The sequence below is a fragment of the Abrus precatorius genome, unplaced genomic scaffold (assembly GCF_003935025.1).
Source record: "Abrus precatorius isolate BTA unplaced genomic scaffold, Abrus_2018 Scaffold2, whole genome shotgun sequence".
In the NCBI taxonomy this organism is placed as follows: domain Eukaryota; kingdom Viridiplantae; phylum Streptophyta; class Magnoliopsida; order Fabales; family Fabaceae; genus Abrus; species Abrus precatorius.
The window spans coordinates 35,488,166-35,546,266 of record NW_020874362.1 but is presented as its reverse complement, the minus strand read 5'-3'; the positions used below and the strand labels follow the sequence as shown (position 1 = coordinate 35,546,266).

The following is a 58,101-nucleotide window of genomic DNA, read 5'->3' as shown; positions in this document are numbered from 1 at the left end:
ATACAAATAAGTTGAAGCTCTTGCAAATCTCCCAATATGTTATGTTTAAGAGATACAAATCCCTTCCTTTTGAAAATCATTTCACATAGATAAAATCTCATCTCATATTTACTTGATAATTAAGAGTTTGCTCACTTCTTTACACATGCATTGTTGTATTGTAATTCAAAACTTTGTTATGACAGTTAGTGATTGGTAACTTTTTTGTTACAGTGGATGGTTAACCATGTGGTTAATTAAGTAATACGAATTTTTTTGTAGATTGTGTATAAATTTAGTTTCAATGATCAATAAAGTGTTGATCCATTTTCTGTAATTCTCAGAATTCTCTTATTCTCTTTTTATCGTAAGTGTGTGTGTGATTATATTCTCTCCAACAAATTGGTCTAGAGCTTGAAGTTCTTGGGACCGATTGAAAATCAAGAAAGTGGTGTTGCAAGGGTGAAGAGATATCCTGTAGTGCAGTGGTGAATCATGACAGGTTCAAATGGGAATCTTCTCAACAACTTGCCAATTCTTGATGGTAAGAACTATGACAAATGGTGCATTCAAATGAAGGTCATTTTTGGATTTCAAGAAGTGTTGAAATTAGTTGAACAAGGCTTTTAAGAATTGGGTGCAAATCCCACGGATGCACAAAGGGTTGTTCACTAAGAAGTTAAGAAGAAGGATTGTAAAGTAATGTTTTTGCTCCATTAATGTGTTGATTCAGCAAACTTTGAGAAGATTGCTAGTGCTAAGACTTCAAAGGAGGCTTGGAAAATTCTCCAAAAGTGTTATGTAGGTGTTGATAAATTGAAGAAAGTGAAATTGCAGACCTTGAGAAGGCAATACGAGCTGCTTCAGATGGAGAATCAAGAAAGTGTTGGAACCTATCTTACCCGAATGTTGACTCTTGTGAATTCAATGAAGAGCATGGGAGAAAAGATCAATGATGTGATGATCATTGAAAAGGTGCTTCGAACTCTTACCCGTAAGTTTGACCATATTGTAGTTGCAATTAAGGAATCTAAAGATTTGGATACAATGAAGATCGAATAATTGCAAGGTTCATTAGAGGCCCATGAACAGAGGTTGAATGAAAGAAACATTGAGAAGTCTATTGATTAGGTCCTGCAAGCTCAAGTAACAGAACAGAAAGAAAGAGAAAGAGGTGGAAAACCTTGGAGAGGAAGATTTGGAAGAGGTGGTGGTTTTAGACCATCATCTTATAATCAAGATCACTCTCAATCTAACTATGAGCATGTGAATCCAGTAAAAAAAAGAGGTGGTGGCAATTTTAGAGGTAAAGAAAGAGGAAAGAATATTGACAAAAGAAAGATCTAGTGCTTTAATTGTCAAAAATTTTGGCATTATACAGACGAATGTTGGAGTGGAAAAGGCAAAAAGAAGGTGAATGATGATGAGGCATATGCAGTGCAAGAAGATGGGTCTGATTCTGATCAAGTATTATTGATGGTGACTACAAATTCTGAACTTGATGGCTCAGAATCTTGGTACCTTGACACAGGTTGCTCAAACCATATGATTGGGAGGAAAGATTTGCTGATTGATCTTGATAACAGTATCAAGAATAAGGTCAGATTTGCAGACAATAGTACTATTTCAGTTGAAGGAATTGGCAAAATTATGTTGAAAAGGAAGGATGGTAAGCCTGCATATGTGAATAATGTGTTGTATGTACCAACCATGAAGACAAACTTGTTAAGTCTTGGGCAGCTGTTGGAGAAAGGATTCGAGATGAATATGAAGCAGAAATTCATTGAGGTGTTCGATGAAAAACACAGATTGGTGTTGAAGGCTCCTTTGTCAAAGAATAGGACCTTCAAGGTAGATATTCAAGCCACAGAAGTGTAGTGCTTATCAGCTACAGTTACTGAAGATTAAAGGTGGCTTTGGCATAATAGGTTTGGTTATCTTAATTTCAAAAGCTTAAATCAGCTTAGTTGTAAGGAGATGGTTTTAGGTTTGCCTTTGATTACTCCACCTAACAAAATCTTTGAAGGGTGCTTGGTGAGCAAGCAACCAAGGAATGCATTTAAGACATATGCTTCTTGTAGAGCACTTGAACCATTGGGAGTCATTCACTCAGATGTATGTGGCCCAATTGAGACTCCATCACTTGGAGAAAATAGATATTTTCTGACTTTTGTTGATGAATACACCAGAAAAATATGGCTGTACTTGATCAAGGTGAAAAGTGAAGTATTTTCAGTATTTCAAAAATTTTGTGCATTGGTTGAACGACAAAGTGGCAGAGAAATAAAGATTATTAGAACTGATGGAGGTGGAGAATATACCTCCAAGAAGTTTGCTGATTTCTGTGAAAAGAAGGGAATTGTGCATGAGGTAATTGCTCTATATACGCCTCAGCATAATGGCTTGGCAGAGAGAAGGAATATAAGCCTTCTTAATATGACTAGATGTATGCTAAAAGGAAAGGGAATGCCTCACAGCTATTAGGGAGCAACAGTGTCTACTGTTGCTTATGTTTTAAATAAATGTCCTACAAGGAGAATGAAGAATGTAACCCCCTGAAGAAGCCTGGACAGGAAGTAAACCAAGTGTGAATCATTTTAGGATCTTTGGTTCACTTTGCTACAGGCATATACCAGATGAGAGGAGAGGAAACTTGATGATAAAAGTGAATCCATGGTGTTGGTCGGATATCATCCAACAAGAGCTTACAAACTGTATAGTCCATTTAAAAAGAAGATCACTATAAGTAGAGATGTTGTGTTTGATGAATCAGCCACATGGGATTGGAAGAATGGTGATATCAGAAAAGGAATAGACCTATCAGTTCCATTAGACGATAATAAGGCAGAAATAGAGTCTGCAGAACAACTTGAGAGAAGGTCACAAAGATTAAGGATGCCACCTGTGAGATTTGAAAACTATGAAGTGTTTCCTGACAATGCCATCACAACTGAAGGTGATTTGGTACATTTAGCTTTCCTTGCTGATTCAGAACCAATGAATTGGGAACAAGCAATACAGGAGGAGGTGTGGAAAGAAGCAATAATAGAAGAGATTAGGGCAATTGAAAGGAATCAGACATGAGAGTTAGTGAATCTACCACATCAGAAGCAACCAATTGATGTGAAGTGGGTTTTTAAGGTGAAATTGAAGCCTGATGGGACTATTGCCAAGTATAAGGCAAGGCTGGTAGCAAAAGGGTTCCTACAAAGAGCTGGAGTATATTACACTAAGGTGTTTGCATCTGTAGCTAGATTAGAGACTATTAGATTGGTCATCGCCATAGCAAGTTCAAAGGAATGGCCACTGTTTCATATGGATGTCAAGTCAGCATTTTTGAATGGATTACTCGAAGAGGAGGTTTATGTGTTGCAGCCACCAGGTTTTGTGATTAAAGGGAAAGATGATCAAGTATACAGGCTGAAAAAGGCTTTATATGGCCTAAAACAGGCACCTAGAGCTTAGAACAAGAGGATAGATGCATTTCTAATCAAAGAGGGACTCTCTAAGTGTTCAGTTGAATTTAGAATATATGTGAAGGTGAATAGCAACAATTTGCTACTCGTATGTCTCTACGTGGATGATTTGCTTGTGACTGGAAGCAATCAATTAGAAGTTGACAGATTTAAGGGGAGAATGAAATCAGAATTTGAGATGACTGATCTAGGAGTTCTCACATACTTCCTTGGCATGGAGTTTAGCTACTTTGATAGTGGTATAGTTATGCATCAGAAGAAGTATATTCAAGATGTGTTGAAAAGGTTTTACATGGAGAATTGCAATGAAGTTGTCATTCCAGTTGAGGCAAATATGAAGTTGAAGAAAGATAATTCTGAGAAATCAGTTGATGTTAGCTAAAAATCCAGTTGCTCATGGTAGGAGCAAGCATATTGAGACAAGATTCCATTTCTTAAGGGATCAAGTGAATAAACGAAGATTGGAGTTGGCGTATTGCAACACTGATATTCAAGTTGCAGATGTGTTAACGAAAGCTTTGAAGATTGATAGATTTAGACAATTGAGAGAGATGCTAGGAGTAGTATCTTTAGATTGTTTGAATTAAAGGGCAGTGTTGTATTGTAATTCAAAATTATGTTATGACAATTAGTGACTGATAACTTTTCTGTTACAGCGGATGGTTAACCATGTGGTTAATACTGTAATACGAATTTTTCTGTAGATTATGTATAAATTTAGTTTCAATGATCAATAAAGTGTTGATCCATTTTTTGTAATTCTCATAACTCTCTTATTCTCTTTTATCATAAGTGTGTGTGATTATATTCTCTCCAACATGCACACTCACCCACCAGTACTTTAACTTGTGTGTAACACGAATTAGCATATGTATACATAATATAAAATATAAATATTATCTTTTTTACATAAACATTGATAATTCTCATATTCAATTTTTATTTCCGTGAAAAGGATGAATTTGTTTGTGACTTAGATAATAATATGCTTTGATGTAAATTTTTCATTCATGTATATAACAAATGTTTATCCACTTAGTGGTTTAAATATTACATGTAAAGTTGTGTTTACATTATATTTTATAATTATCCCGTAAATATTAATACACTTTAATAAAAAAAAAAATGACCTTATAACAAGGTATAAGTTAAATAAATGTTATAAGGTCCAGACAGCGTTTGCGACATTCATGCAAAAGAATTTTCAAAAATGTTGTCGTTTTGAGGGAACGAGTCTCTGCTCAAAGCACCTTAGCGGCAACAAACTTGTAGTAAATGTTAGATTTTCACCCTTCCAAAACGACAAAATGTGTTAAATAAACAAATAAAATTTATATGCTATTAATTTAAAATTAATCATATTATAAAATATTATAATTTAAATTAATAATAAATAAATTTCTATTTTTGGTTTATATGTATATATATTTACTAAAACCGTAAGAAAAATGTTATTTATAAATTTTTATAGCAAGTTAAAAAATAATAAATAAAATATTATAACCGAATGCGTTCACAGAATCACAGTAACTGGTAAAAGATGTTACATGGAATGAATCACGTGATATTCTACCAAGCAATGAGCTGGTAGCAGTCACGTGCACAGCTCGGTAAACGAGCGCATCCACGTCTTCAGGTCTTTTCTCATTCCATAGTACTTTGTTTTCTCTCAACCTTTGGGTGCTTTATTTTTAGTAATATTTATTTTAACTTTTTATTAAATTAAAATTTTGTTAGCAAATTTATATCGATACTGTGCGTGACTATAAATTATCACCATAATAAAATTTACAAACCAACATAGTTGATTTAATTATTAGTATGAGATAAATTATAATACATAAATAATTTATAATTATAAAACTTATTTATAACATATCATTTACAAAAATAAATTCATTCTTATAGTTTTTCAAAAGTTTAGTCAACATTAAAAGTTCATAAATTTATACTTTTAAATGAAAATACCACTTCAGTCATAATTACATAATAAAGGTATGCATATATATATATATATATATATATAATAAAATAATAATAATTTTTTAAATATTATAATATATATATATATATATATAAAATATTATAAGAGCTACTCGTGAAAAAACAAAAATTTAAAATAACTTCATTTTATTTTCTTTAAGGGTAGTCCTATCTATTTGCTAGTATTCTTATTGCAAATATTATGTCTAATTTATATTAATGAGAGTATCCCCACTTTATTAATAACTCTTTCTACACATTGATGGTTCCATCTAATATGTAGTCTTTTTTTTTCTAATTTTTTAAATATAACTAAGTGTATATAAATTGTTATTTCTACTATCAATTATAGGAATTTAATATAGTTTTTAAAAAAATATTTACATAATAAAAAATCTTGTGCAAACTGCAAAGCAAATTTAATTCCAATAATAAAAGTCTCAGTGTATACATTTCATAATTAAATATTATCCAACAAATTCATAATAATTACGTTTTCACACCTTAAAAATAAATTCATACAATTAAAAAAAGTACATATCATAATATTTCATATTTTCAAAAATAAATTTAAGACATGTTTATCTAAGAAAATAATTTTTTTACAATAATAATTTATTATTATTAATAATAATAACTAAAAAATGTCACTATAATTATTATCCTCTCTCAATAAACGAAAACTACTAAATTGCTTTTCAAAATTGCAAAAGAGTAGTTATTAATGAATTGGTGATTATAACGACTAACAAAGCTTTAAAAAATTATTCCAATCTAAATTTATACTCAAAATTTTAAAATATACCCTTTGAAACCCAAAAAAAAAAAAATGCTAAAAACTAATTTTCTTTATATTTTAGAGTTGTGAACATAGGAATTCACATAATTTATTTTTAATGAGTAATACCCTTCTCTCTACTTATAGCATTATCTCAAACTCTAAAAATTCACTTAAAAATATCTATATTAAAAAAATAAAAAAAATAAATACAAGTAACAAAATAGATATTCGCATAAAAATAAGAAAAAAAAAACAGGTATTGGATATGGATCCAGATACTCTGCAATGTTGGCAGGAACTGCGGGGGGCGCAATGCATTTTCGCTTAAGCGACAAAATTTGCTTAAGCGAAATTGGTAGCAAATTCGCTTAAGCGTGGAAAAAGGCTTAAGCCAATAGAGAAAGGACTTGACAGCGCGCCTAAGCGAGTCACAAGAAAGCAGAATCATGTCTCGCTTAAGCCCCTAATTTTGCTTAAGCGATTTTAATTTAGCTTAAGCCCTTCCAAGCGAAAACAATTAAACCTAAGCGAAAATGGACCAGAGAGGCATGTATTTCAAGCACTCTTTTCGAACCTAAATCGCTTAAGCTATTATAAATTCGCTTAAGCCTTGACAAGCGATTTTAATTAATATTAAGCAAATTTCAGGTAGAGAGCAATGGTTTCAGACATTGAAAATATTGGCTTAAGCGAATAGTTGCAGGACTTAAGCCCAGATTTGAATTTCTTAGCGAAAACAGATTCGCTTAAGCGAATATGTGCGTTTAAGCAAATATATTAGAATTTGAAAAAAATTATGCAGACACAAACAACATACAACACAATGGCTTAAGCAGAGATTAAGTGGCTTAAGCGAATGGTAGCAAGGCTTGAGTCCAAAATTTAATTCCCCAGCGTATCAAGATTAGCTTAAGCTGATTACATGAGCTTAAGCAAATAAATAAGAAAATGCAAACATTTTGCAGAAACAGACAGCATGCAAAGGGGGCTAAATACATTGGATTACATCAGTTCTTGAATTTACATCTTCCACCAAAAACAATTTATAAATACAAATTTAGCTTAGAAGCAAAAGAACTTTTGTCAATTGCATCATCAAATTTGATCAAGGATTGAAGTATTCGTATCATCAAGTTGTTCCTACAAAATTAAAAGAGATATAAGAAGACACATAATGAACAAAAATGGAAGAAAGAAAACAAGAATGGATGGAAGTTGAATAGTCTTACCTTCACCAAATCTGTGAAACTTAATTGATTGACTAATGTTTGAAGGGGATCATAATATGGAGGTGCTGAACAATGTACTTGAAATGAATCACAGAGCATTGATTGATATTCTTTAAACATTTAAGGATAGTGAAATTTATGATATGGTTACAACAAAGAAGTTAAAATAAATGCATTAATTGATAATAAAAGTCATTATAACAAAGTACCTGAGATGTTGATTGACCTAAAGTTGGACTTTTGTTCTTTTTCTTTTTTGCTTGTAGCTCAACTCAACTTTTGAATCTTTTACACCATTTCCTCTTGGTAGTAGGTCTATGCTTGAATCCCTTAGGTTGTATACCATGAATATTGACCTTATCAACACCATCATTGTTATTGTTGTCATTATCTTGTGGTTGTAAACGAAGCTTTGTGATTTGACTAATTAAAGTATCAATACTATCATCCACTAATTGACAATATTCTTGTGAACTAGAAACTTCAGAGGCCAACCTAATCATTTTACATGCTAGGTGCGGTATCTGCGTGTAGTACTTAGTTTAGGATCTCCTTCCACTGGTATTCCTTTTACATTGTGAATAATATCACAGCATCCTTGTGTTGTCCATCTCTTTAGTATGTATTTGTCAGGAACAACTTTTACATCATTGGCTTCAAACACTTTCAAAGCATGACAACAAAGTATACCAAACGTTTCAAACTTTTTACAAGAGCAATTGATAGTAGTTGAGGAACGATCAAATGTAACTATTCATGATCTTTGTTGATTGACTTTAGTAATTACATATTCAATCAAAGGGGGACTTTCAATCCTTTACGATATGCAACAAGCTAAGAATTGAGCAAACTCTTGTTAAAATAAATTATATACTATATTTGTGTAAACCTTGGCCATTTGTATTAGTATTGGTGATATCTCATATTGCAACATGGCTAGTTTGTGACGAGAGTCATACTCACACTTAAGCTTGTTGTAACATTTGTCTTCAATCACCTGTTCAAAGTGTCCAAAGAATTTGTTGATGTCAACACTAGGTTGCATACATGCTTTGAAGTCAGAATTTAAACTTTCACTTAATTGAGTGCTACGCATTCCAAGGGTTAAACAATCTTTAAGATAACATGATACCCATTTCTCCTTTATAGCATACAGTGAAGTAATCCAAGTATGTTCTTCAACATTGTATTCGTTAATCAACCTTATCCAAGTCTCCTCAAAGTCAATTGAAATATCAAAGTCATATATGCATTTTTTTTCAAATCTCTTAAGAAATGACTCCCTCCTTTCATCAAATTCCCTAAATGCTTTATGCCATTTTGCATTAAGTGCCACGAGCTTAATGCATGACGTGTCTCAGGCATTACTTGGACAAGTGCCTTTGTCATTGCTTTATCTTGGTCTGTAAAAAGAGTTTGAGGTTTTTTGTTGTTGTGTGCTTCCAAAAAAGTCTCGAACAACCATTGAAATGATTCAGCTGTTTCATCATACAACAAGGCTGCCCCAAAGATAACAACGCCTCTATAATAGTTAAAACCGGAAAACAATGCTAGAGGTCTATTGGCTTTATTTGTGCAATATGTAGTGTCTAGTGATACAACTTCACCAAAAAATTCATAATCAATTACCATCTTTGCATCCGGCCAAAAGACATTTGTGATTTGCTCCTCCTCATCCATTTGGTACGCATGAAAAAAAGATGGGTTGTCTACTAATTGTTGCTGAAAATATTACATTAGACAATCGATTTCTCCGTATACCATTCCCCTTTGTCTCTTTGCCTTCAAGTAATTTTTTACGTCTAGGCGAGTATACCCAACATTAGCTTGGTATCTGGCAAGTGTGCTCATTAGTTGAAATGATGCCTTTTGTCGCAATTCGGATGCCTCAGCCAAATCAATTTCATGAGCTTGGACGTTAGTTATATTACGATGAGAAGCAAGCATGTGTGTTGTATTTGGCAATTGTAATGAGTGATTATGCTCTTCAACAAATTGATGAATAACATATTTATTATTGTTTGCCAAAGATAATGCTATTCTTGCAAGACATTCAGTTCTAGTTTCTGGTCAATGCTTTTTCACTTGTGGATCGCTTTTATCTTCTTTTCGATGCCCCTCTTTGCAACAAATATATCTGCAACCCGTAATAACACCATCTCCCTTTCGCTTGTTAAAATATTGTTTTCTCACTCTAAATTCTGTTAGCCTTCCATATTCACACCAAACTTGCCATGCTTGTTTAAGACTCTCAAACTCTAACCCGATACTTAGTTTCCTTGCGACATCCATCTTTGTGACTATCTCTATACTCCCATAACATTACAATAAACATGATAAATAATGATTCCAGTAATCTTAAATTTAAAAAATTATGGAATATATGTGTACCTTTAGGCTTTCTCTATTTGATGATGATTTTTGCTAAAGAAGTAGGATAAAATGTTGTCAAACACTATGAACTTGTCAAAGCTTTTCCTCCCCAATGAACTTCCTTCATCAAAGCTTCTTAGAACATTTGTTTCTTTAGTGTTTCTTTATTCAAAAGATTAGGGAAGGTGTCTTTCTTCATAAATATGTAACTACAAATGCATTTGGCGCCAATTTATCTGCTCAACTCGCTTAAGCTCCTATTTTCGCTTAAGCCCCTTTTCGCTTCAAAATTAGCTTAAGCGAAGATATTCGCTTAAGTGAATTCTTGCTTAAGCCAGAAAATTCGCTTAAGCAAATTTTACGACTGTTGATTTTTAAAAGATTGAATCTTCTCCTTCCATTTTCATTTTCAATCTTCATTTCTCTGTCTCCTCGCTTCAGCTCCGTCTATCTGTGTCCTCTCTTCCAAAGCTTGAAAGGCTTCAGAAATCCCTCCTTTCAGGTACAATACAAGACCTTTACCCTTGTAAATTTTTTGTACCTTTGTTGCTTTTTATTGTATTCATTACGGTATATGGTGTTAGATTGTTGATAGAGATGTATTGTTTCCATGGATTATGACCCTTCACACTCATTTTATATTGTAAAGAAAGACATTGTTAAACCTGATTTGTGTTGGACTGATTGAAAACTTTATTGTTGGTTGGACTAAATACCTAAGCCCCTTTATTTTCTACGCTGTAACTTTTGCTTAAGCGCCTATATTCGCTTAAGTGATTATGGCTGAAAAATGTTCTCTAGCTTTGGTTGCAGGATGGCACCAAAAAAATCTATTCCTCAAAGAAAGAAGCAAAGGGCAGAAGTTGGCCAATCCTCACAGCAGTTTGCCGAACCTATTGATGAACAACGATCATTAGTTGAAACTCAAACACAAACAGAAATCATATCATGGGATATATATAGGTTCAAAATCAGAGCCAAGGCTCAAAGATTTCTTGATTTACAGGCTAGAGAATTGGTACCTGAGAGGAAAGTGTCTTTAGTAGAAGGAGAGTATGAAGATTTTATGCAAGAGATTAGGAGAAGAAAACGGGAATTCTTGGCCAATCTCCCCAACCACATTCATGAGGTGATCGTGAAGGAATTTTATGCAAATACGTGGCCTTTGATACCAGATAAGTCAGAAAGAAGGTCTTAGGTTCGAAGACATGTAGTTATGTATGACAGAGATGCAATTTCAGCTTTGTTAGGCAACCCTCTTACCTTAGAACAAGGAGAGCTATGCCAATACCAGCAATGCCGAAAACGATTCTTAGGTTTTATGGATAATAGGGTAGCTGAAGTCTTATGCATCCCTGGAAAGTCCTATGAAACAAATGCAACTGGGAAGCCACTAAGATTCAAGAGACAATCTTTGAATACTTTGGCTCAAATTTGGTCATCCTTCCTCTTTGCCAACATAGCCCCAATTACACACACCTCAGATATTCGGATGCCTCGAGCATATCTCATATACAACATCATGCAAGGGATATTTGTTGACATAGCAACAATCATTTCAGATGAGATACATCAATTTGTGATCTCCAACGTATCCAGTACTGCATCAGCTACAAAACCTTTGGGATTTCCAGCACATATCACTGTCTTATGTGCTTCCCAAGGTGTCACCATTCCTGATTGCTCCACTCAAACTATTAGTTTGAAGAAACCAATCAATTCTCAGTTCATCAAAAATTACTGCATCAATCCATTAGAACAGCCTGCAGGACCTTCATCTTAACCCTCATCATCTGTGTCACCTACATCACAGCCAAGACAACCACGAAACAACCATTCATGCCTAACATGCCACAAACGGATTCAAGCGTTCTACACCATCAAAATCACATAGAGCAACAATTGGCAGCAAATAATCGTGCTTACACTCAGCTAAATGAGTCTTTCTACAGGTCAGCTCTTCTCTCATTTAATATTTTAAAATATCTAATCATATCTGCAACACATTACCTTGATCTTCTGAATTTCACAGGTTCATGCTATATCATGGTGAGACATTAGCTTTCCCATGGCCCACAACAGAGCTTTTTGCAACAACTGTATCATGGCCTGGAGACAACCCTACCTTTTCACCTGAAGAAGAAACTCCACAGGATCATGTGTCACAATCACACGAAGAAGCGTTTGATGACATTCAGAACAATGATGACACTGAAAGGAGAGATGTAGAACAAAGTCAACACTTAGAGGAAGAAGGAGGACATGATGAGGGAGATGAGCTACAACCCATGGAAGATGAGGATGAGGATAATGTAGAAGTTGGAGACCCATGATTAGATTTTAGTAATTAAACATTTTTTGTTATGTAATGAATTGTAGTTTTAGTTTTTCAATGTCCATAGTTTTCATTGTTAGATTTTAATATTTATCTAAAGTGGTGCTTATATTATAAACTCTTTTGGATGATACCTATGCTTCAATACTTTATGCAATTGTCAATACTTCTTCTGTATCTGGGCTAAATATGTATTTATAAACTCTTTTTCTATGTAAGATGTGAGTTGAAATGGTATTATATAATGTAATAAATTGTACTTGACTCCTCTTACATGTTGTCTGTGTCTGCATAATTTTTTCAAATTCTGATATATTTGCTTAAGTGCACATATTCGCTTAAGCGAATCTGTTTTCGCTGAGAAAATTCAAATCTGGGCTCAAGCCCTGCAACTATTCGCTTAAGCTAATTCAAATTCGCTTAAGCCATTTTCTATGTTTGAAATCATTGCTTTCTGCCTGAAATTCGCTTAATATTAATTAAAATCGCTTGTCAAGGCTTAAGCAAATTTATAATAGCTTAAGCGATTTAGGTTCCGCTTAAGCAAAAAAAGTGCTTGAAATACATGACTTTCTAATCTATTTTCGTTTAGGTTTAATTGTTTTCGCTTGGAAGGGCTTAAGCTAAATTAAAATCACTTAAGCGAAATTAGGGACTTAAGCGAGACATGATTCTGCTTTCTTGTGACTCGCTTGGACGGGCTGTCAAGCCATTTCTCTATTGGCTTAAGCCTTTCTCCATGCTTAAGAGAATTTGCTACTAATTTCGCTTAAGCAAATTTTGTCGCTTAAGCAAAAATGCACTGCGCTCCTTGCAGTTTCTGCCAACACTGAAGAGGATCCGGATCCGTTGGATATAGAAGAGGGAGACACTGTCTCTATATCCTAAAAGCATGATAGGGGAGGGAGGGGGCACTCCCACTGTTTTAATCGGTCACCCATTCTGTTGTGAGACGTAATTTAAAGTTATTTTGCATACTAATTTCCATAAACTCATTTTTTCAATCTTTTACCATAAAAATGACTCATTTTTATATTTTATTCTCAAGTTAACCTTTTTTCCTCTTAAATAAATTTACTTTCCATGGGTCAAAAAGTCGTGTCCAGACACTGAAACCACCTTTCAGTATGCATTATGCAACGTGATTTACACGAGGGTGGTGGTTGTCTCGATATTAAATAATTTATAGTCAATATAATATATAAAATTTATATGACTTACATGTCTAACACATTAAAAAATAAAATTTAAAAAATTAAGACATACAAATAAAAGTTAAACTATATATAAAATTAAATTAATAAACTAAAAATTGTATATTTACTAATTTATTTTTCTAAAAGTTATAAATTTTATAATAAAATATAATACAATATAATATATTCATATTTTGAAGAAAAGCACTGTAAATCTGTAATGACCTTTTTTAAAAAAAAATAAAAAATTATGTCTTTAAATACATGATAAAAAAAATGAGCTAATTCTTCACCGTACTATCAATTTATTAACTTTTGCAAGTAACGATCAAATTTCAACGAGACTTGCAGTTGAGGAGTGCGACAACGACAAGTTCCCCTGTCGAACAGTTTATAAGCCTAATTGTTCTCGACTCCATGGAAAACAAACACGTAGCAGTCTTTGCTTTCCCCTTTGGGAGCCACCCTATGCCTCTCTTTAACCTTGTCCTCAAACTAGCTCACGCCGCTCCACACTGTTCATTCTCCTTCATTGCCACTCACAAATCCAATTCCATCCTTTTCCCAAAACACCATCTCCCCAATAACATTAACCCCTTTACCATAAGCGATGGAATCCCAAAGGGTCATGTGCTAAGCAACGACCCAATGGAAAAACTTGTTCTTTTTCTCAAAACTGGTCCTCACAACTTGCACAAGGGTATAGAACTGGCCGTTTCCCACTCAAAGAAGAGAGTCACGTGCATCATTGCCGATGCTTTTGTAACCTCTTCTCTCCTCGTGGCTCAGACCCTCGACGTTCCTTGGATTCCGGTTTGGCTTCCCTTTTCATGCTCAATCTCTCTATATTTTTACATTGACCTGATACGCGAGACATGTGCAAACAGTGCTGGAAACACAACCCTGGATTTCCTTCCCGGGTTGTCTAAAATGCGTGTTGAGGATATGCCAAAGGATATTCTCAACGTGGGTGAAGAGGAGACACTGTTTTCAAGGACACTTGTTTCATTGGGTAAAGTGCTAGCTCAAGCTAAAGCAGTTGTTATGAATTTCTACGTGGAATTAGACCCACCCTTGTTTGTTAAGGACATGAGATCAAAGTTACAGTCTTTGCTTTATGTTGTTCCTAATCCTTGTCCACTATTGCCATGTTCTGATACAGATTCAAGTGGGTGTTTGTCGTGGTTGGATATGCAGGCTTCTAGATCAGTAGCGTATGTTTGTTTTGGGACTGTGGTGGCACCACCACCCCTTGAGCTTGTGGCAGTGGCAGAGGCATTGGAAGAAAGTGGGTTTCCATTTCTTTGGTCTCTCAAGGAAAGTCTATTGGGTCTTTTGCCAAGTGGGTTTGTACAGAGGACCAGTATGCGTGGGAAAATGGTGTATTGGGCTCCACAGGCCCAAGTTTTGGCCCATGGTTCGGTAGGGGTTTTTGTGACCCACTGTGGGGCTAACTCTGTGGTTGAGTGTGTTTCTGGTGGGGTGCCAATGATTTGCAGGCCATTCTTTGGAGATCAAGGGTTAGGGGGAAGAGTGATTGAGGATGTTTGGGAGATTGGGGTGGTAATGGAAGGTAAGGTGTTCAGTAAAAATGGGTTGCTTAAAAGCTTGAAGCTGATTCTGGTGCAGGAAGAGGGTAAGAAGATTAGAGACAATGCTCTTAAGGTGAAGAAGATTGTGGAAGATGCAGCTGGGCCAGAAGGACAAGCAGCACAGGATTTCCAGACTTTGGTGGAAGTAATTTCTTGCTAGATAGTGTGAGGGGAAGTCGTTAATTAGTATTAGAATAATTGATTATTGTAATCACTGATTATATAAAATAGGTTTTATGTTTAAATATATTAAGTTAAAAGTAACTTTAAAATAATTTATTGTATTTGAATTGTATAAATAAATACTTTTTATGGTAAAATTTTATAAAATTACATGTAATAGTTAGTTTTATATTTAAAATAGTTAATTATGAAGAATAAAGTAAAAACTAAATTGATAAATTTAAACATAATTAGTATTTTTTATCTTAAATAAATTATTTTCTTTATAAAAATAATTTAAATGTAAGATAATTTTTTAAAATTTTATCAAAACAATATTTTAAAAAAGAATCATTTTATTCAAGAAATACTTAGGAGTGGTGTAATGCGTGTCCTTAATAAAATATATTGTATGGCTTTGTTTAGACGTTTGCTTGATAGTGATGTAACATCGATTAATGAGCGACAATTTAGGGCTATTTAATTGTATTATTTTTCATTAGAAAATATGTTTTTTAGATTAAAATTAATAACGAATTCACTCTTAATTATTACTTTAGTTATTTTCTAAAGCTATTGAGAAGTTATAAAAAAGTTAAAAACAATTTATCTTTAATTTCTGATTTTTTAATAATCTTAACAAACAACTAAAAAAAAAATTAAGAAGTGCTTTTTTGAAGGAAAAAAAAACTTAAACAAATGAGCTCTAAATTACACACACACACACACACACATATATATATATATATATATATATATATATATATATATATATATTAATGATATCTAGAATATACTATGATTCATCTATTTCGTAGAAATAATAACGATACAATGCATAATTATGTGAAAATAAGATAATAAGTCGAAAGTAAAAAATATATATTATTTTAGATGACTTTAAAAAATTTATCCTCTTACAAAATTATTTTTTTTGTTTGATTTTTGTTTTAAAACGAATATTCTATAAAATACTTTTTTGGTATAGAATGGTTTATTCCATATTTTTTATTTGATCTTTCTAAATAACATGAGTTTTTTTTCCTTGATTCTTCCTTTTAGCGGACCATATTAAAAATTTATAATATTTGTAAGAATAAAATGAAAAAATTTATGATGTTTAAATAAATTAAATAAAAATTAAAAAAGTATCTTATGAAATAAAAAGCTATATGATCCAACTACTATGCATGGACCAAAACAAGGTAGAAAAATATTAAGAGAAAATGTTACTACTTTAAGTATTTAATGACATTAACGATGGAATAAAAATAATTTTTTATGAAGAGTATAATTAATATATTTTTTTCTTATGGTTTTAGAAAGTGTTTTTAAATTTTTTAAATAAAAATAAAAATTTATTGTTTATAAATATTTTTTAGTAAATTAATTAAAAATATTTTTTTAATAAAAGTATTGGCACATTAAAAATGTGGCTTCAGCACGTAAAAATGACTCTTGTTTCTGCGGTGTTTCAGTGTTTGTTGGTCAAGGACACAGAGTCAACGTCTAAGTTTGTCGGTACACGGCTTGGTAAAGTTGAAGTAGGTGGGAAATAAAATATCAAATTACATTTAATGTTCTTTTTTTCTTTGTAATTGAAAACTATAATTTAAAAATTAATAGTTTTAAAAAAGAATAATGTAAACTTCAAAGGTTAAAAACAATATCAACATAATGTCAACTTTAATAAAAGAACACTAATACAGAAAAAAATAGAGATGATTAGTGATTTGGATCAAAATCATTTGTACCAAAAGGAGAAAAAAAATCAAAATTTAAAGGAAAAAATTAATAATATTATTATTTAATCAAATTAAAATTTTATCTTAACAAAAATCTACATTTAATATCATGACTGATTATTAAAAAAAAACTTTAATTTTAATTAAAATATAACATGATGACTAATTAAAAAATTTCACCGAAGTTGTTTCCAACCTAAAAAAACATACAAGAGGCTACTTGTCCCTTGGTTTTCCTTCCACCACTTGGCTTGCTCCTTTTCTTGTTTCATATCCTTTCCACAACACTTTCTCGTTTTGTTTCTTCCCTCAGACAACCCCAATAATTGATGGCTTCTTTCTGGTTTCTCCAACTCGCTCTCAAATGCTTTCATCATTTCGCATGGTATGCATATGAATGCAATGCTTGCATATTTTTCATCTCTTCCTTGTATTCCTCACTTCATATTTCTTTATGATCACTTATATATAAACAATAAAAACTTACACTCTTTTTGTCATATTACTTAGACAGCATTGTAGATCCTCTCTTACTAATTCTCTGTCTTTTTCTCCCCACCTTTTATAGGCCTCTTCTTGCTTTGGTGTATCCTCTGTAAGTTTCTCAACGTTGTTCTTTTTGTACTTTGCAATGTTTTCTTGACCCATTTATTTGTTTATGATTTTTGTTTATAAGGGTGACTTTTTGCATAGTTGTTTGACTATTGTTTTGGCATGCTGCTGTTGTTGTCTGTGATTATGGTTTGGTGTGTTCTTGACAGATGTGCTTCTGTACAAGCAATTGAGACTGATTCTTCTAAAGAAACAAGGGATTTGATCTCTTATTGGATACTTCTCTCGTTAATATACCTCTTTGAGTATGCTTTTCTGAGGCTTCTTCAATTGTAAGTCGTTTACCTTGTAATAAGGGAAGAGCATTTTCATTTTTCCAATAATAGGAATTTAGTAAGTTCATTTTCTTTGACTGGAATTGAGAATCTGATTGAACTCCCAGTTCGATGTGGGAGGATCAATCAATGCAATTCCACTGTGTCACATAAATTTCCTAATACTATAGAGGGAGGACATGGAATCCCTTCAAAGGAATACACCTGTTATGTATGGTTAATTTTTCTTAATTTAAATTTTTCCTAAAATAAATATAAGAAAAAACTGCTAAATAAAGGGAGTAAGTGCTATACGAGTACTGAAAATTTGCTCCTGCACTCTCTGTTTGTTTTGTTCTTTTCTTTTTGTGTGTGTTTGCTCCAAAGCTATCCTCTATCTGACAACTGAAAGCTAATTCCTGTCAAGGTGTAGAGATTGTTGAAATGAGCTTTACCTCTTTAAACAAAGCCTTTGCTGCTCCATAAGAAATGAAATGTCGCTTCAAAAGCTGTTTCTTTTTTGCTAATTTACTTTACTCTCCACATCACTCATGGAACCTTGATTCTGCAAATACATAACAGTTTGAGATCTTTGAATCGGTTGATTCGGAAGGGTAACTCCTGGTTGTCAAAGCACAAGTTCCATTCTTTACATGGAGCTATAACCAAGATGAATGTTACTACTCACAGAAATCTGCAGTAAATATAGTGCCCTAGAAGATGTATGCTACAATATTCAAGGTTTTTCATGATAAAAATGAATTACATAATACTGGTTACTAAACTAGCATATTTTTATATTGTGCCACTGGTCCACAACCATTTTCTAATACATGAAGTTTATCCTGTTAATGTTATACTTACAAAATACAAAGCTTGTTTTGAATGTCAAGAGTCGGTTTGCAAACTATTATTTTGTCACTTTTAGCGGTATCTTCATTTTCTTAAGTTGGTATTTTATAATTCACTATCAATTATTGATTTTCATGAACTTAATAATGTACAAATATCTAGTTAATTTTTCTCTTCAACGTCTCAACCAACTAATAGAAATAAAATTATGCTTGTAGATATAATTATTTCAACTTAGTGTTTCTTGACGGTTAATCTAATGGTTCTTTAATGTTGGAAACTTGGAATTGTATTAAATGTCACGTGATAATTGTTAAATAAAGTTAGTCATAGCAAATGATTTCTCTTTGCAATTTTCGTATGTTTTTAATCAATTTGCGGATTTGTTTAACCTGTCCATTCCCATGTTTAACTGTAACTGTAACACCAGGTTCCAGTTCTGGCCTTACATTAAGCTAGGGATCATCTTCTGGCTCATCATACCAGACTTTGGACGAGCTTTTTATGTCTATAATAACCTTATTCGGTCATGCATCTCCATAAATGCACAAGCAGTCATATGCAGGTTAAATAACTGGAGGAAGTTTTTTGTCAAGAAAGATAACTTTTTACTGCATGCAGAGAGATACATACAAGAGAATGGAACTGAAGCCTTGGAGAAGCTCATAGCTAGCGAGGTAAATGGCTATGTAGCTGCTTTAGGGTTGAGCACAAACTTGACAAAGGCTAAAAGTTTCTTTTTGCTATAACTCTAGAAATAATTTAGGGAAGCAAATGTGTGTACTCATGAAAATGTCTGGTATTGGCAATTGAAAATTTCATCTAATTCTGGTTTTTTACCAATTGAAGAGCACAACTTGTAAACATGATGCAGAAACGACAAATGCAGTTAGAGCTATTGATAATAAAGAAGTGCAACAGGTAAAGTTCAGATGTTACTTGTGCCGTTGTGACATCAATATAACTCTTGTTATAAATTCCTGTATGATTCAGTTCCATCCATCCAAGTCTCCTTGTGAGAGTAGTCATTGAAAGAGCATCTTGTGCAGACAAGTGGAAAAAAACTCCAAGCAGAGCACAAAGACATCGGGGATTTGGAGGAGATTGAGAAGAAAGAAATTTCTGTAGGCAAGCAAGTAAGGTTTCTTATAGTATTCACTCAAAATAGGACTTTCTCAAGAACCAATTTAAATTTAAGCCTCCAGACCATGCTAAGAGGTCATTTGCGAAAAATTTACGCTTGGATATACATAAGAATTGTGTGGATATGGTCATGATCCATCATTCTGCAGTAAAATTCTTATTTTCATTTGAGGTATTTATGTATTTTCCTCAAAAAATTAATTACTGAATCTTTTTTATTTAAATGAAAGCTAGCCATATCTTGCTTTGTGTAACACAACCATCACACAGTAAGAACACACTGTGGCCACAGACTACATAGGATTTCTTTAAACTGCATGAGTTAGTGGTGTGCTCTTTTGATTTTTCCTTCTGCTTTTCGTTGATTCTACAGTTATTGTAATTGTTTGTTAACAAGGGTTCTTTTACTACATTTCTTTTATTCTTTTTCTTTCAATGGCAAGAAAAGGTGAAACTATGTGGGAAAGAAATGTGGCAAATGTGAGAGCAACTAGTGAATGTTCAACATTTTCGAAGTTCGCTACCCGTAGAAAATGAAAGAACCATATTTTATTTCCTACCGTAAGAAGCTTAATAATATTCACTCCTCTTCTCACAAGAGGTCTTGTGTTTATGAATTATCCCCTCCCTTAAATGCATGATAACCATAGTAATATATTAAAGATTTTCAAAAATATGTATGCTGCTAATTATATTCGATTGCCTTACAATAAGTGCTTCACCTTTGTGCGAATCTTGAATATTGCAGGCTATTCCTGCCATACCTAACCTTGAACCAAATCAGAAGAACTCTTCATCAGCCATGGTGGAAGGCACAGCTGGTGGACAGCTTCCTCAGAGTTCTACTTCTAAAAAGGAAGTACAGAAAGAGTGGGCTTGCGCTTTATGTCAAATAACAGTTACTAGTGAGAAAACCTTGGATAGCCACGTACATGGAAAAAAACACAGGGCTAGTTGTGAAGCTCTAAAAGCAAAAAATCAACCTGTTCCACAGAAGCAGAAAAATCAATCCAAAGAGGAAGTGAAACAGAAGAACGTTATCAATCAGAAAAATTCTCAAACCAAGAATGGAGAGAAGGAAAAAGAAATCAAGGATCACAAGGTACAAGGACAGCAAAGGAACCCAAGTGAACCTGTTGGTATGAATCAATCCAAAATTAGATGTGAAGTATGTGATGTTACTTGCCCTAATGAGGTTGCTATGATCGCCCACTTAAATGGGAAGAAGCACTTGGCTAAAATTAAAAATTTAGTCTGAAATAAGTATATATTTACTAAGTGGTAGATGAGTTTAGGTTGATGCAACAAGTGTTGAAATGTCAATAGGGATATTGCTTGAAATTTCAAAGAAAGACCGTGTAGAGAGCCTGCATAATTAGTATTTTAGTGCCACCTTGTTCCATATGATTCATATATGCATCGTTCAAAGTTACTTCTTTATTTCTGGAATTTCTAGTTCACAACTTCACTGTTTACTTTTGTTGGAGACAGCATATTATGGAGCATCTATGAGCTACCCAATTTCCACATGCACCCTTGTTTTTCTTTCTTCTTGATGTTCAGCAATTTGCCAATATCTTGATGGGTCAAAACTCAAGATCAAGACTCGTCTATTTAGTATTTGTTGCTTGACATCAGTGAATACCATAGTACTTCACTGTCTATTTGGATTTTATTTCTTTTTCCTGGAGAGTTATTTTGTTGAATAGCTTTGATTGTCTTGTTTTATGTATAACCAAAGATGAAGGTCATTAAGATAATTTTTTTTTAACAAACACTAGGGAAAGAAATGAATTAAGTTAGTATCATAATGATAACGATAAACTAACAGCATTTTATGTCATTTCACATATAAAACAAGTAGTGTTACTAGTATATTTAAAAAAGATATAAATATATTTTAATTTTTAAGATATTAATGAAATTACAATCGTAAATTTAAAAAGGTAACTTTTTAAGTTCACGAGTACTGCACCTATTTTTAAATCAGTTAAATATTATGTTTTTATTCTTATTTTATTTTTACATTAATAAAATAAATTATAATATCAATTAATTTAATTCTTTAAATATTTATGAGAATTTAATTTTTCAAAATTTTTATAACATGAAATAAATCCTTCAAATATCAAGACAGATTTTTTTTAAAAAATTTTTTAGAAATATTTATTAGACTAAATCTTAAAAAGAAATACTAAGTGTCAAATAATTGTCTAAAAACCTAAACAATTACTTTTCTAAAAATAATTATAATAATTTTTTTTAAATTATAAACTGATTTGAATAATATCCACCCAATCTATATTATAATGAACAAACTTTAATTAAAACATTAGAGTACATACCTGCCCAATGCATGGATACGAATTCTAGCTGGTACCAAATTTGGGGGGAGAAAAAATTAATGTGTATTCTGCTCTATTCCACGCCTCAAGATTTATTCAGCTTTGAATTTTTTGGTTAAAATGTCTTAAATTTTTATAGTGACACCGTTAATTCGTTTATTGTATGTTTGAATTTAACTTAATCTTTATGCATATAATTATTTCGATCTTAGTTCTCAGTCTATTTTTATAACACCGCCAATTGAAAATACAACTCAGCAAAATATAATAATCAAATTGAAATTAATTATCCGAAATATTATCTTTTCAGTCTAATTTGATTATTGTAATTCATAATAACTGTCTATAATAGCAATAAATGACAAGAATGATACTAAATGATTGTACTTGTAAGAATTAAGTTGAAAACTTTCTTGGTTTAAGAATCAAATGAAAAATGAATATTATGTTTCGATATTAAAAATATATTTTAATGTTTTTTCCTTCCTTCCACGCTCAATGGTCAATTTCCTAGAAAAACGCAATGGTCAACTTTCAAGCTAAACCTGAAGCCATTGTTGACATGGCAAATTTACGTGGATGGATAAGGTGTTAATGGATTAGGCTCCACGTAGACCCTCAGTTTAGAAAATAAGCCGAATAATCAATTAGTCCACGTATGAGACCAAAAGTGGGAAGAGAAAAAAAATAATAAAAGAGATGATGATAAGGAAAATGCATTTTATTTTATTTTTTAAAAGAGTGCAAAGGTTTCAGAAACAATATACATCACACGCTCTGGCTATCAAGATTTTTGAGAGGTTGGCATTGCCATGTTAATCTTGCTGCCACCAGTTGAATCCTTCCATTGTTGAGTTATTGTTTTCATCTGTGTATAGAAGTTAACCCCAGCCTTGCCTGTAATTCAACAATGCATATCAAATTCAAATCAATTAGTATAATAAGCCTAAATTCAAAGTAAAATTTAACTTTTGAATAATATAAGTGACAAGAAAAATAAATGAAGAGCCAACTTTGGGAGAAATCACAATACCATAGAAATTGAGATCGCCAGCAAATGATGCCTTGTTGCCTGTAAATGAGAAGAAGGGCAAAGGAACTGGAATGGGAACATTGATGCCAACCTGATTCAAATGCAGTGACAACCCAATATTTAGGTCCTATTTGGAAGAGCTTATAGAGACTTTATGAAAATAGTTTATGCTCATATGCTCTTTTCAGTTTATTCCAAAATATTTATGGTCAAATATCTTTGTGTAATAAGAACTTACTGAATAGGCGGTTAATTAAGCAGTGTTTCTAAATGCACCCTTATTCATGCAAAAATGAACATCTTACTCAGGTAACATTACCTGCCCAGCTTCAATCTCAGTCTGAAATTTCCTAGCAGCAACCCCAGATGTAGTAAATATAGAAGCGCCATTTCCGTACCTGTTGGAAAAGTCAAGTGTAAGAATAGATAGCAATTCAAGAGAAGGCAATGACAAGAAGTTGTTAACAGATACTTGTTTTTGTTGATGATGTTTATGGCCTCTTCCAAGCTATCAGCCTGAAGTTTAAAAGACAACAGAAAAACACTGTATCAGCATATCTGTATATTGAGTCAAAATGAAAAGTTCAAGATAGATGAGTCTCGGAGGTGGAAATATTTTCAATTTAGAAATAACTGACCCCTCAAATGGTTAAATAATTCAATAAGTGGTTACTTATTAACCACTTACCATGCTTGCTGAAGGGCTAATTGTTTCTAAATAGGAAAAATTCTACCAAGAATTATATTTTGTGATTTTTATGGAATAATATAATTCAAAAGATGAAACAAACAGACAGACCTCCATGAAAAGAAGAACAGGGCCAAAAATTTCCTCCTGCATGTACCATGTTAGAGACAAACAAGTTTAGTATACATCTAAACTTCAAGTCTATTTTGACGGAATTCTTTTAGAAGATGCTTAAAGATTGGAGATTAGTGAGTAACCTCGTAGCATTCCATGTTGGCAGTGACATCTGATAAGATGGTTGGGCCAATAAAATTGCCAGATTCATAACCTGGGACCTACTTGCCATGCATGTATGGATTGATAAGTATAAGGCAGAGTGCAACTATATTCAACCATTGTGTTTGAAAAGGCAGATGAGGATGTAAAAATTACCACTATATTTCTTCCATCAAGCAGCAGTTTGGCACCACTTTCAACCCCAGATTGAACTAATCTGTGTATTCGCTCCTTTGCCTGTGCAGCCAATAAGAAGAATATTCAAGAAACATAAGCCAAAATATAGTTAAAATTGGTGTGGAAATGAGATGCACTGAATAGCCATGCCAGTAATTCTTCAATGATACTCTAAAGATTTGCTATCAAGATTTTTAGTTCGAACCTGCTTGCTGATGACTGGACCAAGGTCTGTATCAGGTTCAGTTCCTGCATTTACTTTAAGAGCTTTGGCACGCTCTATAAGTTTAGCTTCCCTGCACAAATATTATGAAGGATGTAATTATTGAAAAAATTTTACACTGAAATCAATTTTTCAAGGACAAAATAAAAGTTGAAGTCAATTTCCCTTACACCTGCATCACAAGGAAGTCCAAATACTCAGAATAGTATTTTCTCTGAACAATTTCTCGGAATTATTAAAAATGGCATGATTAATTGGTCATACTAATATTGACATTAAGGTAACAATATTGACAATTTACGAATATAGAGTAATTGTACAAAAGTTCTTTAAAGAAGTTAAATTATATCTTAGTAAAGGAAGAGCGATGATTCCATTTGGCACACACGTCAAAGACATCCAGATCATTTTGGAACAATAACTAGAGGAGCTTTGAATTTCTCCGAGTGTAAGATGCTACAACAGAAGTCATAATAAAACAAATTAAATCCAAACAGAATAGAGAATGATACCATGTCTGTGAGCCACCAACAAAAACAACTGTGCTGAGAGCCATGCACCTTTGGCCAGCAGCACCAAAACCAGCAGCAACTAAAGCATTTACAGTAGCATCAACATTGGCATCTGGCATGACAATTGCATGATTTTTGGCCCCCATATTAGACTGCAAAAAATAGTTTTTTAGTTTCCCAATTTCATATCCTTGCGTGATTACAAACCAAAAATTTTACTAAGGGGAGGTAAAAATTACATGCACCAACCTGAACGCGTTTCCCTTTAGCTGCTGCTCTTGAATATATGTGCATTCCAGCCTTTGATATGAAAAAAAGAACATCAAATAAGCATATATAGTAATGTACAGGGGGACTATCACTTGAAAAGTCTTAGCATTTGAATCATTTGACCTCTTCTATCTATTTTTTCTATCCAAGAAAAGTCAAACCACAAAAATTAATCAGTTCTGCCGACAACTAATGGATTGCTTTTGGCTAGTTCAAGGTCACAAGGGGAGTCACGCATCATGAACTACTATATACAAGCAATTAGTAGATGACTTACAACATTCGAACCAACAAAAGATATGGCCTTGATGTCGTCGTCATCACAAATAGCATTCACAATATCCTGTCACCAATTGCATGATTTAGAACATCAATCAGTAAGAAAAACAATGTAAAGTTAATGCTTCACACATCATAATGTGACAAGTTGTTTCCCTTTTAACAATTGTTTTATGAATAAATCAAATTTATGATAGTATCAACCATTCTTGACATTGTATGATTATATTATATGCAATTTTTTTCAGATTTAAAATCTTGAATACATGATGAAATCACCAAATGCCAAATAAACCCATGAGTAACTTTACTTGGTAAGTATAACAAGAAATAGATGAACAGAAAAAGTTCAATAAAAAAAGGTTGATGACATACATGGGTTCCATGAACTATATTTAAGACACACTCAGGCAAACCAGCCTCCAATGCCAATTCTGCAAGCATTACAGAAGCACCTGGAAAATACAACAAAATGTAAGATAACAAGCAAGCCTTATCCTACTAGGTAATCTAGAGTTAAAATATAACATCCCAACTACATAGAAATTTATTTCTCCACCATGTCATAAGTAACCAAAGACCAAAGATGAGATGAACAATAAAAGTAGATAGACAAACCAACATTTGTGTGCACCATAGGAGTATGTTGAATGTACTATAACCAAGGCAGGAAAGAAAAACTAATAGATGGATAATAAAATTTATTATTCGTTGAAATAACCAAAGAAGAGGTTATAATATTCAGAAAGTTTCCAGTTCGTGGTGTTCACACTACAGTTCAGCATGATAGGTTTGAAATGCTTTAAGCTTGCTTTTAATGACAAACAATATTTGAGTCCCTTTTTCCATTATAATATTACACTATGCTCCAGTGGAAAAGATAATACAAGGGTATTGATAGACAGCCAAAATTAATAGAAAACATCACCTGGGTCTTTCTCTGATGGTTTTAGAACAAAGGTATTGCCACAGGTAACAGCCATAGGGAACATCTGTAGATGATTGAAATTAGAAATTTGTTAACATGTCCAACATAATGTTATGTACATTACATTCCTGTGACAAAATAAGAAAGTTCTGGCTAAATATTTCTACATCATTCAATAAAGTGGACAAAACTGCTTACCCACAGGGGAATCATTGCAGGAAAATTGAAAGGACAAATCCCAGCACAAACACCAAGCGGTTCTCGAATGCTGTAACTATCAATTCCATGTGATACATTGGAAACATACTCTCCCATTTGTAGTGTTGCCATCCCACAAGCATGTTCCACCACCTCTGAATGACGAATTTAAATATGTAGAGAATTGAAAATCATAAAAAATTATGAGCATAATCATTATCACACAACAAAATCTTCTTGAGCAACATATCATAAAGACCAACCTAAACCACGAAATACGTCTCCTTGTGCATCCTTTAATGTCTTTCCTTGTTCAGTGGTCACATTCAGAGCAAGTTTATCCTAAAGCAATTACAAAGTGGTGGTAATTTTTAACATAAGTGAGCTGATATTGGGGTCTCATTGTTTGAGAATGAAAGTGACAGAGCCATAGAATGTTCCAAAATGCTTACCATATCTCTGCGTATAAGCTCTTGGAGCTTCAACATAACACGTTGCCGAGTTGTAATTGGAGTGTTACGCCATGATGGAAATGCCTTCTTTGCTGCAGATACAGCAGCTTTAAACTCTTCATTTGTAGTCAAAGGAACCTGTGAAACAACTTCTTGGGTTGCCTATGATCAGATTATAGAAATGTTAGAATTTTGCATTTCTCAAAACCACAGAAAAGAGATAGAACTACAAACTCAGTATGAAACAAAAAATAAATCCACTTACTGGGTTTATAACATCAATGAAAGTTGATGATTTTGAGTCAACAAAACTGCCCCCAATAAGATTCGGAACCCTCTGATAGAATCCAATCAAAAGAAAGGGGATGAGATGTAAGGAAAAAACTTATTAACAGCAAAATCACTTATCTTAATGCTGATAAATCTATGTAGCATATATTGATTATTGTAAAATCCATTTTTAACTTATTGTCAACCCCTTCGAAATTTCATGTGGCATGGCATGATATAAAATTACATAAAAGACCTAAAGCAACACAATAACTATTTATGATCTAAAAGAAACAAATGCAGGCAGTTGCATGCGTAAGAAAAAGCAACTAACCAAGAATCAGATTTAAAGCCAGAAAACCTCTTCAACTTGTCACTATATTGCCGTAAATAAGTAAGCCAAAAAGATGCCCTCTTATTAATTCAATTTGACAAACTAATCCTAATTACTCTAATCAACAAACCACATGCAAAACGAAAAGAACGCAAACTACAAAACTCATACATAACAAATATACATGCATGCATGTGTACACATAGAGAGAGAGAGAATTCAGCAGTTTCTCTGAAAAAAAATTAAAAATAGAGAAGCAAAATTATCCGTTGACCCCCACTTTTTGGTGTAGAGTAGGTGGAGAACAGTGAGAGATAGGAAGAAAAGATAAAAAAAAAAAGGGAGTGAGAAAATAAGAGATGTGATAAGAAAAAGAAGAGACATAAGAAGAAAAAGGGGTAAGAGATGAAGTTAAGAGAAAGTGAGTGTTGAGATACAAGGATTAATTAAAAAAGAGGTTTCAGCAATAAAGCTTGGATTTTTGCAAAGCAGTGAGGTAGTTAACAGATAACCATGAAAGAAAAATTTGCAAGAAGCGAAAGGGAAGGTTGGTCTTACAGAGGGATTGCGCTTACTGGAAGATGGTTCAGCAGCTGTTGCAAAATGGGAACGCCCCAAAGCAGAGATCTGAGGCCTCAGAAAGTTCAAGTTCCTCACTACAAAACAATAAAAAATTCATCTTCAGTTCCTCACAATCCAAATTCTAAGCATTGATCAATTTGCAGACTCACCTCGTTGAATAGAAAGCTGCAACATCCTCGTTTCGTTGCGCTACGAATGATGTTCGACGAAATTGAGGATGCTAATTTTCTAAGCGAGAACAAACACACTGACAGATCGTAAAGTTGTGTGAGTTGTGCCGTATAAAATGCAGGAAGAACTGCAAAGGACAACTCAATCGCAGACAGGCAAATCAAATACACTCTGAATACTATTAAATATCATTTAATTCAATGATTTTCTAATAAAACGTATATACTTAACAATTTGTCTAGATAAGTGGAACTAACAAATTATTTACCTATTATTCATTAAGTCTTGTCTTATATCTTAGGTCATTAGTTAATAAATAAAAAAAGTATTAAAATCTATATACATTAAAAATTATATTAATATTTTTTTATTTGTGTATGATAATCTTTTTTTGCATGGCAATTTTTAAATTTTTAAAATTATTTTCTTTATTTATTTAATTATTAAATTTTTATTTAAGAATTTCCATTATTTTTTAGTTTTTCTTTTAAAATTAATAAAAATATAAATATAAATAACATTAATTTAATTTATTTTTTGTATGTTTATTTGATAAGTTATCTATCTATGTATATGTTTATACTCTTTTATTTATCTATATCCAACTCTCCATATATTATATAAAAGGCTCTTCCGTTATGATTATTTCGTTGTATTTTTATTTTTCAAAATATTTAAATATATTGAATTATTTATTATTTATTTTTATTATTTTTTCATATGCTGAACACTTCAAATTTATTTTTTTCTAATTTATTTTTAAAATATCTAAACAAACAGTAAAAAAAAGTGCATTAAATTTTATAAATAAGAAATTTTTGTAATTTACTAAACATATTATTATATTAATCTCAAATGGAAAAATAAAAAAAATTATATTAAAGTTTTGTTATCTTTTGATCTATTTTATACAAATTCTAATGAAAAGAGGATTAAAAAAATATGTATTCAAGTTTTACATGTTTAAATTTATAAAATATTTTAATTATATTTAAAATATTGCCATATAAAGCATCGAAAAGTTAAACATAATTGTTATATAGTGTGAAAAGGTATAAGTTTTGTTAATTTATAAATTTCTAATTTATATTGATTTTTTTATTGGATGAAATAATAATTTTTAATAAAATAATTAAAAAAATAGAAAAAATATAATTGTTAAAAAATTATCCAACTAATAGTTATAAATATTCAAGTTTATCTAACTATCAAAGTTAAAAGATAAGCTTCTCATGGAAAGCTCCAATATTTGGCAGTTAGTATTAATCTCCTAAGCTTAAACCTTCTTTCTCACGGAAGTGAGGCCATGGAAAGCCCCAACCCATAATTGTCGCATGATTTTCTTAGTCAACGACACCCAATCCTTATCCCCAACAATTAGAAAACACAAAATAATGCTAAAAATGATTCACTTAATTTTTTATTTTACGTTTCTATTTAAAAATAACGTATTTTGAAAAAGAGGAAAGGTCATGAACTTTCTCTCCCATGATTTTTCAACAAGCAGAGGAGATGGTGGTTTGTGTTATTAGTAGACTCCATAGGGTGACATTTTTCTACCAATATTTTGTTATTGTTAATTTTTTATGGGGAAAAAATAGAAATCTATGATTATCTTATCTTTTAATAATTAAGATACGGATTACAGGGTGAGGAATGCTATATACACATCTCTTTCCATAAATTTGACAGTGCAGATTAAGATATCCTGAGAGTTGCAAGCAAACAATGCTGAGTTCCATATATAGGGAAATTTGTGCCTGCAAGAAGATGCAACCCCTCTACTCCAATAGAGAGAGAGAAGAGAGGAATAAGTTATGTGAATACACATTTTGTAAAGTCCATCACTAAAGGTTATTTGTGCTTGTAAGAATATGCAACTACCCCCTTCCAACCAAGAGAAAAAGAACACTAGGCCAAATAAGGCACAATACATGATCATGTGATCCTTAGTTGAGACTACAATAACTGACAATATAAAATTATCAAATAGCCATAGAAAATGTCCACTCTCCAATGCAAGTTGAGGTCCTTTTACAAATTTAACTACAGTGGAATTTATTACAAAATTACACAAGTAAACCTAAAAAAGTCGAGGCAACTTTAATATGCACAGTGCAAATATTTCATGTAGCGTTGAGTGTTTCAATGTAATTCAATCAACAAAATTATACAAGTAAACCAAAACTTTAGGTTAAATTGCTCATACGTCATTGTCAACTGCATAATTCTACCTGCAAGCACCAGAATCAAATATTTGCAATGCGTGTGCTTCAACCCAATTCATTCAACAAAATTACACCAATAAACCAGAAAGTTAAGAGACTAAACCACTATATTTGCTCCACTGCTTACATAATACACAAGATACATATTCACTAACGTATACTATAAGCAGCATATCCTTGCAACATTAAGTACTCCATTAAATTTATTCAGTTATAAAAGCAAACCTGAAAGTTGAGGCTAGTTTAGCACTACCTTCGTTCTTGTTTATCTATTCAAAGAAATTACACACAATAAGGAATTGGATTATTTTGTTGGAATTATTTACTCAACTTCCTAATATATCCTTATTACTTAGTCTGGTTCTCTTTGACCTTTGAGCTACTTAACCAGTGTAAATGTTTTATTCATTGTACTACTGCTTGGAATTCCTATATGAGGAAATTGTTATTACTGGAAGAATAACAATTAATATAATTTTTAACTTCTATATGGACAAATAAACAAGAACAAAGGTAATACGTCCACAGCAAATATTCCTTGTAGCGTTAAGTGTTTCCATGCAACCCGTGCAACAATATTATAGAAGTAAACCTATTGTCAATAACATACATTATCGTCCTTGAGACTGAAAATAATCCGTGAGACTAAATGGATCATACACATTATTTTCAACTGCAACCACCAGAATCAGATCCTTGCGACGCAAGGGCTTCAATCAAATTCTCAGGAATATTATAATGATAAACCTGAAAGTTGAGAGACTAACCCCCTATTATATCCATCCTAAATTACAAGCATCAGGATCCAAGCAACATTAAGTGCTTAATTAAATTCCACCACACCTACACTAGTTAACCTGAAAGTTGAGCCCAATCCAGCACGCAAAAGATAAAAATGAAAAGAATATATATAGGCCTTTGACATTATTATTAATTAAATTATGGATAAATACAATTTACACAGAGAAACCAAAAGAGGTGAGAGAAAAACTGATGTAAAGACATTTCTATATAACAACCTTGAGAATTTACAAGGTCTGTGGTTCGGTTTCAGGAGAGCTAACTACTTGATCATCTGGATCATTAGGATAATCTGGACCATCAGGATTATCATCATCATATCCAAAACCCCTACTCACCTCATCTTCCATTTGGTCTATTTCCTCATCCTTCATGAATTGCTTCAGTTCCTCCCTATAAATCTCCAATTGATCTTCCAACGAACACTTCTGAGTCTCGTGATCCGTGATCGTCCACTGCAACGACTCAATCATTTCCTGATCATAATCCAGCTTCTCTTCAGCCATTCTCCTGAATTGAGTGGCTTGAATTTCCGCCGTGCTCTTCTCTCTCTGAAGCCGCAAAATCATCGCCATTGCCTCCTCCGCCGATGACGCAGCCGCCGTCCTCTCCTTCTCAAGCTCTGCACAAGCTGCATTGGCTTTCTTCCTCTCAATCTTCACGAGTTTTCTGAGCGTCTTTACGTCAAACACCTCATCCTCATTACACCCTTCTCTCTCAATCTCACCCTTCCCCTCCGACCCATCTTCGGAATTCGCATTCCCTTTCTCCCCAACAACATTAGAACCCTTTTTAACGGAGGATTTCGAATTGGGGTCACGCCCTTTTTCCAAAGGTGTCGCCTTTGAGTTAGATACTTGGAAAACAAGGTTGTGGAAGCAAAAACGAATTCTGGGTATGCCTCCGGAATCGCAGAGGAAACGAATTGCGGCCTTGGAATGCCACCAAAAGCGGAAAACCTTGAAGCAAAAGGTGCACATCAAAAATAGGCCGAGGAAGTTAAGGATGCGATAGAGGGAGCGGAGAAGAACGAAGCCACATCCAAAATGGGTGAAGAAATTGAACGCGGGAGGGAAATCCATGAGCAGCAGAAGGAACCTCTGATGCAAGAGATGGGAGGGAGAGTCTGCATCTGAGGCGGAAGAGAGGGGGTAGGAACGGAGGAACCAAAGTTAGCGTCAATGGGGAATGGAAAATGTGACGGTGTTGCAGTGTTTGAAGCGCTGAGAGGAGGAAGAGGACGATGGAAGGGAAATAGAGTTGTGGTGGTTTGTGGTGATTTGGACCATTTCAGAGATTCTGTTCAAACCCACATCACATCATTATTTCTTCCATCATAAACTTGTCTCATTCTCCCTTCTAATTTTGCACCCAACTGCTCAAATTCATTATTTTATTATTTTTGTCAAAAATTAACTTACATTAATAGCATTTTTTATTTTTTTATTAGGTGTCGATTTAAATATGTTTTTTTATTTATTTTAAATAATTTATAATTTTAGAATATGAAAATTTTAATTATTTTTTCATCTTATATTTTTATCTAGCAGAAATATTTTTCTTAATTAATAGCTAAAATAACTTTGGCAAGTTTATTAAAAATATTTTACTAAATTAATTTATTTTACCATTTTAAATTAAAATTTAATTATTTTTTCAGATATATGCATTAATACTAGATTGCACATAAATTAAGATAGAAATAATATTAAAAAGGAAAAATGAATGATATAATAATATTAAGTTATAAATTTATTAAATATAATTTATATTTATTAAATATATGAATTTTTATTAAAAAACTAATACTAAACCAAACAATCAATTATTAAAATATTTTAATAAATTAAAATATATACTAAAATTTGATATTTAGAAAAAATAAAAAACATTTCAAAATAAAAGATTCTAACACATTTTAAAGTAATATATTTAATTTGATATATGTATCTATATGATTTTTTTTGTAATTTTCTGTGTTTAATTTTAAATATATATTATTATGAATTACATTAAATATAAATGCATATTAAAAGTATACTTATATTGACTTATTATTTTTCATAAAATATATTTAAAAATAATAAAAACCAATGTATATTAACATTATTTTAAAGTATTAAAATGCACATATATATATAAATACAATCAATATAATAATAAGATATTAATAAATATTGAAATAAAAGAATATTTTATGCATTTAACTAGAGCAAATCAAATTTTATTCAATACAAATAGTTAAATAACAAATAAAACAATACATAATAAGAAAAGCTTATATTACATTGAATTATATATATATATATATATATATATATATATATATATAATTTTTATCAACTTAATAATTTTTTATTACGTAATTTAATTCTAAAATAATTGGTCTGGTATCATCCCTGCTACAAACCTATGTGGACTGTGTTTCAAGGCAATTGGTCTTGAAAAATGTGTAAATTGGGTCTATAAACCAAACAAGCTAATAAACTTCTACAAGGTAGAATGACTTACAGTAGAGTTTAGAAAATATTTTTAAAAATGTAAACAAATACATGCCAGATTTAATCATAAATCAAATAAGTTAGTACAAAGTCTTGCATGAAATAAAAAATAACTGAACATTACTTATATTTTGTCATTTATTATTAATTATATGTTATACTTTCAAGAGTGATGTCGTTAGGGAATTAAAAAAATCATTTTTAAAGAAAATGAAAAATAAATAAATTTTGTTAAAAAATAAAATGAATATGTCTAACTTTTAATTAATAATGAATAAATTCTTATTTTTCTCACTTTATATACTTTCTAATATAAAAAAAAATAAAATCAAATTCTACTTATTTATTCAATAAATTAATTCAATTTTTTTTCTCACTATTTATTTCCTTCTATCACATCAATTATTTTATCCTAAAGTTCTCTTGTTTTTCTCTCTCTCTCTTTATTGTATCACTTTTATACCAATACAATTTCACAAGGTTTTTTGGGCTACAGTTGTAGCTTAATTCCAGCTTTGTATCTTCTGGCATTCTCAATGCTAGACCACTTTGTGGCCTAAGGACTGATTTTTTGTATCTAATATTGATGCCTATGTGAAACTCCATTCCCACACCGCTTGTGTTTATTTGGGGTAATTGGGATCAAACAAGTTGGAGCACTGTAGGAAGAACATTCTAAGAATTGAAAATGAACGAGAAACTAGTTTGGTTTGAAGTCAGACAATTTTCCAGACGCTGTAGTTATGATCACATAGATTAATTTGATTGTACAACAGTCTCTCGTTAATGCCGAGTGTTCTTTTTCAAGACACTGTTTTCTTGATAAAAAATTTCGAAATTCAAAGCGTTGTCTCCAAATAGGAATGGTTTATAGTTGAAGGATGATAGGGGTATCATAAGAAACAAGAAGTGGGGTAACAATTCCACCACTCAATAATCTCGTCACAACAGTTTCAAGCATTTGTTCATACGACCTTCATATTAAATACACAGATGTCAAAATCTAAATCAAGAGAAATATGATTGATACTGTATACATAAAGAAAAGTTTAAATATATTCATAGAGAAAGAAAGAAACATTCAGATAAAATACATTTCACCGTGAGTACAAAAGTGACAGAGAGGGAGAAGCATCGTCAGAAGTTGTAGTGAACCCAGAAGAGTTTGTGTTTGAAGTGTAACTTATTCTTTGGATTTGGCCTTCCTCTGAAGCGTTTATGTTGAATGGGGCTATGGATGAGTGTAGGGGGCCCGAAAGATATGTTGGGACAGGCAAACTTGATGGAAGATTAGGTAAGGGAGCTTCAAAATTAAGCACTTGAATTGCTTGCCTTATTGAAGGCCTATTATTATGGTCAGGGTGAGCACACCAAAGACCAACAATCATCAAGCATTTGATTTGCTCCTCCTCAAAATCCCCATCTAGTCTTGGATCTACTGCTTCAAGAATTGTCCCTCTTCCATAGAGTCTCCACACCCACTCCACAATATTTATTTCATTTTCTTGAGCCTTAAGGTTTATGGGCTTTCTTCCACAAGCTATCTCTAAAGCAACAACTCCAAAACTGTATACATCTGATTCCTTACCAGCCCTTCCTGTGGTAGCACATTCAGGGGCCATGTAGCCCATAGTCCCAGCTAAAGCAGTAGTTTGTGCACCTTTTGCATGGTCCACAAACCTTGCTAAGCCAAAATCACCAAGTTTTGCGTTAAACTCTGAATCCAGCATGATGTTGCTTGATTTTATGTCTCTATGCACAACACATTGTTCCCATTCTTCGTGCAAATACAGCAATGCAGAGGCCAAGCCTCGAGCTATGTTGTATCTCACTGTCCATTTCAACAAGCTCTGTTTCTTGAAAAGATGAACATCTAAGCTTCCATTTGGCATGTACTCATACACAAGCAAGAGTTTTTTTCTTTCATAACACCAACCAATCAATTGCACTAGATTTCGATGCCTTAACTGGCTAATAGTTCTTACTTCTGATGCAAACTCCTTTATTCCTTGATCAGAATCTTCTGACACCCTTTTAATAGCAACATAAGACTTTATGTCTTTAAGATAACCCCTATAAACACATCCAAATCCTCCTTGTCCTAGCTTATGCTCATCTTTGAAATTATTAGCTGCTTGTGATAATTCGGCATATGAATACTTCCTCGGTCCTGTCCCCCTCCCAAAATCCTCTCCCATATACTCTTCCAAATCATGATCTTCCTCTTCACTCCCTTTCTTCCACTTCTTCCATAAGCCAATTGAAACCAAACCGAACCCACTAATCAAAACAAATCCACCGATACCCAATCCCACTGCCAATCCTGTCTTGGTCTTGCTTTTCTGACTTGGAGCTGTATGGGAGGTTGGAGACCTTGGAACTGGTACTCCTGTGCTTGTTGCAACGTTTTCTTGTGCTGCCAAACTTGAGTTAAAATCCCATGAATAAAGGCTGTGTATAGAAGTTGCATTTCCTGTGGCAGCTGAGAAACCAAAAGTAACCAATTCTGGCAAATAAAGTCTCAAATCAACTATAGCAGATAGATGTTGTTGTAGGATGGTGCCACTCTCATTGTCAAAACCGGTGAACACAACACTTAAATTTAGTGTACTAGAATTGTAACTGATCGTAGCCTCATTGACTTTCCCTTCCTTGATTTCAGCCAACCATGTCACATTAGCAACAGATCTCATAGAGTTGATGTCGATGCCAACATGTTCATGCGGTGGATCCCATAAATTCTTATAGATATCAAACTCCACGGCAACAAATGGATTATCAGTTGAGTTCAATGGTTGATTATCAAGTGTCAGACCCATAGAACCTCCTTTTGTGGCATTAGGAAGCTTTGAACCATTGGGGGCAAGGAAGAATGCAATCCCATCTCCATAAACACTTCTGTTCTGTGAATCTATGACAAAAGAGAAATGGGTTGTGAAATCTGTAAGCTTGCGAGTGGTTTTGTCCCACAGTTGCATAGGTTGGTGATATGTGGCTCGACCTATGCTTCCAATCATGCCTTGGTCTTTCTGGTTTCTTGTAAGTTGGATGGTTGGTGATGCAGGGTATGCTGATCCCTCATATGTTATGTTCTGGCCATTAGGATTAAAACTAGTGAAGTTAAAGGATAGAGAGGAAGCATATGGGATTATCAAGAGGAAGAAAATGGACAACATCATTAAGAAGTGAGAGGGGAAATTAAGGTTGGACAACTGGACATATGTTCCTTTTGATGCGGCTGAGACCGTTGCTAGGTGCTAGATTTTGGATTCATTTAACTTCACGTGCATCCTTGGCCACCAATGTTTACTTTCTTGTTTGTTCCTTTCCTTTCCATTTCCATTCTTTATTATATTATTATTGTGTCATTTCTAAGCAAAAGTCGTATAGTTCTAGAAAGGAAAAATGAAAAAAAAGCGGGTTCCAAAGTAAACTACACGGAAATTAGTAACAAGTGGCACTCCAACTAGTCACCAACCAGTTTAAGTTATCGGACAAATATGTTACTTTTTTTCTTTCAATAGCAATCGATTGGGTACTCAAAAGTTTTTGCAAGAAAATTGTTATACTTGGATGAAGAATGAGAATGTTGTGGTCGGAGAAATAAACTGGAAGATGGGCTCATTCATTTCATTAAAAAGTTAGAAAAGTTTACACTGAAACTAATTTATGGTCAAATAATTTGCATGACAACGTGCAAATTTATAATTATAGGTCAACGCAATTCTGGATTATTATATTAAAAAAAATAATCCAAGTCTCGTCACCTCCTTGTAGTATTCAAATGTTTGGTAGTACAATAAAACAGGGACCATGTTTACACTATTTACAGAATAAAAATGTTAGGTAGGTATTGATTCATCTTGCCTTACACAATTTACAGAAGAAGAAAGAAAACAGTGTTAGTTTCTTTCAGTTCATTGAAGCTAAATGCATCAGCTGTATGATAAACTTGTAAAGGAAAAACTTGTGATTAGCTACATAGTAATTCCTTTTATACTTTGATTACAGTTATGGACGACTTGGTGCAACAAATAGACATTCGGGGTTAATTTGCAAAATGTTATAATTAGCCCAATTAAATATGGATTACATTGCAATATTTAAAATGATAGCAGATTCTGTTGATCCTGACCCCATTTTTTTCTTAATATGTCTTATGATGAAGATCGTGTGAGGAGCTTCTAATGACCATGTTAGATAAAACCAACAGTTCGCATAAGTAAGTGTTCATTTAATAAAAAAATTTATGTGAAAATTTATATTTAATTATAAAATTTCTTAAAATAAATTAAAAAGTATTTTAATAAATATATAAAAATTTTAAAATAAAATTAAAATACCATATAAAAATCATAAATTTATTTTATTAATTATTTATAATTTATTTAAATTAATTGTTGCGGATCAAGTCAATGCAAACTTTCTTTAATATATTAATTTATTTATAATATATTAAAGAAAGTTTACATTGACTTGATCCGCAACAATTAATTTAAAGAAATTATAAATGATTAATAAAAGAATTTTTTAATAAAAAAAGAAATATTCTTAATATATTATTTCATAAGACAGCGTATGTTTATACAATAAAAAGGTGAGCTAAAATAATTTTTTGATAAGGTAATTGACCTAAGTAGTGTTAGCTCTATTTGATCTGAGTTTTTTAGTTTTGTATATTTTTCATATAATAGACTTTTTGATTTGATAGATTTTTTGTTCTTTAACTCATATAAATTAGGGTTAAATTAGTTAAGACATACTTGTTTAACAACTTTATTTAAAATAGTGGTACACTGAGGAAATTTTAAAAAGGTATTTTTAAATTCATAAAAATGTTTTCAAAAATGAACTTTAAAAAATAATGAATATTGCCTCAAAACTCTAGTTTTCAAATACTAGCATCTTAAAGCTTAAGGATAGTATTAGATGATAAAAATTATCATATTAATGAGTTGATAATAAATTAAAAAATATATAAATTAATTGTGAGTCTAAAGTATTAATTTTTTTTAGACAAAATTTGAGTCAAATGTTTAACATATGTATCTTGAAAGTTGCAACCTTCGATTATGAAATAAATTAATGATCCTTAATATGTATTGTTAATAGTTATAACGGGTTAGAATATTTTTTATACTCTAAATTTGTCTTTAATAAAATGTTGATATTTAGAAAAAAAATATTTTTTAAACAAATGAACTATTTAAATTTAAAATATATTCTCTTTCTTAAATTAAATTTAAATTTAAAATTTTACAAAATCAAATATAAAGCATTGCTATCTTAAATAATACACTATTTTATATAAAGGTTGTTATTAAAGATTACAAAATATTAAATTTTAATTTTTGACTTATTTAAAGTAAAAAAAAAAGTAAAACTATGTTTGTATTTATTTTTATATATAAAAATTTTACTAATCCATACCTTAAGGACATTATTTAAGAAATAAAAAATATTTTTTCTTAAAAAATATGTTAGATTGTATTGAAAATTATAATATAAAATATTTTTGTTCTTTTAAAAATATTATTTTAATTTATAATATTTACTTCCATACTTAAAATTACAATATATTTTTATTATGGCCAACCTTTATTTTATAGGATAAAATTTAGGTGAACTACTTTAACTGTTTTTGTTTTATTTTTAATTTAAACTTAAATTTATTTTTCATAATATGTAAAATAAAAGTTTACATTAAAAATTGGGATAAATAACTATTAAAAATAAACTTTTATTAATTTTATAATGACACTAAAAATATATAAGATATTACCCATAAATTTATCTTGTTTTATATTTATATAGGTTGTAGTTAATATAATAATTATTTATTAGTAATTAATCCTTATTTGTTTATTTCTTTATAATTTCCACTTATTAAGGTATCCATTCCTAAAGTATCAAAACCCAAATGAATTATAAATACTCACATCTTGAAGAATAATCAAAACCCACACAAGAACAAATTATATATGTAAACTTCATTTTTTATATAATAAATTTTATAATCTTATCATTTATTAATGTATTTATGTAGATCAAAATTCATTTAATTTTCTCCCCTCTCTTTCTTATTATTTAGATCCGTCATTAAATTCATATGAATTGAAATTATAATAATCAAAATCTTATTTAAACCAGTTAGAAAAAAATGTTACATGGATAGTGACCAATGAATAAAATTACAAAGCCTATTCTTATTTTCTAAAGTCTCATTCCACGTATGTTCTTTATTTATATTACACAGTATGTGAGAGAATTTCCTCATTACTATTCTTATAGGCAGTGAAGGTATGTCACTGTCTCACTTTATATTCTGCGTTTTCTCTCTTTAATAAGAAGAACGTAATTGGTTACTCAAATAATTTTCTTTCTTTAATGTAACCACATTTCTCTTCCACATTAATAACTTCAACTCTAGAACAAGTCATATAATAGTTGTTTATCTCTAAGCAACGTGCACTAGGTTTGAGTTATAACATGGGCACATCATATCTGCTCATTGCTTGGACTCATTCAAATTCAATTAAGAAAAGTTTAAATTAGAAGAGTTTACCCATTTTACCAATGTTAACATGTATTCTACATTTAATTAATCATGTCTTTCAATGGGCGTGCTTGCTTGGATCAAGTTAAAAAAATATTATTTCCATAATTAATTTAATTTATAATAAAAAATTATGATAATTGATTATATAAAATAAGTTTTATATTTGAATGTGTTATATGAAAAGTAATTTTAAATTTTTTTATTTTGTACATATTGTATAAAATAATCGCTTTCTAGGTTGACATTACAAAAAAAAGAATAAAGTTCTGTATAATAGTTCATTTTGTATTTAAAATAACTAACTATTGAGGATAACATAGAAAAATACAAGTTAGCTAGAAAACTATGAGCTTCAAAATTTTGCTTATTTTAAATGTTCGAATTTTTTGTAAAAAAAATAAAATCAAAGATTATAAATTGATTTTATAAAATTTACTAAACAATAATGAAAAATGTCTTTTTAAAACTTTTTCCACGTAAACAATAAAATTAGTTGCAATTAAAAACACATTCTTGCTGTTGTTTATGCCAATCCCCATGGATGATGTGAATTGTTTACTTTTGAAATCCATTGAAATTCCTCCTTATTGTAAAATATTTTGGGACAAGCTCCTTTAGTGGTCAGATAAAAATAGGTAGAATATGATTAGTTATTATATCATTTGTTAATTATGAGTAATAAGAATAAAATTAATTTATTTATTTTCTATCAAATCAGTATAATTATTATGATGAGAATATTGTTGAGTTAGGAAAAAAAAAATGATAGCAACTGTCTCTCCTAAAATACCTTTAATTTTCTTTTACATCTTTTTTATTGCTTTCCTCTTTCTCTTCTCTCTATTTTTATATATTTTTAAAATTAAATTTTTTAATTATTTATATATTTTTATAAATTAAAATAAATAAATTATAAAAAGTAAAATAATCAAAATTTAATTTAATAAATATAAACAAAACAGTAATTTTGTTATTTTCTATGAATTAATGTCATATTTTTTTCTATTAAGTCTACAACAAATATTAAATATCATAAAAGTTTATTATTATTATTTTTATATTTTATTCTTATCTAATTATCTTATCCTATTTACCTTATCCTGTCCTGTTCACTAAACGGACCCTTAATATTATCTTATACAAAGAAAGGTCAATGGTGTTTTCTGTTTCAAACTATATAAATTACTTTGATATAAAGATTCAAGGGTGTCTCTTTTATTAAATAGAAAGAGTTCACAAAAGAACAAATTTTGACATGAAGATTAGAGATTTATGTTTTATTTATATTTCATAGTTAAAATTTGTAATTGAAATTAATTTGAATTCACATATCAATTGTGCTAAATAATTTAAAAGCAATTTTATCAAACTTCAAAATAAACAAACATTTATTAATAAGATGGAAGTGTGTATTGAGATACTCATACTCGCGGGTATTTATATGCATAAAATTATTAAAATATAAAATGGTTTTATTTTTTCAGATTATGATTTAATATTTATTTTAAATTATATTATTTTAAGAAATGTTAATTTTTTTTAACAAATATCTGCAGATACCCGAAAATTTTTGTAAATAACCATAATTTAAAACTTACTTATAACAAGTACTCGTGCTCTGAAAGCGCATACTAGATCAATTTTTATTTGCAGTGCAAGGATACCTTTGATAATAAAAATTTTATCGATTTATATTTGCGGTGCAATCCTGTTTCACTGTATTTTATCTATTACTTCTCATAATGAAAATTGGATCAATATTTTCCTAAATATAATGTTTTATATACCTATTTCATAATTGGTGAGTGCTAAGTTACACATCCGAATTTATCTCATTCATTTATTTACTTTTGTTCCTTTTCCCTCTATTTCCTCACTTTCTTGCTTTTCCTTGTAAGTTGGCGTTAAAAGAGAGAGAGAGAGAGTGCTGGACAATCGGAAATTCCAATACTTTGTTCAATTGGCTTTTTAGCTACCAAATTTGGATCCTCCGCATGCATTTGTCACTTCAAGAGTTGAAGTTTGTTAGTATATGCTTTTCGTTAGTATTTTTATCATATCATAACTCGATTTTCTTGATTTCATGTAGTGTTTAATAAAAATGCTGAGATTACAGGTCAACATTAAAATGATATAGTTTTAAAGAAGATTTATATAGAGATCTGTATAACTTTTTAGGATATTAGGTGTATGGTAATAAATTCTTTGCCTAATCCAATATTATGAAATTCTGAGTTTACAAGAGTATTTTTAAACGAATTTTGTTCTTTGTGATATTCAAACCGAACTGTGAAAGGGAACAGTGCAACTATTCAATCAGATACAGTGCTTCGAATACGTGAAATGAATTCATTTATAAGGAAATCATAGGCAAATTAAATAATAAAAAAAAAGAGTTAGAAACCATACATTGTTTATAGTAGTATGATTTATACGTAATTTGAATTACTAGAATATTACTTTACAGTATGTTATGTGAGATTCCATTTACAAATGAAGTGAACTCTTCCAATTCAGAGAAGTGGATATGAAAAATCAAACTTTATGATTACATTCTGGAGGGAAATAGGCTAGCACAGGGATCTGTTGTGGGATAATTGGTAAAGGAGCTTCAAAGTTAAGCACCTTATTCACTTGCTTTATGGAGGGTCTGGATGTGCAATCTGGATTTGTACACCAAAGACCAACAAGCATCAAACATTCCATTTGCTTCACATCAAAATCCCCACATAGGTTAGGATCTGCAGCTGAAATGAGATTTCTCAATGTATAGAGTTCCCACACCCACTCAACTAATGATACTTGTTCCTCATTGTCTCTGTGGTGAATGGCTTTTCTTCCGGTGGCTACCTCCAACAAAACAACCCCAAAACTAAATATGTCAGATTCCTTTCTAGCCTTGCCTGTGCTCATATATTCAGGGGCCAAGTAACCTATGGTCCCAGCCATAACTGTGGTATGTGACCCTTTTTCATGATCTGCTAGCCTAGCTAAGCCAAAATCCCCAAGCTTAGCATTGAAATTGGAGTCCAACATTACATTGCTTGATTTGATGTCCCTATGAAGCACACATTTTTCCCATTCTTCTTGTAGGTAAAGCAATGCTGAAGCCAAGCCCAAAGCTACATTGTACCTCACTTGCCATGACAAAAAGTTTTCTCCACCAGAAAGCCGAGAATCTAAGCTACCATTTGGCATGTACTCGTATATCAAGAAGAGATCATTCTTTTTGTGGCACCAACCAGTGAGTTTCACCAAATTCCTGTGCCTCAATTGGCTTATAATAGTGACTTCAGCCGCATACTCCTTTACACCTTGCGTTGAATCTGCTGATATTCTCTTTATAGCAGCATAGGAGTTTTGGTCCTTCAAAAAACCTTTATAAACACAACCAAAACCACCTTGGCCAAGCTTTTGTGTGTCTTGGAAATTGTTTGTTGCAGATACCAATTCCTCATAGCTAATCTTCTTAGGTCCAGTGCCCATTTGGAACTCATCATCCATCTTCAAATCAGAAGCGGTTTCTGAGGTGGGTTCTTCTTCTTTTCCTTTATTCCTCTTCCATAATAAAACATGGACCAACCCAACTAAACACGCACACAAACCTAAACCAATTCCTATTCCCGCCAACAACTTGTGAATGATTAACTTGCTTTTCTGATGATCAGCACTACTAGTTGGTGGGGTTTTATTAAATGACCATGACATGAGTGTATGTATTTCTTCCGAGCCATCTCCTGTTGCAGCTGATATGCCAACAATAACCGACTCTTGCAAGTATTCACTCAAATCAATGTGGTACAAAAGGTTCTGTGTTACTCGTTCACCATTGAGCTTGTATCCAGTGAAAGAAACTTTTAGATGATAACCTCTTGAATTGTATTCAATATAACAATCGTAAGGGCTGCTTGAAGTATCTGTCAACCATTTCTCAGCTATGTAAGACACCATAGAGTTGACATTCACACCTACATGTGTGTCAGGTGGGTCCCACTGGTTTGGGAAAGTGTCAAACTCCACCGCCACAAAGTGATACTCAGTTGTGAAAGTTTGGTTAAGGTAGTTGTGATCCCCACGACCAATGCCAAGGCCTCCTCCTTTTAGTTGTGTTGCATCATTCAAATCTGTGAGATTTGGGTTTGCTAAGAAGAATGTCAAACCATCTCCACGAGGAATCTGGGTCTGGCTTGAGAGAAGTGAAAAGGAAAATTGGGTAGTGAAGCTTTCTAGTTCATTCGAGCTTTTGTTCCAAAGATGAAAAAGTTGGGAACTTGTGACTCGCCCAACACTCCCAAATCCACTTTTGTTTGGGTCCACTGCGAGTTGGATGCCAGCATTTGAAGAAGAGAAATTTCCTTCAAGCTTTACTTGTATTACATCATCAGCATCAGTGAAGTTGTAATCAAAAGACAAAGGTTGAGCATTTGCAAGAGGGGTTACCATTAGGAACAAAAATGCTCCCATTGCATAACTACTCGTTGCATCGTGCCCAAAATGCCAATTACAATCGCCCATTAAACTGAGTAGAAATCGAGGTTCAAGTTTGAAGCCTGCTGACACATTTCCATGGGCGTATTTATCTTCAATCTTGTTTGTCTTAGCTCCACCTCGTGACGAATGTTCCCACGTACACAGCTCATCGTTTCTTCAAAAAATGAACAGGGATCACAACCGTGCTATTGTGCTGCTTGTGGTGGATCAAACGGCAACATTTGGATTTAGCAAATGTTGTTATTGATTAGAAACAAACACCGCTGCTTGTTAACGGAAATATTCAAGAAACCACTTGTCAAAGCATTGTTTCCTTTAAATTTAATTTCATTTAACGTATGTTAGGAATAATAAAGAAGAAAAGTTTCGAAAACGTCATCTCTCGAGGTTAGATATATATATATATAGTGTAAGTTTAAAAAAAAACTTTTATATTTGAGGTTTTTATTTAATTTATATTTAATAATTAATAAAATAATAAATTATAACTCATTAAATATAAGTTAAATAAAAAGTTTACATTAAATATAATTTTTTTTATTTAAACTAATAAAACAAATCTTGCCTCATATATAATTTTACGCTGGATTTAAGGGTAGACTAGTTTTACTTTATATAAATTTTGTATGATAAAAAATTTAATTTTGATATATTAAGAATATAAAAATTTTATATAATAAATTAAAAAGTTAGTCTAAATATAATTTTTAAAGAAATGATTATAAAAGTATATAATTTTTAAATATATGATAATTTATAATTAAATGGTAATGTAATTTTTTTATATTATTAATGCATTTCAATTAAATTTTAATAAAAAGCAAATAGTTAGTATATGTATGAATTTATGCTAATAATATATATATATATATATATATATATATATATATTTACATTCGACTTATTGAGTTCAACTAATTAAACTAAATTGTCCAATCTAATGTGTTGACAAATATGAAATATGATATTTTTAATCAGTTGAGTATTTTATATTAAAACTTATTACAAAATTTTGGGTATTGAGTTCAGTCCGCACAAATTTAGGTACCCGTATGATGACATCGGGTCAAATACTTCGAAATGGCAACTGAGATAAAGCAATTACACTTGAAATTGAAATGGGAACATTCATATTAACTTTTTCAGTAATTTTCTTTTTTCATATACAAGTTATTAATCTAAGGCTTTGAGCAAGGGGAATTAAGCATGTAAGATTTATTATTTTCTCATCTTACTATGTGCAAACTTTAATTTCAGAGTTATGAAATTTTTTGGAATAAAAAAGTATTTATTAAATAAAAAATAGTGATAAATAAATTAAATTCTTTCCAAAGTTAAAATTAACTTTTGATTCTCGTATTTTTCAGAAAACTTTTCAATTAACTTTTTTAAAAAAAAAGGTACATTCGATTTTAACTTGTAATTTTTTTATCTCTTTATTTTTTATATAAATATTTATTTAAAAAATTATTCAAATTAAACTTATATATTATTAGAAATAATGTCTGCACATCTATAAGAAAAGAAGAAAATATAGTGATACATTTGAAAATACTATTCCCTATTTAAAAGGGTGATTCTATATTCTTTCCCTTTACTTTGAAAAGTAAGGGAATTAAAAAAATAATACTTTTAAATAAGCAAAATATAAATAATTTAAAATTATTGATTTGATTTTATAGTAAACTAATGATTAAGATTAAAACAGAAAAAAAATAAAAATTGGACTAGTAACTTGCATTAAATCTTAGTTATAAAAAATAAAAAAAAATTCTTTTATTTTTATATTTGCATCGTTAATTGTGACCTAAAACTCTAGTCTTTATTCATTGTTACTAGTTCCTTCCTTTATAAAACTTATAAGCATAAAAGTTACAAGATTCTTAATATTATATTGTAAGTACAAAGTACGTCACAGAAACATGTATAAATAATATTAATTCTGTAAAAAATTAATAATTTATGTTATTCAAATTTTAATATTAATTCAGCATTGTCAATAAGTTGAAGGTAGAAAGTGAAAAAGAAATTACTTTAGAGTTTTATCTAAAGTCACTTTTCACACTTTCTTCCTCTCCTTTCTTCTTGTTCTCTCTCTCTTGTTTTCAACCATCACAATCATGGAGAACTCTTTGACGTAAGAAGTAATTAAAAAAAAACATTACTTTCTATATCAATTCGATGTAGAAAGTATATTTACAAAGTAGTGAAAAACTTTAAATGTTGTTTTATTTAACATTATAAATTTGAAGGGTATAACTTTGAGAATAGAACTCGAATTTATAAAAAAATATATATTTATTTTATGTAACTTTTCGAGTTATGTCCACCTAAGTACTTAAAAAGGTTTGAAAAAATTAAAAACATTTTTCTAATTTTTCGGGAAAAGAATTTTGTCTTTTAACATAAAACTCGAATTTATACAAATTATATATTTATTTTATATAACTTTTTAAGATCTATTCAACTCAAACGTTTTTAAGGGGTTTGAAAGAACTAAATTCTAAAATTTTAACATTTTCTAATCTTTCTGAGAAGGAATTCTATTATTTGAAAATTCTTGATGCTGTAAATCATAATTTATAACTTGAGAGAAAAATGAAAAGTAATGATACTCAACTATGTAGTTGTTAGTGGAAGGTAAAGAGTTAGCAAATTCATTTTGTTATGAATAAGATAAGAATAAAAGAGGAAAAAAAGGAGGAAGAGGGAGAAATGAAGAATACAAAAATATATATAAAATTATCAATATATCTTTTTATAAATTTAACTTATATCACCAATTTTTTATTTTTTATTTTTAACTGTCTTATAGTTCACAATGTTTAAAAACTTTAAAAAAAAATATTTTTACCTTACTTCATGCAACAAAAAGGAAAATATTAGAGTCAACTCATGCAACGAAATAGGAGGATATTAGAGTCAACCCATTTAAAAACACTAATTGTTTGCAAGGAAAATAATAATTCAAACATCAATCTTAGATGCATCAACGTTAATGTTTGTTAAAGTTGGATGAATTTATATTTAATACTTGATTTATATTTTCATGCTCTCCTTTTGTTTTGGACTTTCTCACTTATACTTTGATTAGATGATGAGTCAAGTGTTTGAAGCATAACTGCATTACGAGTAAATTATCAGTACAAACTATTTGAAAACGAAAAATGCTATATTTTCTTATTATTTCAGCTTACAAATTCTCCTACCTGCAAAAAAAAGGTGACATGTGCTTTCTGAAAAATATTAACTTTTATCTTTCAACTTCTTCCTTCTTCAGAAGACCACTTTTACATTTGTAGAGATTTATGATACAAATGATATTTTTATGGTGTACAAACATTGCTTGTACATAATGTGTTGCTGTTACAATATTTGGAGACCACTTAACTTGTATCATTTAAGGAACATGGAACAGTTAAAAACAAGTCATTTGTTATTGGACAGAAATAGGTTAACACAGGGATCTGTTGTGGGAGAGTGGGTAAAGGAGCTTCAAAGTTGAGCACCTTAATCACTTGCCTTATAGAGGGACGGGATTTGCAATCTGGATTTGCACACCAAAGGCCAACAACCAGTAAGCATTCCATTTGCTGCACATCAAATTCTCCAAGTAGATTTGGATCTACTGCTGCAAGGATATTTCTCAATCCATAAAGCTCCCACACCCACTCAACTAATGATACTTCTCCCTCCAAATCTTTGTGATGAATGGCTTTTCTTCCACTGGCTAACTCCAACAAAACAACCCCAAAACTGAATATATCTGATTCTTTTCTAGCCTTTCCTGTATTCATATATTCAGGGGCTAGATAACCCATGGTCCCAGCCACAACTGAGGTTTGTGACCCTTGCTCATGATCCACTAGCCTAGCTAGGCCAAAATCCCCAAGCTTAGCATTGTAGTTGGAGTCCAACATTATGTTGCTTGATTTGATGTCCCTATGAAGCACACATTTTTCCCATTCTTCTTGTAAGTAAAGCAATGCTGAGGCCAATCCCAGAGCTATGTTGTACCTCATCTTCCATGTCAAGATGCTTTCTCCACGAAAAAGATGAGAATCTAAGCTACCATTTGGCATGTACTCGTATATCAAGAGGAGATCATTCCTCTTGTGGCACCAACCTGTGAGTTTTACCAAATTCCTATGCCTCAGTTGGCCAATGGTCTTCACTTCTGCCGCATATTGCTTTATACCTTGTCTTGAATCTGCTGATATCCTCTTTATAGCAGCATAAGAGTTTGAGTCTTTCAAATAACCTTTATAAACACCACCAAAACCACCTTGGCCAAGCTTCTGTGTCTCTTCAAAGTTGTTGGTTGCAGTTAACAATTCATAATAACCAATTTTCTTAGGTCCAGTGCTCATCTGGATTTCATTATCCATCTTTAGATTAGAAGTCGCTTCTGAAGTGCCTTCTTTTCCTCTATTCTTTCCCCAGAATAAAAGATGGAACAACCCCAATAAACTTAAGAACAAACATATACCAATTCCTATCCCCTCCAACAAGTGTAAGTTGATTAACTTGCTTCTCTTTTCAGAATCAGCATTACTTTGTATGCCACTTGGTACACTTGTACTAAATGACCATGACAGCAGGGTATGTTGCTCAAAATACCCACCTGTTGCAGCTGATATGCCAACAATAACTGACTCTAACTCTTGTAATTGCTCAGGAATATTAACCTGATATGAAAGGTTCTGGGTAGTCTGTGTGACATCCCCACCACTGGATTTGTATCCAGTGAAAAAAACATTCAAAATACTCTTTCTAGAATTGTACTCAATACTACAGTTACAAATCTCCCCTTGTGTAATATTTACCCACCATTCCTCAAATATTTCAGACTTCATAGAATTGATACTTACACCAACATGTGATCCATCTGGGTCCCAGTTGTTTGAGAAAGTGTCAAACTCCACTGCCACAAATCGATAGTCTGTCTGGAGAAGATTTCTGTCACCATCCACAAGACCAATGCCAAGGCCTCCTCCGCTCAGTTTTTGTGTATCATTTGTGGATGGAAGATTTGGGCTTGCAAGGAAGAATGTCAAACCATCTGCATAAGGACTCTGATTAGAGGAAATAACAAAGGAAAAGTTGGTAGTGAAATCTAGTTCATTTGAATTGTTATCCAAAAGATGTATTTTTTGAGGATATGTGACTCGCCCTGCTGCTGCAGACCCATCATTGTTTGGGTCCATTGTCCTCAATGTTAGTTGGATAGCTGAATCTGAGGCAGAAGCATTACCATCCAGATTTAACAGCTTCACATAAGTAGAATTAAAGTTTGGGAAATCAAAAGACTGAGGTTGAGCATTTACATTTGCAAGAGGGGTTATTAGGAGGAACAAAATGGTTCTCCATGCATAAATGGTTAGAAGGCCAAATTGCCAACTACGACCATCCATTACCAAGAGTTGAGTTTGATCTTTGAAGCCTAACACACTTTCATGTGTTATGTGTGTGTATATATTTTTCTATCTTATTCTTATTTGTCATTTGTTTTTTTCCTTCGTAATTTGTGTATGTAAATTATATTTGTCTTAACCCTCAACATTGTGATGAATGTTGTTCCAACCAGGACAGATCACAGCCACCGTATTGTGCTGTGGGCTGCGGCTATCAGTGCTGATGAGGACGACAATATTCGGAGTTATAGCATGTTGTCATGAACTAGATACAAACTTGGCTTTGATTACTAACGGAAATATTGAAGAAACAAAAGACATGTGCATTGTTTTCTTTAAATATAAAACCCTTTAACATAGACAATATACTTATGGTTAATGTATTTAAATATCAAATAAATTATATATTAATATTAAACTTAAATTTTAATACAATTTTATTATTTATTAATTTTTTGTTATGTATTCTTAAGCACATATTAAAAAATTGTATTACAAATAAAGAAGAAAAAAATTTGGAAGTAATTGTCTGTTCCTCATACAATCTTCTGCTGCAACTGAGAAACCAATAATAAATAACCCACCTTAGCTAGTTATCTCTCAAATCAACCTTGTATGACATGTGTTCTTCAACTGGTTTATCATCACTATACATAGTGAATGTAACACTTAAATTAAGAGTGCTTGAATTGTACTTAATGCTGAAATTATAAACATTCCATGTTTGATTATCTATCAACCATGGCTCAGTTATATTAGACTTCATAGAGTTGAAATTCAAGCCTACATGAGTGCCACCTGTGGGGGGGGTTGTCCCATTTTTCATCTTGGAAGGTGTCAAACTCCACAGCCACCAATCGGTGTTGAGTTGAATTCAACACACGATTTCCACCCATAATAACTCTTATCTGAAACAATAACAAAGCAAAATTTGGTAGTGAAATCAGCTTCAGTTTATAACTAGTATTAATATTGTATTTACTTTACTTAAAATTTTTATACAGGCAAAGGAATATTAATAAAAAATAATATTAACCTGAGCATTTACATAGATAGATAGATAGATAGATAAATAAATAATTCTAAACAAAGAAATTATAATAAAGGTTGTATTTATTCTTTGTGATTTTGGGATTATAGGATAGTCTAAATTCTGGAAAGTTTGTGTCTTAATGCGTCATTTTCTCGCCCTTAGGCCGGCATTGTTGTGATTTGTGAAACTTTGAGCTCGTCATTACTCGGCGTGTCAGCATAATTAGTTTAATTTTTTCCATTAAATGAATAAATTTAATATCATGATCCTATCTCTAATTTTATTTATAAAAAACAAAAATATAATTTATTAAAATCAAGAAAATTAATTATTTGATATAAATTTATACTTTATTCTAAATATATATGATCTGTGTTATATATTAAATCTATATAACTCTTATAATAAATAAAAATATAAAATACTAACAATTAATGCATTATTTCTTATAAACAAGACCAGATGTAGTAATGTTTACCATTGATCGTTAATTAAAATTAAATGAAATAGTTATAAATATTCTTACAATGTTTTCTTTACAAGTTCTTTATTTACGAGACGAAGAAAGAACTAAACGTATGTAATATTTTCAAAACATCGAGTGTATTGATTTTTCATTTAATATTTACTTAGTCAAGTAAAAAATTGTTAACATTAACTCTTAAAATTGAGTGTAAACAATTATTAATAGTAAAATTTTAATGAAAAATTATTTACTACACTTTTATAAATTTAATACAATAAATATATTTGTTTTAAATAATTTTTCAAAAATTATTAAATTCAGTCTTAGGAGGGCATAATTAGGGGATGAAAATTTTGTAGAGAAATTAATGAAATTTTTTTTTTAATCTCAGAAAACCAAGCGTATAATGGAAAAACGAAGTGAGATAATCTTGAAGTGGGTAAGGCCCAGCCCATTAGAGATACTACCTGTTATAAAAAAAGAAACTAGCTTTTGGAAGTGGAACTACCAGTTTCGATTTCAAGTGTAAGAATCTACACTTAATTCATCTACATTTAGTTTTGTGCTAGAGACATATACCCTATTGAAATATTTTTTTAATTTATTAATTAAGTTATTTATTCAACATTAAATCTTTATAATGATGTATAGCCTTGGAGTGAATACTACAAGTTTGATTTATTTTATTACTTAATTTTTATTTTTATAAACATATATTAAAAATTTATCCAAATTATACCATAATTTATTTAATTTCCTGCATCTCAATAGACTTTGAGAAACGCAATATTTGAAGGAAAGTCATTCCTTTTTTTTTTGTCATAATTAACCCACGAACCTGTCTCCACTTCAATGGGAACATGAAACCGAGCCTCTAACTTGGAAATCAAAATATTCAAAACACACACAGTATCGTGGATATGATTATGTAGACGTGAATGCTTTGAATAACATGCACAAGTTCAGAAAAACGTAGACAGTGGGCACAATCTCGCCCAAAAAGTAGCTCCTCTTATTCATGCAAGATCTTCATCATGATTTGAGGCATAGCATGAGCCATCTTGTCGACTCATCACACATGCACGTGCCCACACATATAAGAAATCTGATTGAAATTGCAGCATTTAATTTGCTTTTTCTTGGTTCAGAATTAATTGTAAATCTCGAAAACTTTAGAAGTTACGCAAATCCTACCAAGTTTGAGATTACCAGGCTCTGAGAGGATAACAAAGTAAGAGTAAGCAACTGATAAAATATCTTAGATTCACAGAAACAATAATTAAGTCAACTCAATTAAAAACTTGGATTTACAATTACACTTTAATTTTAATTAAACAATGAAAACTCAACAAACACTTTGAGGATATACTCCCCATATTGAAGTCAAATGCAAGAAAACAATCTATATCATCAGCTCCAATGTAAATCCAAGTTTCTTGGTTTTGGACAGCAAAAGCTTTTAGGTATACGTGAAATTCATGAGTTTGTTTATACAAACATACGAATTTCATTAGAGTTAAACTTAAATAACTTAATTCATTTAACTTTTAATTTATTTTTAGGGAGAAGTTCGATGATAATAATAATAATAAAATTATAAATTTATTAAATAAATCAAGATCATGATACATATTTTAAAATAAATTAAACTAAAGTTTTAAACTTAAATTTGTTTAGACTATGTTTGTTTCAAGATATAGCATTTCATTCCTAAAGTATAATATAACAAAATACGTTACTAAGTAAATTATAAAAAATGCTTGCTCAGAATATAATATTTATTAAAAATGTTTTTAAAAATTTAAATATTAGTAGAAAAAGGGAAGGTAGATGTGAGGATGGAAGATATTCTCGTGAAAACGCAACCCACCTATTATCATAGAAATGAAAATATTATAAAAAAATGAAAAGACGGGGATGTCACTTTCTTGAATATCAAATTTACCTAAGAATGTTTTTTTAACACATAACTAAACATGAGAATGCCATATTCCTAATATTAGCTTTTTAATGCGTGACTATAAAATTTATATATAATAAATTTTTATTAAAAAGTACATGATATTGAATTCAATATGTTAATAATATTATTACTATAACTTTTAATAAAAAATTATTCTTTTTAAATTTTCTGTCATATATTCTTAAATAATCATTAAAATAACTGTTTAAAATTGTTAAGTTGTGTTAAACTGGTGGAAAGTAATCATTAAAGAGCTTTGACTTATCCTTTTAATAATTCTCTTACAACTTTATAAAGTAAGTATTAAATAAAAGATATTAATTTAATATTGTGTTGAAAATATAAAATATAACAAATATCTTTTATTTAAAAATTGAGAATTTATAAAAAAAAAGAAAGATTTAAAACCATTCATCGTCAAAAGACGGCGATATATCAGTACAGTCCCTGTGCTTACGTATATATGTGTGGGGGTGCGATGAAAGGAAAGATTAGCGTTTGAATTTGTCAATCAATTAATAGATTAAAAAGCTAAGCATGCATATGCCAACAACTTATTAAAGATCATTTATATATAAAAGGGCCATTAATTTTCAATGTTAGTATATGAGAATGAGATATAATAAATTAGAGCATGCCCTGTAGTGGTTAACTAACCATACCCATCATTTGTTGATGATTGACACTTGGCTAGCGTCTTAGCTGGAGACATAATACCCGAGGCTTAATTTAGTCGCAGGTACAGAGACTAAGGTAGAATTTGAACCAAGTAAACCTTCGATTATTTAAGGAAACAAAAGTATCTTCATTGGTCACAAAATCTTTTTCGCCAGGGTAAGCCCAATCACGAGAATAAAGAGTCGTGCTCAATTACTGTTTCCAATATAAAATAAAGAACAATATGAAATAAAATAAGTGAAATAATGATAAAAATTATATAAATAAATAAATAAAATCAGTACTTTATTACATCTTCTTAGATTTTTTTTTTCTAATAATATTATTTTTACTTTTTAAAATAAGCATTAAATGTGAAACTATGTGTGATTAAAAAAATGATTTTCATAAAATTAATATACAACTCGGACTTGGTAAAAGCCATAGTATTTTGTCGCTATTGTACTGAATATTCCCGGCTGCAATGAGATCAGTGAAAGGTCTGGGCTGGCATTATTAATTAGGTAGTGTGCCCGAGGAGTTGAGTTTAATACTAATTGTGATTTGACAAAACATTGATTAATATTTTTAGAATATTAGCTTAAAAAATACATAATGATTTTTAAAATTTTCTTAATATTAATTTTTAGGATTGGACAGAGTATTTAAAATAAAAAATAATTAAAAATACTTCTTTTATTTTATTTATAAGAAATTATTTTTAAACATTAATTACTAATTTTTTTTATATTTTTATTTATTATGAGGTTTATGTTACTGACATACTCACTCTTTATTTATATAAGTGAGTATATTTATTTATTTAAAATACCAATTAATATTATGAATATTTTTTATAATATAGAACAAATTTATGACATAATTATTTTTTTATTTTAATGATTTAAATATTTTTATAAATAAAAACAGAATTAAAATTAATGTTATACAAAAATATAATAAATATTATTAACAGCTTAAACTCATTCTTAAGAATTGAGAATAAATTTTTTTCACTTAATGTATGTCTAAAGCATATAATAAGAAACTATATGCAGTGAATTTATTATATTTAAGTTATAAAAATTTAATAAATATTTCTTTTTAATATAATTTTGTTATTGAGAATTGCTTGAATTCAAGCATATGACTTGAGCTTAACATTTTTTTAATGTTTGTCTTAAAGTATATAATAAAAATTTATATATAGAAAATTTATATTAAAAATTACAAGATATTACACATTGTATGTATTGATATCATTGGGTGCCTATTATAAAAAATTTAAATGTTTCCTTTACTAGATGTCACTTGTTACTAATGCATACATCTTAAGATATTACTGATAGTGTGGCAACAAGTCGATGAATTTATTAAAATAATATTAGTAAAAGGATTAAAGTTATATCAATATTTAAGTGATAACTAATTTTAAAATTTTAGTTGTTTATTGGTCAAGACTATTCCTAATAATAAATAAGGATATTATTTAAAAATAATAATACATATTTTCTTAATATTTTAAAACAAAAAATAATTTAACACATAAAGTGAATAAAATTTAAATGTAGTATTATGAATACTTTTAATATTGTTGTTATTAAAATTAAAATTTCACCACAATAGTAACATGTAATAGTGACATTTTATTACTATAAAATTACGAAAGTAAAGCTTCAATTAAAAAACACAAAACATATATATACTATTGCACTTACGTTTTATGGATCAAATATAAATTAAATTAAGATTTTATTTTATAATTATCTTTTTCTCATATTTTTTTCATGTTAAATGTTCATTAAACTAACTCTAAACGTACAATGTTTTAATTAAAATTAAAAAAAATTTAATTTCTGACATAAAAAATTGATTTTAAAAATTCATATTAATTTTTATATTAAACTCTAATTTTAATTAAAAGTAATTGAAAAAACACTCTCTAAAATTATATTTATTAGACTCTTTCAATTAAATTACAAAATATAGAATAAATAAATACATTTTTTACTATCTTGATATTTGAGAGAGTTTATGAAGCCCTCCCGTTGTCCCATCAAAATACTTTAATGGTTAGAAATATGTAGAATATAAGATATTTGTGTTGTTACAATTGAAATATGTAGAAATACATTACAATTGAAATAATTAATTATAAATTTGTGTTGATCTCTATTAATGTTGATTTTACTTTTGATAAACTTTTAGTACTACACGTATGAGAGAAAAGTATTTAATTATGGTAAGTTAGGATTGTGGAAGGTGAATTTGAAAGGGTTGAGTATTTAAAGTTCAAACACCAAATATGGTTAGTGGTGAGTATTTCCAATTTGGGAAACCTTATGGAATCCGAAAGAGGTAATTCCTAGTTTAGATAGAATAAGTGGTGAGTGTAACTAAAAGTTGACCACTCCATCACATGTGAGATGTTGGACTGTGTTTTGAGTTTTTTAACTTAATTTAGTTGGCAGCTCCAACTGCGACACCCACCTTGATATTTGAGTTTCACCTCGAATTTAACAGGTTGCTCAGCTAACTACTAAAGTAAATTATACTCTTTTTTTAAAGGATTACATTTAAATATTTCAAAATTAAGATTTATAGTTAATATTATAAATACATTAAATTTTATGATATTTTTGTAATTTTAATAAACTATTTTATATATATATAAATTTTTATCGTAGTTATTGACCATATATATATATATATATATATAACATTTATTATACTGAAAATAAAAGTAGAGTATTTTTTTAAATAAATTTTACTATTTTAAAGTTGTCTAAACTTAATTTTTAAATTGAAATTCAAATTTTTTAATAATTATTTTTATGCTGACAAATATTCTTAACTATTAAAATATATTTGATAAAATTTGCTACAAGTTTATAGCTGAAAGTTTGTTGCTAATTGAGTTGTTCGGTGAAATATATTAAATAACTAAAAATAAGTGTTAATATTATTTTTTTGTAAATGTACATTATTTAAATATTAAGAGTAAAATTTTAAATCTATTTAAGATAATTTTTTATAAGCTAACTTTTAAAAATTATAGGTTGCATCTCAGAAACTATAAACTCACAAAAATATAATGATATTTAACTATTTTTATTTAATATTTAAAAAGATTTGTATAGCTATCATCAAAAGAAGAAAAAAGCTAAATTTTGTCCTTTTTAATCTATAAGAAAAGATATTGTTGGCTTCTATCTTAGTTCTGCAGCATTATATGTAAAATTGCATTTATTTTATGTCTATTTTAGTTTTAACAACTAATAATTATCAATATTAACATTATTGTCGTTATTAATGAAAATAAAATATTTATATATAAATGGAGTATCATTTTACATGTTACTTTATAAAGAAATACTTTTTTTAAATTATTATATTGTATACTTATTTTTTTTATCTATTTTTGTTTTCTCTTTTTTTTTTTAATTTTTTCTTTATCATATTATCTATCATTTTATTTACTTTTCTTTTTCTTCCCCCCCGCCCTCCCTATTTTCATGATTTTAAACTCAAAATAGAA

General features: G+C 30.6%; 7 protein-coding genes and 1 pseudogene across 10 annotated transcripts; 2 read left to right on the top strand and 6 right to left on the bottom strand.

The window, feature by feature from the left end:
• Positions 1–7,959: 7,959 nt before the first annotated feature.
• LOC113859936 lies at positions 7,960–9,740 on the bottom strand (annotated as a pseudogene).
• A 4,023-nt stretch (positions 9,741–13,763) lies between these two features.
• On the top strand, positions 13,764–15,104 carry LOC113859197 (anthocyanidin 3-O-glucosyltransferase 7-like). Its single transcript, XM_027492012.1, has one exon. It carries the CDS (start codon positions 13,770–13,772, stop codon positions 15,102–15,104), a length of 1,335 nt encoding a protein of 444 aa, XP_027347813.1. The 5' UTR covers positions 13,764–13,769.
• A 1,988-nt stretch (positions 15,105–17,092) lies between these two features.
• Positions 17,093–21,238, top strand: LOC113858381. Of its 3 annotated transcripts, XM_027491016.1 has the most exons (7): positions 17,093–17,236; positions 17,420–17,446; positions 17,613–17,735; positions 19,000–19,246; positions 19,419–19,490; positions 19,619–19,705; positions 20,461–21,238. In XM_027491016.1, the coding sequence occupies exons 1-7, from the start codon at positions 17,181–17,183 to the stop codon at positions 20,968–20,970; spliced, it is 1,122 nt and encodes a 373-aa protein (XP_027346817.1). In that variant the 5' UTR covers positions 17,093–17,180; the 3' UTR covers positions 20,971–21,238. The 3 variants fall into 3 exon arrangements, with proteins under 3 accessions (XP_027346817.1, XP_027346818.1, XP_027346819.1); XM_027491017.1 differs by lacking the exons at positions 17,093–17,236; positions 17,420–17,446; positions 17,613–17,735 and adding an exon at positions 17,762–17,949 and having other exon boundaries at positions 20,461–21,211; XM_027491018.1 differs by lacking the exons at positions 17,093–17,236; positions 17,420–17,446; positions 17,613–17,735 and adding an exon at positions 18,034–18,458 and having other exon boundaries at positions 20,461–21,211.
• Positions 21,239–22,764: 1,526 nt separating this feature from the next.
• Positions 22,765–28,603, bottom strand: LOC113858056 (methylmalonate-semialdehyde dehydrogenase [acylating], mitochondrial). The gene is made up of 19 exons (XM_027490479.1): positions 28,429–28,603; positions 28,256–28,353; positions 27,359–27,430; positions 27,094–27,255; positions 26,905–26,983; positions 26,642–26,796; positions 26,444–26,507; positions 25,891–25,970; positions 25,514–25,579; positions 25,216–25,266; positions 24,967–25,118; positions 24,437–24,527; positions 24,211–24,291; positions 24,036–24,113; positions 23,890–23,925; positions 23,563–23,606; positions 23,410–23,488; positions 23,091–23,181; positions 22,765–22,954 (listed from the first exon to the last, which is right to left on the bottom strand). Exons 1-19 carry the CDS (start codon positions 28,451–28,453, stop codon positions 22,842–22,844), a joined length of 1,617 nt encoding a protein of 538 aa, XP_027346280.1. The 5' UTR covers positions 28,454–28,603; the 3' UTR covers positions 22,765–22,841.
• Positions 28,604–30,546: 1,943 nt separating this feature from the next.
• LOC113858493 (L-type lectin-domain containing receptor kinase IX.1-like) lies at positions 30,547–37,088 on the bottom strand. Of its 2 annotated transcripts, none has more exons than XM_027491174.1 (2): positions 35,075–37,088; positions 30,547–30,797 (listed from the first exon to the last, which is right to left on the bottom strand). In XM_027491174.1, exon 1 carries the CDS (start codon positions 36,995–36,997, stop codon positions 35,078–35,080), a length of 1,920 nt encoding a protein of 639 aa, XP_027346975.1. In that variant the 5' UTR covers positions 36,998–37,088; the 3' UTR covers positions 30,547–30,797; positions 35,075–35,077. The 2 variants fall into 2 exon arrangements, with proteins under 2 accessions (XP_027346975.1, XP_027346976.1); XM_027491175.1 differs by having other exon boundaries at positions 30,547–30,684.
• Positions 31,464–34,918, bottom strand: LOC113858495 (myosin-binding protein 3-like). Its single transcript, XM_027491176.1, has 2 exons — positions 34,908–34,918; positions 31,464–32,807 (listed from the first exon to the last, which is right to left on the bottom strand). Exon 2 carries the CDS (start codon positions 32,559–32,561, stop codon positions 31,707–31,709), a length of 855 nt encoding a protein of 284 aa, XP_027346977.1. The 5' UTR covers positions 32,562–32,807; positions 34,908–34,918; the 3' UTR covers positions 31,464–31,706.
• A 5,986-nt stretch (positions 37,089–43,074) lies between the features above and the next one.
• Positions 43,075–45,054, bottom strand: LOC113859935 (L-type lectin-domain containing receptor kinase IX.1-like). The gene has a single exon (XM_027492591.1). The coding sequence runs from the start codon at positions 45,052–45,054 to the stop codon at positions 43,075–43,077; it is 1,980 nt and encodes a 659-aa protein (XP_027348392.1).
• Positions 45,055–48,416: 3,362 nt separating this feature from the next.
• On the bottom strand, positions 48,417–50,475 carry LOC113859933 (L-type lectin-domain containing receptor kinase IX.2-like). Its single transcript, XM_027492590.1, has 2 exons — positions 50,358–50,475; positions 48,417–50,266 (listed from the first exon to the last, which is right to left on the bottom strand). The coding sequence occupies exons 1-2, from the start codon at positions 50,398–50,400 to the stop codon at positions 48,417–48,419; spliced, it is 1,893 nt and encodes a 630-aa protein (XP_027348391.1). The 5' UTR covers positions 50,401–50,475.
• Between the last annotated feature and the right edge of the window lie 7,626 nt (positions 50,476–58,101).

Bases quoted from the DNA above. Each gene is read 5' to 3' on its own strand.
- LOC113859197 (XM_027492012.1), top strand. From the start codon at position 13,770: ATGGAAAACAAACACGTAGCAGTCTTTGCTTTCCCCTTTGGGAGCCAC.
- LOC113858381 (XM_027491016.1), top strand. From the start codon at position 17,181: ATGGCTTCTTTCTGGTTTCTCCAACTCGCTCTCAAATGCTTTCATCAT. The intron at 17,237-17,419 runs GTATGCATATGA...CACCTTTTATAG, and splicing joins TGCTTTCATCATTTCGCATG to GCCTCTTCTTGCTTTGGTGT. The intron at 19,491-19,618 runs GTAAAGTTCAGA...CATCTTGTGCAG, and splicing joins ATAATAAAGAAGTGCAACAG to ACAAGTGGAAAAAAACTCCA.
- LOC113858056 (XM_027490479.1), bottom strand. From the start codon at position 28,453: ATGTTGCAGCTTTCTATTCAACGAG. The intron at 25,119-25,215 runs GTTGGTGCATGT...TATTTTTTGCAG, and splicing joins CTAAAGGGAAACGCGTTCAG to TCTAATATGGGGGCCAAAAA. The intron at 23,489-23,562 runs GTATCTGTTAAC...CTTTTCCAACAG, and splicing joins AACATCATCAACAAAAACAA to GTACGGAAATGGCGCTTCTA.
- LOC113858495 (XM_027491176.1), bottom strand. From the start codon at position 32,561: ATGGATTTCCCTCCCGCGTTCAATTTCTTCACCCATTTTGGATGTGGC.
- LOC113858493 (XM_027491174.1), bottom strand. From the start codon at position 36,997: ATGATTGGAAGCATAGGTCGAGCCACATATCACCAACCTATGCAACTG.
- LOC113859935 (XM_027492591.1), bottom strand. From the start codon at position 45,054: ATGGGCGATTGTAATTGGCATTTTGGGCACGATGCAACGAGTAGTTAT.
- LOC113859933 (XM_027492590.1), bottom strand. From the start codon at position 50,400: ATGGAGAACCATTTTGTTCCTCCTAATAACCCCTCTTGCAAAT. The intron at 50,267-50,357 runs GTAAATGCTCAA...CTTCTGCCTCAG, and splicing joins TAATAACCCCTCTTGCAAAT to ATTCAGCTATCCAACTAACA.